The sequence below is a fragment of the Aquarana catesbeiana genome, linkage group LG03 (assembly GCF_042186555.1).
Source record: "Aquarana catesbeiana isolate 2022-GZ linkage group LG03, ASM4218655v1, whole genome shotgun sequence".
Classification (NCBI taxonomy): Eukaryota; Metazoa; Chordata; class Amphibia; order Anura; family Ranidae; genus Aquarana; species Aquarana catesbeiana.
In genome coordinates, this window is record NC_133326.1 from 620,357,508 (window position 1) to 620,419,063 (window position 61,556).

Genomic DNA, 61,556 nt, shown 5'->3' on the forward strand with positions numbered 1-61,556 from the left:
TCTGTAAAATTACTATTCCCACCTATCAGTTGGCGTGCATCACAGTAACTTGTATGAAAAACATTTAGTCACTAGGCTCTGGGGAAAGCTCATTTGCACAGTGCACTTGCCTTGCAAAGTGAACAGCCTATTTGCCTTTGGTAAATCAAGCCCAATGTATCCTTGTAGTACAACCTAAACTAACTTTAAATAATAGAAAATGATCTTACAACATTACAGGGTGGCCTCATTTCATACTTTGGTTTTTGGAAGATGCTGAAGTGTTAAACCATCTAACAGTTTCTTAGATCTTTCAGGAACTCTTTTGGTGAGATCTCTGTGTTGAGTCCCCGGGTATGCATAGTTCCTGTGGCCCTTATGAAGGGCTCCCACTCTGCCTGACTTTTTATTGATTTTGTATTATGTGAAATGTAACTGTAGGAGCTAGACAAGAGTAATGCACCTCATACCAAATCTGTCAATGGCATGTACAATTTAAAAAAACTGTCTAGGACATACGAAAATACCAAAAGATTATGACCTATTGTAATGAACACCATAGCCAATTACTTTCACATGTCATGTTCCATCTTAAAGGTTTAAAGGGTTCTCCTATTTTTTTCCTATTGCTGGATCCAAGTCTTCACACCTCCCACCTTTCATATTAATGATCCCAATATCAAATATTACCAGTGTCATTAATACAATTTGCACTTCTTCTGTTATTCAGGGCCCTCTGATTCCTTCTGTATACAAGAGGAACTGCAGTCTGCTCACATAATTTGTAATACAAACATCTTTGCCATTCTGAAGCTTCCCTCCAACCACTTTGCATATTATTTTATATATACTGTGATTCTGTACTTGCCAAATATGCTGCAGAAATCTCCCTCCACTGAGTCTGGCTGCAACCATTTTAACTGTGGGCAGCTAAAGCTGCTGCCTGTTAACTTCCTGGATTTACACAGACACACACCTCCAGCTCTGCAGCTCTCATTAGCCCTCTTATGACTCATCCCCCCTCCCTTCCTTGCAAACTCTCATGAGAGTTAGAGAGAGAGCTGTTCATGATGTCATAAGCCTAGGCTTTTTACCAGACAAGAAACAGGAAGTGGGCTGTATAAGGAATTTACTGGCAGAATCTTTTTTTTTTACTATCCAACATTAAAACAACAAGGGCAGAAGATTTATTACATGGAAAGTTGAAAAAATTACCGAATGTCCGCTTTAAATTGTATATGTACTGTCTGTCCTTATTTTGTAAATCGCTGCGTGAACTGTTGGTGCTATTTATATACTGTATAATAACAATAATGTTGAGGAATTACAGATATTAGGTAACGTTAACACCAGTTTATATTAAATATTTTCTTTAAAAGTATGTGAGCTAGAAAATGACAAACCCATGTTATTATAAAAACATACATTCTCATTTTAACAAATCAAACTTAATCTATGAATACCACTGCACTTTAGGCAAAGCACAATACTTTTCTTTCCAAGTACCTCCTAAAGCAGGGGTCAGCAACCCATGGGCCGCACCCGGCCCACCACCATTTAATGTCCAGCCCATCAGGGCCGTGAGTAATTCACTGGCACCCAGGCCATGGAGATTTTCGCCACTGTCCTCTTCATTGGACAGCAGCGAGTGGCTGGTATCACAGGGCTGGATGGAGCGGAAACCGCTGGAGTTAACTTTTTACATTAAACAGCAGGTGATTGGTTTCCGGGCGATCGTAGCAACCAATCACTAGCCTGTTAATGTAAAAAGTTAACTTCAGCAGTTCCCACCCCAATCCAGACCTGTAATGCCGATCTCTGCTCTGCTCTGCTGTACACGTGTGTAAGGTAGGAGAGTTCTACCTACACAGTGTGTTTTTGTATGGGGTTGGGTGCAGGGGGTAAGAGGACACTACAGTGGGGGCAGGAGACAGGGACACCATCACCCCTGGGGACAGGGACATCTTCTCCCCTGGGGACAGGGGCCCCTTCTCACCTGGGGGCAGGAACTCCTTCTACCCTGTGGACAGGGACTCATCTCACTTGGGGACAGGGTCCCCTTCTCCCCTGGGGACAGGGACCCCTTCTCTCCTGGGGATGTGACCCCATTACCCTGGTAATGGGCCCCCATCTCCCCTAGTAACAGAGAACCCCTCCCTCTGGGGACCCCATTTCCCTAGGGACAGGGACCCCATCTCTGTGGAAAGGGACCCCTCTCACTTGGGGACAGGGACTCCATCACCCCTGGGGACAGGACCCCTTCTCACTTGGGGATGGGGACCTATCTCCCCTAGTAATGGGGACCCCATCTCCCCTAAGGGCAGGAACCCCATTTTCCCTAGGGACAGGAATCCCATCTCCAGACCATGCTGACTGGCAGGGCTGGTGTCAGCCACCCTTGGGTACCAGGATGGGGGAGGGGGCAGTAAAATCTGAATCCCCAGCCACATGATCCCTCAGAGTGAACTGGCTTTTTATTAGTGAAGCACCTTAAAGTGAAGTAAACCTGTACTGGTATTATTACTATGTTAGGATTATTATTATCTTCATTTATTAGCAGGTGAATGTGGCCCTCCACCATCCACGCATTCACATACATTGAATGCCGGCCCTTAAGTGGAAAAAGGTTGCTGACCCCTGTCCAAAATGATGAATATACATATTATACTAAGGCTATCCAATTCAATACTTGAAGCTCTTTATAATTAATTCTTATCATCAATATTATTCATGTTTTATCTTGCATAAGTATGCACTACATAGCTCTAAGATTAACTTCAGCAATTTAGCAATATTATTTTCTAATTCAGTTGCATCATACAGCATGTATTCTTTTGAATGTTAAGCTTGTCAAATTCAGATTCAAAGCCATTTTCTCTCCTCCAAAAGATCTAGGCCATTCCAGCAAGTTCAAGAACAATGCAAATCAAAAAAACACTGGAAATGGAAAACACTGCAACGAAGCATTTAAAATATTTGTTTAATTCTAAATGTTTTTTTGCCTGCACTTCATTAAGTTGTTTACAAGGACTACTTAAGTCTGTGTATTAAAGTCAAAATCCACCATTTTCTGCACAAGTCTTATCTAAAACATTTTAGGGGCTCTACTGGAAAGCTTCAGCTCCATATTCTCATTGCTCAATTAGTGCTATCAAACCATAAGGAAAATGAAACAGATGTATTTTATTCGTTATATTTTAATGGATAATAATCATACAATGACTGCACTGTAAACTACAAAATACATTTTAGGCAATAAAAAAATATAAATATTAAAAAAAAGTATTTGCCCTTTATAAACCAGGTTTTATCTCCAGTTCATGGCAATAATGTAGGCCAGCAATGGAAGTTTCTTTTCTTCCTCTGGCTCCAGTTTTTAGCTTTTGAACTCTTTTTAACTTAAAGCAGAGAGTTCAGCAGGCCTTTCACCAGACACTGCAAAGTGCCATTATTCCTTTAAAGTCACTGCTTACTTTGCATCTTGTCAATACTTGTGACATATGTTTTAGCAGTTCCTCAATGACATCCACTTTCTTCTACAATCATATCTTCATGGTGTTTCATTACCACATCTCCATTGTCATTCATCAGCATAGACAAAGGTCTCATTTTCACTGGGGCACAGGAGGCACATTCAACTTTATCTGAATTGAATAGCTTCAGCAAACTCTGTAAAACAAAAAAAATAGATATATGTTAGTTTACAAATCTACCAGAAAATGATGATGCACACATCAAACAATCCACATATTTAGCACAGCAATATACAATTGATACATCTAACATTCCTCTAAATTAGACATGTCAAACTGGTTGGGCTTCATGCATCTCATCTACATCTTTCTTATGACCCTCAGCCAATATGAGGATTGCAATTGAACATAGCATTGGTTTACTGTAAGGTGAATTACATTAAAAAAACAAGGCTTTTTAATTGCCATGATGATGCCTAAACATAACTGTAAGAGAAATTCCATAAAATGCTGCCCTTTATAGAGTTTATCCAGATTTGGACTCCACATTTTTGAGTTTGACATGCCTGCCCTAAGGAGTCAGGCTAGTTGACACTCCTCTAAGGATGCATAAAGACCTATAAACCCATAATAAAAGTTACATGCAATATGTAATATTCCTCCAATGCTGTCCGTCTAATGGCACCCATTATTACGAAATACTGAATGGTAACAAATATTAAAGAATACTTGAAAAAGGCAAAGACAATTATCAGTAAAAATAATGACACTTACCATAATGTAAGCATGGTTGGTTGGTTTGAAGGGCTCACTTAGGGGAATGGGGCAGGCTCCTTCACATCTGTAGGCATTGAAATTCTTCGGGTGGATAATCAGATTTCCCCACCCGAACTTCTCAAAGTCCACCATCATATCAACCCTTTGACACAAGGGTTTTCCAACCTCCACGGTTCTGGATGGAAAGTGGTTCATTATGATGCTGTCTTTTGTATTTCTGTTCTTCCTGTGCCTTTTGATACCTTGTTCACTTTTGACTTCTGGTGACATCACATATTTAGAAGACTCCACTGTTTGGATGAGGTTGGGATATCCATTGACTTTAGCAGAAGGGTTGTCCTTTGTGAACACTATCAATAAAACTCTGTCAGTAGATATGTCTGTGCAACCGTTCTCATGATCCTTCTGAGATGAGGTTCCACCCCCCATGATATCATCATAATATGAAGTTTGACGAAGGTTGAGATAAGCATTCAAAATTTTAGTGAGGGTAAACACTTTCCAGGAGTCACCCATTGTTACAGAGGAATCAATGTGAAAAGACTGCAGAAGACAAGTTGGGACAGCTGTCAATTCTGCCAGAAGACTGAGAACGTCATTTCCTGTTTCTTCTTGAACGACTCACAAGACAGCAGGAGACAGACAGCAGCCATGAAGCACACATGCTTTCATAAGCTTATTACAGCTTTATAACTTTTTATTCTATTTCATATATTTTTACCCACACTGAACTGAACTATTATATTCTTTACATTGTATTTATGATGCCAATTGTGTGTCAATAAATTCACACTTTGTTTTAAGTCAGTTTGACTATCAATGCTATTCATCCAGAAGCGCCTCAGAGATACAAGAATATTTAGATATTAATAATATTCTTCATTTTGGCGAGCCAGCAACTGCCGTCATATCTCTATTTTTACGGAAATCTCGATCCTTGCTGAGGGGGGAGAGATTAGCGCAGTTTTACGAATATTCAAGTCTCGAGAAAAAGACGGTTCAGAACCTATCAACCAAGAGGCGTTTGTGTTGCATCAGATGTGGACAAGAGGTCCAAGATACTGAGCCGGCTGAAGACGAGAAATTCTTCTAAATACGGTGAGTAAAAGTTATGGAATTTATTGATGAAATAGCGAGAGAAAGCAAGCTACAGTTTAAAGATGTGTCTTTATATCCAAATGACAGTCACTTGTGGAGATATATGTACAATGAATGCTTAAATGCCAATACACAGATTGATAAATCCAGGTTCACTGTACATAAATTACGTAAGAAAATAAATAATGTTTTAAGCTTAGTGAGAATATTTAACAAAATGATTATTAATGTTGATTTACCTGCTAAAAATGTGTGTGCACTAAAGCAGACAGAAACTAACAATGTACAGAACACAGGAATACATGAAAATGTATCCCAAGATTCTCTTAATTGTCCAAACTGTGAGATTTTTTGTAATTATATAGAGAATCTTGAGGAACAAATTGACTCCAAAACAAATCTTTTGGAAAAACTTCAGAATGACAGTAGATTGACACAGATTGCTGTAATAACTACAGATGACAAAAAGACTGAATCTAAATGTAAGCAACAATCCTCTTATATTCCGGAAAGTTCGGATATGGAGAATGTTGATGCTACTGATGAAAAAGAAATTAAACATAAAAACTTATTATGTAGAACTGCAAAACTAAAGTTGCAAATACATGACCAACTTATGAAAGTTTTAAAAGACTTTCCTATTTATGACACTGAGGCAACTGTATTTTCCAATTGGGATTTATTTGAAATGTTTGCAGATCGTTTTAATCTGTCAAATGATCAACGCAATTACATATTTCAGTTGTGGGTTCCTGTTAATTTCACTAAACGAATTAACACACCTGTTATTGATGACGAAGGTCAGGAAAAACAAAATGACGCGACAGATAGACTGCGACAATTATTGCTATGTATGACCGGTGAGCAAATACCGACCATAGAAATGTTAGATCTTTTACAGACCACTGCAGAAGAAAATCCAATTGACTTTAAAATTAAATTTTGCAAGGTTTATGAAATGATATTTGGAGTAGATGATGACAATGACCCAGGTTTAAAAACAGCTTTCATAAAAAAATTTAAATACCTTGACCCAACTTCAGTAGCCATAGCGCAGGAACGTCAAAATTTAAATGATATAGTAAGCTTCATTGATAAAATTAGGAGACAATTGAATCAAAGCAATCTCACACACGAGATAGCTATAATTCAATGTGACAAAAATAGTCATGCTGCAGACATGTCAGAAACGACAGGTCTTGGCAGGAATGACAAGGACAGCTGCAGACAAGTGAGGCAAGGAGACCCTATCACGTGTCTTTACTGTCATAGATCTGGCCATATGAGAAAACATTGCTGTAAATTTAAGAGAGACTCACAAATAAAAACTAAAGATATGGAGAATGAAAAATCAGCTTTTGTACAACCTGTTTTTTCATGTCAGGATAAAATTTTGACTGAATTGCCTTATGCCACTGAAGTCAAACAGATCAGTAATTTGACTGTTAACAGCAGTTCAGACAACACTGTAACTGAAAGAGAGGGTTTATTGCCATTGCCAAAAATAGAATTACACCGGGATTCAATTTCTCTGCCATTACAATATGTAGCACCAATTATTTTGGATGAGAATGGTAGACCATATATACAATGTTTGCTGAGTGGTAAAAATATTAATTGTCTCATTGACAGTGGATCTGACATTAGCCTTACCAAAGAAAACATACCTGTGAAACCAAATTCTCCTATGTGTAATATAGTGGGTTTTAATAATACAGGTAATTCCACTGTTAGACAGGTATCTAATGTAACATTTGAAGTACCTGGATTAGTAAAAACTAACATTAACATTTGGGTATGTCCCAAAGCAGAGAATATACTCGGCATTGATGTAATCAATGAACAAAAATGGGTGATCGATTTGGCTAATAAAAGTATTTGGAAAGATCCATCTAGGCCCAAATCAGTGCTTATTGATCCCTCTGTATACAGTAAGGTTGGTTCCATTACCAATATGTCTACAGAACAAAAATGGCCTGATGTTGATGGTAATTGTGCTTTAAAGGAAGTGGTACAACGTTTTCCAAGTTTGTGGTCAAAGTTCAAAAATGACATTGGAACTTTGAAAAATACTGAATTGAATATTGAGGGAAAAGATTCAGAACCCCTTAATCAGTATGAGTTACCACTAGAATCAATTGGTCCACTTTCTGCCATTATTCAAGAGTTTGTACAACTTGGAATTGTAAAGAAAGCTAAATCAGTGGTAAATAACTGTATTTGGCCTATCAAAAATACTGATAATTCATATTCTTTATCAGTTGATTTAAGGACATTGAATAAACATATCACAAATAACCCAGTTCTTCCTGATAAATCTAATTTAAAGTTAAATTTGAATGCTGAGGACAAAGTGTTCTCTGTATTAAAAATTATGAATAGCCATTTTTCCCTTTCTTTAGCGAATAGCAGCCAGTACAAACTTGCATTCACATTCAGAAAAGAGACTTATACGTTCACTCGATTAATACCTGGCCTAGGTATTGGTGATGGTGTAGTTCATGAAACTATAGCAAAAATACTTTCAAAATTTTCTAGGCCAGAATGCATTTGTCAGCATGTGGATACGATTCTGCTGAGTACTCAGAATATCGATGAACATATTGCTCTTTTGTCTGAGTTGTTTATGATGTTACAAGCTGAAGGTTTAAAATTAAACACGAAAAAAGTCCAGCTGATGAAAAGTCAAGTGAAATACCTTCACATGCAAATTAGTAAAGGAAAGAGACAATTGTTGCAAGAAACAGTTAGAGATATCACTGCAATCCCAACTCCAACAACTCATAAGGCATTGCGTCAATTTTTGCATAAAATAAATCATTGCAAAGAATTTGTACACTGTTTCGCAGAAAAAGTTAACCCACTATATAATCTTTTGAGAAATAAAGGTAATATAGTAGACCAATGGGGTCCAAATCAGAAAAATGCTTTTGAAATGTTGAAAAAAGATTTGCAGAATGCTCCAGCATTAAGTACAATAGAGGTTTGTTCTGAAACATCTTTTGTTTTGAAAACTCATGTATCTGAGAATGCCATCTCAGTAACGTTGTCTCAATTACAAGAAGGTAAGGAGAAAATAATTGCCTATTTCTCCAGAGTTTTATCATTTTTTGGAAAAAACTTTTGAGTCAGGTGTAAAGCAACTGCTAAGTGTTTACTATGCAATTAAAGCTACAGAGAGCATAGTGAAATCAAACAAAATCATTGTACAGACACCTAACTGCTCACTAAAAGGTATTTTTGAGGAAGATAGTTTTAAAGAATGTCGTAAAACATATCCTCTATGGTTCAGAGCTTTATCATCCAAACACATTCAGATAGATGTAAAAGGAAGACATCTTCAGGAATGTACACCAGCACATGTTTATACAGCTGTATCTGAGAAGTCTTTATCTCAGGTTTCCAGCATAAGAACAGAGGAGGACATAGAGCCAGTATTTGTTACTACAGAACAGTCTAACACTAGAGTAAGAGCTTCAACACAGAATACAGTTACGCACATTTCTAATCTTTTAGAGATGAGAACAAAGGCATAGTCCATTGTCATCTCTGGGTGGTACAAAACTTTTCTTTTGTTTGTGAAAACAGAGATTTGTATCATGACCAAAGGAGGTGTTGCGTCCTGTCATACCTAAACTTCACAGTACATATGATTTATAATTTAGGCCATCTTAGACAGGATAAGGACAGTACATTGTCATACAGAAGTTCTCTTTGAAGGAAAATATAAGATAGTGTTATTTTACATATAGTTTAACAAATTCACAAAGTTATTGTCTCATAATGTTTTAACATTTGTTGGAAAAAAGTTACAAGAATTTAATGAAAATATTTTATGCCTGATTAATGATACTGCATTTCTTTTACAGAAATGGCATCTAAAATCACATAAATATGGAAGATAACAAGCTCATATGAAGAGCAAAGAGAATATCAGGAAAATTCAAAGTTAAAGAAGGAATCCTCTAGGGAAGAATATTGGACAAAAGATTTATACTTCATATTTATGACTGTTTTATCTTATTCAACAAGAATTTTCTAATCTAACAGAACTTGAAGAAGAAACTTTAAAGACATTTCATGAAGAAAAAAATAATCAGAAGAAACTTTATCTACTATAGATAAACAATTTGGGACTCAAACATTTGTCCATATACATTTTTTGATAATCCGATTATTCTGATATTAATGATCATATTAAGCTAGGATTATCATTATTATTTTTATTTATTTTTCCTTATTCATATATTGAATATTTTTAGGTAACAACTGCACACTCATTCTAGTTTATAGAACATCTTTTGTTCATAACTTAAGAAACATATCACTCTTAATAGCACTATGGAAAGTTAGGACAAGTTTTAGAGTGTAAAGTATATTTCCAAAGAGCTAAAATATTATTTGAGCACAAATATGGAAATATAGTATTGCATCATTTTAATAATAATAATTATTATTATTATTATTATTATTAATAGTAATTATAGATATGAGTCATCATTATATTATATATTTTTAAATTCTATATCATTATTTTAAGATTTTGAATAGATAGATCTAAGAGAAGTTAAAGTAAAAAGAAAAGTGATTAGAAAGGAGAGTTATTTCTAGCTGCTTCAGTTCTGAGGAATATTGTGTTCGATCATTTGATACAAGGACGTGTAAATGTGACATGAAAGAGGTTTTGAATGTATTAGAATATTTTGATATGATTAATCATAATTCAGGGGGGATTGTTAGAATATTATTCCAAATTCATAATTCGGCATGTATAGGTGTAATATTATATTCATGGAAAGCTTGCAAAACATATTTGGTTTTATGATTAATCATGATAAATAGAGTATGTGTGAATGACCTTGATCAATAGATTTTACATGATTCTTCTTCTAAAGCTGAGCATTGCTGGATTTTTCTGGTGTAGCCAATTTGAGTGTGACATATAAGGTATCTTGGTGTAGAATGTCATGAGAAGACAAAAATAGACACGTGTCCACGTAGCTAAAGGAATATACATTGTGAATTATATCCTGTTAAGTTAAGTTAGTTTGAAGTTCCAGTCATATTAATAAGTACTAGTATATAGTTACTTAATGTAAAGTTGATAATATGTGTTCATATTATATAGATGTTTGGTTATATGACATTACATGATCAGTACATTACTTCAAGTATAGAGTGTTACATGTGGGCTTGTCAATCCTATGCTATATATGACTCTGAGTTAGAATCTTCTCTTGTATAGCATATTGCTAAAGTTAGCAGATATGAATATGTGCCATACAAGGTTCTAAGTTGGTGTGAGGTTATGACGTTCACACGTTCACATGTAACATATAAAGCCAATGCTTCCATATTGAAGGTCACACAGACACACAGACAGACACACACACATAGTCACTAGGATAGATGACACTGACATGTTCACAAGACACTTTGAGACAAGTTGGGACAGCTGTCAATTCTGCCAGAAGACTGAGAACGTCATTTCCTGTTTCTTCTTGAACGACTCACAAGACAGCAGGAGACAGACAGCAGCCATGAAGCACACATGCTTTCATAAGCTTATTACAGCTTTATAACTTTTTATTCTATTTCATATATTTTTACCCACACTGAACTGAACTATTATATTCTTTACATTGTATTTATGATGCCAATTGTGTGTCAATAAATTCACACTTTGTTTTAAGTCAGTTTGACTATCAATGCTATTCATCCAGAAGCGCCTCAGAGATACAAGAATATTTAGATATTAATAATATTCTTCAGACTAAAACTACAAAAGCACATACTTTTAAGTTAGTTTTATCACTGTTAGAGAATCAGCTATAAGAAATAAATTGCCCTTAATTGAAATGCCTGACACAAAAAGTTTTCTAGCCCTTCTCTGTGGAAGATAATCTAGCCCATCAATAATAAAATTATCATTACATTTAGGTATTAAATAAAGCAGCATGTTACATTGTTATATGGGAAAATATAGAGTTTCGTATTTACCTTTGGCAGTAAGTCTTAGGACAGTATCTGAATCTTGAAGGATGGAATGCTCCAGGCTGGACAGACCTGTGTCATTCCCCATAATGAGGCTCTGATAGAGCTGCATCATGAATGGTGAGTACTTCTTATTTGGAGAGCATGCCTGTCCATCAAGACTGCTTGAAGTTCTTAATCCATGGTTAGATTGTTGAAGAGGAATTCTTTTTTGGTTTTCTTGCATAAAGGCTGGCAATCCCTGGACCATGGAGATGGTTGTGAGGTAGAGAATGACATTCATCCAGTTCATTTCTTCTTAGATTTCCTGTACCCTCTCTTGACTTGCAATGTTAAGAAGATGTTCATCAGAAGTTCTGCAAGCCTGAAGTGAAGTCCTTATGATTCCTTCATTTTTTATATGGTTGGATGAATAGGTCCCATGTTCACACCTGTGACCTTTGATGTCATTGACCTCAACATCAAAGACTATCAAGGTAACTGTCAGGTATAAAGTCATCCTTTCATGTTAGTAACACATGCTCAAAATCCTATGAGCTAAATATGCATTATTTAAATGAGGTATGATAATCTGTTGACAGTATCAAGTAAACAGATACTATCATAATATTTTAATGTAGAAACTGAAACTTTGTCAGTAATATATTTATACACGTTTACATTTACACAAAATATATTTCCGAAATATTTTTGCCATTTTTTTTACATTCAGATATTATAATAAATAATGGCTATTGAATATAAGTATATAATTAGGGACCTAATGCTACCAGGTAATGTTTACTAAGAATTGTCTTATTCTATTTTAATGTATATGTTTGTTTTTTGATATATACAGTACATACAATACTAACAATAATAATTTATTTATCATATACCATAAACAACTCAATGTTTGAAACATATTGCCAATTTATCATTTGGTTTATATTGACTGACATGTGCTCTCCTAATTGACCACATGATAGCATTTTGAGATTTTAACTATAAACTATATAAACTATATATGTTTTTTTTGCACGATCTACAAATATTAAACTGCAATAAAATATCATGAAAATCCACATTTTCCTTTATGAATTGAAATAGCTGGGTACAAAAAATTCCTCTGCCACAAATTCTAATGATTAACTTAATAACAATTTCAGTGATAGAAATTATTCACATGGTTAGAATAACCAGTATACTATCCCATAGACTCGATTTGTAAAGAAGAATAACCATTTGAGAATATCATAAGGAATTACAATGAACTACTTATTAGCTCTAATAGTTTATTTGTAGACTAGTATGCAATATGAAAAGCCTATGTACAGTATATGCAAAGCATCAATTCATGACCCATATAATTACTTTATCATTAGACATATTAGTTTGATACTTTTGGCAAACTTTATGGAATATTATAGGGCTTTATATAACAATGCAAAATAATATATATATAAATGTATGAAATTCTAAAATTGTTTTATAATATGGAACTTGATTCAACAGTTTCTATCAATATAAAAAGTGTTTAAAAGACATTTAAAGTGTAATCATTCACAAGCATGCACAATGATCAATTATGTCAAAACATCAACATTTAACACCTTACTTTAACACATAGTTCACATGAAATGAAATCAGTATGTTCATTTTCTTTTATGGTTAGAATAAAGGACATATTTGTTTGACATTAAAGAACTAATCTACCCAACAGTGAAACTTCAGGGTTAAAGTGAAAGTATACAGTACTTTCAGTGAGGACATATTTTGTGTTAACTTTGTTCACTTTAAAATTTGGAGTGACTTTTACAAATTAAAATTTGGAGTGACTTTTACATTTTTAGATGTTTGCTATTTTATATTATTACGTCAAAATTAGCTGTTTCAGTCACTCAGCATAACTGCTCAATAGATATTTAGAAAGGCTATCAACAAAACAAATTATCTTTAGTCAGTCAGCTGACTCATAGACATCCATTGTTAGAAATAGCAGTAAAGCACAACCATAGTGTAGCACTGCAAAGCAGGAAACAGAGTCTTCGTATGCCATGAGCAAATAATGCTGCTCCCATGTACATATATGATTACAAATCATGCATAGAAACACATCAAACATTCAATTGATAACTTTATTTACATCATGTTGATTTCTTTTACAGCTGTTCCTACAAAAATCTGTAAAATGGCTATTCCCACCTATCAGTTGGCGTGCATCACAGTAACTTGTATGAAAAACATTTAGTCATTTAGTTACTCCACATTGCTTGGCACGATTCCCAAAATTCTAAACTCGGCTTTAATGAGAAATAAATATAGTAAAATTAATGAAGATGCTATTTTTTTAGATTTGAAAAAACAACAGAGCAACCTAGACGCTTATGTTCTGAAACCCTCACTACCCCAACAAAACCCCCCCTCTCACACCACACCAACCTCAATGTCATAAACCTCACCCCTTACACACTCAATAGCGAGGAAATCTCGTTATTACAGCTAGGACTAGGTTTTTGTCCTCTCGATGCACTAAGGGTCACTGAGACAATCAAGGATTTGTACCTGTTTGCACGCAATCTAACTTTCAGATATATCTAGGATAAGGACCGTGTCAACCTCGGCCTGGAGCGTGAGCTTGCGGAGCGTACCAAGGGCTTCTCTATGGAGGAGTTCAGGGCGCTCCGCGACCTGATGCTCCTGTTCGATGAGGGTGATACCGGAGACCCCGCATCTTCACAAGACTGTGGATGTTCTGTTGACATTTCTTCATCTGAGCCCGCAACAGGGAAATTCCCGGCTGCTTCTCCTTTACCCAATATGTCTGGCCCAATTGTTGTTCCCAAACAAACACCTTTGCCCAAGTCGTTCCGCCTACGATCACGTAGGTTTCCTGACCTTAATACCTGTCCGAACATTTGGGCCTTTCTCCGAGCAACAATCAGTGATCTTAAGAAACAGAAATGGCCTGATTTCCCTTCGAACCTTGACCCCAGTCAAACTCGAGCTCTTCGATCTTTACAGCGACGCTCAGATGTCGTTATAAAACAATCGGACAAGGGTGGGAATATTGTCCTTATGACCAACCACCAATACCAACTAATGTGCCTTGCCATCCTTAACAACAAGAATTGGTACAGACCCATTACTTCTACCCATGTATCCTCCTTTGCACAGGAACTCCAGGCTCTTTGCACTGAGGCCTATATCACAGGCCTCATTGACAAAGACACCTTGGAGTTCCTGGTCCCCAAATTTCCCCACATTCCTACCTTCTATTCCTTACCCAAGACCCACAAGAATGTGCAAACCCCCCCAGGAAGACCTATAGTTTCGGGGATAGGTTCACTAACAGACAACGCCAGTAAATTTGTTATAGCATTTTTAATGCCTCATGTCCGTAGCCTCCCGTCCTATATTGGAAACACCACGGACCTATTGCAAAGCCTTGAGGGAATCCAGATCCCTCCGGACGCCCTGCTCGTGGCTGTTGATATTGAGGCTTTGTACTCTAGTATCCCCCACGAGCAGGGCGTACGGACAGCTGGTTCCTTTTTATTTGAACAAGACACAACTACATGGCCCTTAAATCAGTTTGTACTTGCATTGCTGTACTTCATATTAACAAAAAATTATTTTACTTTTAATAACCAATTGTTTTTGCAAATACAGGGAGTTGCAATGGGGACGTCGTGTGCCCCAGCTTATGCAAACTTATATCTAGGCGGCTGGGAGAGACATATCCATGCTCATGACCAATATTCAGAATTTCTAAACGATATCCTTTTATGGTATCGTTATATTGACGACCTATTTCTGGTATGGACGGGTCCCAGAGACATATTATTACAATTCTTACGTGAACTCGATACTAACGATTTAAACCTTAAATTTACCTTTAAGATCGATACAGAGCAGATCCCTTTTCTAGACCTGATGATTATTAAGCAACCGGATGGAACATTGGGTACCGACCTTTATAGGAGGGCCAACTGCTGGCAACACCCTTTTGTTTGCCACTAGCGCACACCCGAGCCCTCTGGTGCGGAGCATACCGTATGCTCAGTACCTACGTCTATGTAGAAACTGTACACGCGACAGCGACTTTAAACTTCAGGCCAGGGCATTACGTGAACGCTTATTACTACGGGGCTACTCCTTTACAAATTTACGCAAAGCATACAACAAGGCCATGTCACGCTCCCGGACTTCCCTACTTTTTAAATGTAGGGAACCTTCCCCCTTAACAGAAACCGTAAGATTCATCACGACCTACTCTGCACACCACAACCTACTCCGGAACATTCTAACCAAAAATTGGCACCTCCTAGCTGAGCACCACACACTGGCCAAATATATCCGACCCACTCCAGAAGTTGTCTTCCGTAGAGCTCGGTCGCTACGGGATCAACTGACCTCTAGTCATTATACCCCTACCAGACCTCTGAGGAGTGGACCCAACGGCACATTTAAATGCAGGGATTGCCCCTGGTGCCCTTGGGTCCACGAAGGTAGACACTTTGTTTTACCCAATGGGGAGACCTTGACCCCACGTACCTTTGCCAATTGCGGCACAAAAGGGGTGATCTACCTAATGAATTGCGTTTGTAAAGCCTTTTATGTGGGCAAAACGATCCGGGAATTCAGACAGAGAATCGGTGACCATCTATATGATTCGGAAAATGGAAAGTTGACCACGATTGGCCGACATATTGGCCTGCACCACAGATTTGACAACTCCGTCGTCAAATTTCTGGTATTGGAGGTAGTCCAATCCAATCCCAGGGGTGGGGATTGGGATCGCTCGATACTCCAAAGGGAATCCCTTTGGATCGAGCGACTTAACGCTACTATTCCCCCCGGCCTTAACGAGTCAGTGTCTTATAAGGCTTTTCTGTGAGGTTCTGTGCTTCTTTTCTTCCCCTTCCCTTCCTTGCCCCTGGCCCCCCCTAATTCTTTTTCTCCCCCGCTCGTTCCCCCCCTTCCCCCCCATCCTTTTCCCTTCTTTTCCCCCGCTATCTCCCCCCCTCCTTCCCTTCCTTCATCCCCCCTTCTTTCCCCACCCCCTCCCTCCCTCCCCATTCCATCTTCCCCCCCCTTTTTTCCCCCCCTTCCCCTATGGACTGTTATTGCTTCCTTCTTCTTTTAGGGTGTATCAACATGTATGATGTTTTTTCTGCTAATGACTACCCCTGATGTTGTTTTTGAGTGACATTTGTAATGATTATGCACCTCATTTATTTACTGGTTTTCCTTTATGTACTATCAGATGTCATTATGATGTTTATAAATTTTGCTGTAAAAGGACAACCTGCCTCTGCTATCAGGTTCTGTCGGCTACTGTCGGGCCCCGGCACTTCTCCTTGCGGCGGACGCATGTTTGCCCTGGCAGCCCCCTTGCTGCTTGTGTCTCCGTGTCTGTGAACGGGTTTTCTCTTTGACAGGAGCACGCGCTTGCGCAGTAGCACTTGGATGTGCACCTGCGCAGTGCGGGTGAACAGACACGGTGACGTCAGGTGACCCGCCCTCCTTGCCGTCCCTGACTTCCAGGTTGGGGAGCTCTTATAGCGGCCAGCAATGGCTGCTATACGAGCCTCATAGCCTCCTGACGCTGAGCTGGCCGAGGATCGCTCCATGCAGGTTAGTTTCCCCCCCTTCTCCCCCGCTGTCTGCTAGCTGGTTCCCTTTCACTCTCTACTCTCAGGTTCTGCTTGATTGTGGCGCTGCCTGGCGCTTGCTGCACAGCCCTGTATGCAGGTAGTTTGTCAGACACTTTATTCATTTTTTTTATATCCACATTGGGTAATTCTCAACTTTGATACTAGCGCTTTCTAGCCTCAAGGGGGCTTCTTTATACCTAGCTATGATACTCACCATTTCTCCTCTCATATAACTAAGTACTTTTTGTTTACATGCATTTGATCTCCATAGTTTGTATCTGTATCATTATGCTATCTGTAGAATAGCCCCTTCTATATCAATGTGCATGGTAATTTTTACACATTAATTTTCATTTCAGCCTTTGTGATTCTCTTGCTATGCACTGACGGCCCCAGTTCCAAGGGGCTTGAAATGCTAGCGTTTCCCATGGTTCTTTATGACCCTTCTGACCTACGGTCCTTCTAATGGGAAGTTTTCATCCATCCCAGGTCATGCATCATATAATCTTTTAATCTTTAGGTGGTGAGTGCCAGCCTTATTATTGTCAGTGTGCAGCCTTTCCATCTTTTTTACTTTTATTTTGCATGGATGGGATTTACTGGGTTCTGTTTTTCTATCCTGGCCCTTTCTTTCCCCTCCCCTTCTCTTTTTCCCTTTCCCCCCTCCCCCTTCTCCCTTCCTCCCCTCCCCCCTCCTCTTCCTCCCCCCCTCCTCTTCCTCCCCCCCTCCTCTTCCTCCCCCTTTTTCCCCCTTTCCCCCCCTCCCTTCCCCCTCCTTTTCTCTCCCTTTCCCCTCCCCTTTCTCCCTCTTGCCCTTCCTACCCCTCCTCTTCCCCTCCCCCACTTCTCCCTTTCCCCCCCTCCCTCCCCCTCCCCTTTCCCTTCCCTACCCCCTTTCCTCTTTCCCCTTCCCCTCTTTTTTCCCCTCACCCCCTTCTCTCCCCCCTTCTTTTGCTCCCTCTCTTCGTCTATCCTCCTTCCCCCATTCCTGGTTTACCCCTTCCCCCCCTCCCCCCCTTTCCCCCTTCCTCCTCCTTCCCCCTTCCTTCTCCTTCCCCTCTCCCCCTCTCCTCTTTTTTTTCCTTTCCTATCCTTTTTCCGTCTCCCGGTTCTCCAGTACTCTACGTCCCTACGGAACACCACACAAATTCCCTCCACTGCACCACTACTCTGGACTTTTTGAAAGACGTGGTACTGGCACCTTCAGCTCTTCTTTCGCTTGAATATCACAGTATGGTGATTTGTACAATTTACTAATCCTATATTTATTCATCAGAGGCTGCTTGTCATCCCCTGTGTCCGCCGCAGGGGGAATTATATGGGGTCTGGCATGCCCACAGAGAAGCCCTGAATGGGTGAGCTTGTCCTTAAAGTTTATGTCTTGTATGGAAAGTTCTGATATATTACCAATAACTCTGCTGCAATATTCTTATATGTGTATACTGATATGTTTGTATATGTCACAACTACTCTATATCATATTGTAGATATGGTTCTCCTGAAGAAGCGGTGCTAACCACAAAACCGGTCGAGAAATAAAGTTGTACACATATCTGCCATCAAAATTGTGCGGAATCCACTGGTTCAGACTTTGTGGTATCTCCCCTTTTATGGTTATATGTAGTATTGTTGTTTTTGTTGTTTACAACCGCTATTGTATGCGGTACTGTAATTTTATGAATGCTGTTTCTATTAAAAGTGAATTTTTATAAAAAATTTTCATTTCCCTTTTTACTTTTTACCCTTATTGTATACCGACATTGAGTACCGTAATAGTCCCCCTCTTTTTCCGGTTGGGGGGTTGAGATACTGGCTGACAGGAGCAGCAACTGCGGCCATCACCCGACCCTCCTCTTTTCTTGATCTTGACACTTTGGGATGATGGTACCTATACCCTTTGAAACAATTTTGTTAACCTAGGCTGCTTTTCCTGTAGTTTATTTACATCATGTTGATTTCCTTTACAGCTGTTCCTACAAAAATCTGTAAAATGGTATTCCCACCTATCAGTTGGCGTGCATCACAGTAACTTGTATGAAAAACATATAGTCACTAGGCTCTGGGGAAAGCTCATTTGCACAGTGCACTTGCCTTGCAAAGTGAACAGCCTATTTGCCTTTGGTAAATCAAGCCCAATGCATCCTTGTAGTACAACCTAAAATAACTTTAAATAATAAAAAATGATCTTACAACTTTACAGGGTGGCCTCATTGATCCTTTGGCTTTTGGAAGATGCTGACGTGTTAAACCATCTAACAGTTTCTTAGATCTTTCAGGAACTCTTTTGGTGAGATCTCTGTGTTGAGTCCCCGGGTATACATAGTTCCTGTGGCGCTCATGAAGAGCTCCCACTCTGCCTGACTTTTTATTGATTTTGTATTATGTGAAATGTAACTGTAGGAGCTAGACAAGAGTAATGCACCTCATACCAAATCTGTCAATGGCATGTACAATTTAAAAAAACTGTCTAGGACATATGAAAATACCAAAAGATTATGACCTATTGCAATGAACACCATAGCCAATTACTTTCACATGTCATGTTCCATCTTAAAGGTTTAAAGGGTTCTCCTATTTTTTTCCTATTGCTGGATCCAAGTCTTCACACCTCCCACCTTTCATATTAATGATCCCAATATCAAATATTACCAGTGTCAATAATACAATTTGCACTTCTTCTGTTATTCAGGGCCCTCTGATTCCTTCTGTATACAAGAGGAACTGCAGTCTGCTCACATAATTTGTAATACAAACATCTTTGCCATTCTGAAGCTTCCCTCCAACCACTTTGCATATTATTTTATATATACTGTGATTCTGTACTTGCCAAATATGCTGCAGAAATCTCCCTCCACTGAGTCTGGCTACAACCATTTTAACTGTGGGCAGCTAAAGCTGCTGCCTGTTAACTTCCTGGATTTACACAGACACACACCTCCAGCTCTGCAGCTCTCATTAGCCCTCTTATGACTCATCCCCCCTCCCTTCCTGGCAAACTCTCAGGAGAGTTAGAGAGAGAGCTGTTCATGATGTCATAAGCCTAGGCTTTTTACCAGACAAGAAACAGGAAGTGGGCTGTATAAGGAATTTACTGGCAGAATCTTTTTTTTTACTATCCAACATTAAAACAACAAGGGCAGAAGATTTAATACATGTAAAGTTGAAAAAATTGCTGAATGTCCGCTTTAAATTGTATATGTACTGTCTGTCCTTATTTTGTAAATCGCTGCGTGAACTGTTGGTGCTATTTATATACTGTATAATAACAATAATGTTGAGGAATTACAGATATTAGGTAACGTTAACACCAGTTTATATTAAATATTTTCTTTAAAAGTATGTGAGCTAGAAAATGAAAAACCCATGTTATTATAAAAACATACATTCTCATTTTAACAAATCAAACTTAATCTATGAATACCACTGCACTTTAGGCAAAGCACAATACTTTTCTTTCCAAGTACCTCCTAAAGCAGGGGTCAGCAACCCACAGGCCGCACCTGGCCCACCACTATTTAATGTCCAGCCCATCAGGGCCGTGAGTAATTCACTGGCACCCAGGCCACGGAGATTTTCGCCACTGTCCTCTTCATTGGACAGCAGCGAGTGGCTGGTATCACAGGGCTGGATGGAGCGGGAACCGCTGGAGTTAACTTTTTACATTAAACAGCAGGTGATTGGTTTCTGGGCGATCATAGCAACCAATCACTAGCCTGTTAATGTAAAAAGTTAACTTCAGCAGTTCCCACCCCAATCCAGACCTGTGATGCCGATCTCTGCTCTGCTGTACACGTGTGTAAGGTAGGAGAGTTCTACCTACACAGTGTGTTTTTGTATGGGGATGGGGTGGGGTTGGGTGCAGGGGGTAAGAGGACACTACAGTGGGGGCAGGAGACAGGGACACCATCACCCCTGGGGACAGGGACATCTTCTCCCCTGGGGACAGGGGCCCCTTCTCACCTGGGGGCAGGAACTCCTTCTACCCTGTGGACAGGGACTCATCTCACTTGGGGACAGGGTCCCCTTCTCCTCTGGGGACAGGGACCCCTTCTCTCCTGGGGATGTGACCCCATTACCCTGGTAATGGGCCCCCCATCTCCCCTAGTAACAGAGAATCCCTCCCCCTCCCCCATAATGTAAGCATGGTTGGTTGGTTTGAAGGGCTCACTTAGGGGAATGGGGCAGGCTCCTTCACATCTGTAGGCATTGAAATTCTTTGGGTGGATAATCAGATTTCCCCACCCGAACTTCTCAAAGTCCACCATCATATCAACCCTTTGACACAAGGGTTTTCCATCCTCCACGGTTCTGGATGGAAAGTGGTTCATTATGATGCTGTCTTTTGTATTTCTGTTCTTCCTGTGCCTTTTGATACCTTGTTCACTTTTGACTTCTGGTGACATCACATATTTAGAAGACTCCACTGTTTGGATGAGGTTGGGATATCCATTGACTTTAGCAGAAGGGTTGTCCTTTGTGAACACTATCAATAAAACTCTGTCAGTAGATATGTCTGTGCAACCGTTCTCATGATCCTTCTGAGATGAGGTTCCACCCCCCATGATATCATCATAATATGAAGTTTGACGAAGGTTGAGATAAGCATTCAAAATTTTAGTGAGGGTAAACACTTTCCAGGAGTCACCCATTGTTACAGAGGAATCAATGTGAAAAGACTGCAGAAGCAATCTCTTGGAACCTTGTTCGCTGTGGTAAATATGCAGTATCATATCTTGTGTTTTCTCTGTAGGAGAAAGTTGAATCCTAAACTCTGCCAATTGAATCTCATTACTGCTTGAGAGAGAGGACATGTCAAAGTAGAGTGATCGATGATTGTCCATCTTGGTGCATCCTGGGGAAGAAAGAACAAAAAACATGACATAAAAATCATTCTAATTATAAAAAGACATACTTCATTTTTACAATATATGAATCTATGGTTAAAATATATTAATAAATATATAAATAAATAAATAGTATTAAATAAATAAATAATACATATATAAAAAAAATATTGTTATATAAAGCAATATTCTTTAAAATGATGTTTACTATTTAAAATAAATCTTTAGGCAGTAGGCGATGTATGTGAAACTGCTAAGGCAAATCTGTCATATATGAGGCATGTCAGGAGTGTTAAAGGGAAGACTAAAACTACAAAAGCACATACTTTTAAGTTAGTTAGTTATCACTGTTAGAGAATCAGCTATAAGAAATAAATTGCCCTTAATTAAAATGCCTGACACAAAAAGTGTTCTTGCCCTTCTCTGTGGAAGATAATCTAGCCCATCAATAATAAAATTATCATTACATTTAGGTAATAAATAAAGCAGCATGTTACATTGTTATATGGGAAAATATAGAGTTCCGTATTTACCTTTGGCAGTAAGTCTTAGGACAGTATCTGAATTTTGAAGGATGGATTGCTCCATGCTGGACAGACCTGTGTCATTCCCCATAATGAGGCTCTGATAGAGCTGCATCATAAATGGTGAGTACTTCTTATTTGGAGAGTATGCCTGTCCATCAAGACTGCTTGAAGTTCTTAATCCATGGTTAGATTGTTGAAGAGGAATTCTTTTTTGGTTTTCTTGCATAAAGGCTGGCAATCCCTGGACCATGGAGATGGTTGTGAGGTAGAGAATGACATTCATCCAGGTCATTTCTTCTCAGATTTCCTGTACCCTCTCTTGACTTGTAATGTTTAGGAGATGTTCATCAGAAGATCTGCAAGCCTGAAGTGAAGTCCTTATGATTCCTTCATTTTTTTTATATGGTTGGATGAATAGGTCCCATGTTCACACCTGTGACCTTTGATGTCATTGACCTCAACATCAAAGACTATCATGGTAACTGTCAGGTATAAAGTCATCCTTTCATGTTAGTAACACATGCTCAAAATCCTATGAGCTAAATATGCATTATTTAAATGAGGTATGAAAATCTTTTGACAGTATCAAGTGAACAGAAACTATTATATTATTTTAATGTAGAAACTGAAACTTTGTCAGTAATATATTTATACACGTTTACATTTACACAAAATATATTTCTGAAATATTTTTGCCTTTAGTGAACAATATAATTCCAATTATAGAAATAACAGCAAATTATTGTAATGGATTGTAATTATTGTATATTATTATTTGTTTTGAGTAACAGAAGAAAAGTATTATATTGTATTATACTATATTATATTCTGTTTTCTTTAAGTGACGGGGACAAGTGTATGTTTGGTAGCATTTTAATTTTGAGTATGTAAGACATTGCTTTTAAGCATAGTATCCTGAAGTATGTTAGGTTATTTAAAGCATACTACCCATATATCACATTTAAATATTTTTTTTTACATTCAGATATTATAATAAATAATGGCTATTGAATATAAGTATATAATTGGGGACCTAATGCTACCAGGTAATGTTTACTAAGAATTGTCTTATTCTATTTTAATTTATATGTTTGTTTTTTGATATATACAGTACATACAATACTAACAATAATCACTTATTTATCATATACCATAAACAACTCAATGTTTGAAACATATTGCCAATTTATCATTTGGCTTATATTGACTGACATGTGCTCTCCTAATTGACCACATGATAGCATTTTGAGATTTTAACTATAAACTATATAAACTATAAACTATACTGTATATGTTTTTTTTTGCATGATCTACAAATATTAAACTGCAATTAAATATCATGAAAATCCACATTTTCTTTATGAATTGAAATAGCAGAGTACAAAAAAATCCCCTGCCACAAATTCTAATGATTAACTTAATAACAATTTCAGTGATAGAAATTATTCACATATGGTTAGAATAACCAGTATACTATCCCATAGACTCAATTTGTAAAGAAGAATAACCATTTGAGACATCATAAGGAATTACAATGAACTACTTATTAGCTCTAATAGTTTATTTGTAGACTAGTATGCAATATGAAAAGCCTATGTATACGCAAAGCATCAATACATGACCCATATAATTACTTTATCATTAGACATATTAGTTTGATACTTTTGGCAAACCTGCTTTATGGAATATTATAGGGCTTTATATAACATTGCAAAATAATATATATATAAATGTATGCAATTCTAAAATTGTTTTCTAATATGGAATTTGATTCAACAGTTTCTATCAATATAAAAAGTGTTTAAAAGACATTTAAAGTGTAATCATTCATTTTATAAACTATGTATACTTTTACGATTATACATTTAATGTTATAAATAATTAAGGCAAACCTACATATAGATGTAGCAGATACTTAATCTTTGAATGTTGCTTTGATCTGCTGTTGTTGTAGACAGTCATTGCATGCACAACAATCAATTATGTCAAAACATCAACATTTAACACTTTACTTTAACACATAGTACACATGAAATGAAATCAGTATGTTCATTTTCTTTTATGGTTAGATTAAAGGACATATTTGTTTGACATTAAAGAACTAATCTACCCAACAGTGAAACTTCAGGGTTAAAGTGAAAGTATACAGTACTTTCAGTGAGGACATATTTTGTGTTAACTTTGTTCACTTTAAAATTTGGAGTGACTTTTACAAATTAAAATTTGGAGTGACTTTTACATTTTTAGATGTTTGCTATATTTTATTATTACGTCAAAATTAGCTGTTTCAGTCACTCAGCATAACTGCTCAATAGATATTTAGAAAGGCTATCAACAAAACAAATTATCTTTAGTCAGTCAGCTGACTCATAGACATCCATTGTGAGAAGGAGCAGTAAAGCACAACCATAGTGTAGCACTGCAAAGCAGGAAACAGAGTCTTCGTATGCCATGAGCAAATAATGCTGCTCCCATGTACATATATGATTACAAATCATGCATGGAAACACATCAAACATTAAATTGATAACTTTATTTACATCATGTTGATTTCTTTTACAGCTGTTCCTACAAATATCTGTAAAATGGCTATTCCAACCTATCAGTTGGCGTGCATCACAGTAACTTGTATGAAAAACATTTAATCGATTAAATGACTTTCAGAGACACCCATTCTAAGGCTTCAAAGAGAACTAAAAAGAATAATAAACTGACGAGCGGGACAACCTTGTGGACCATACCTCTAACTTTCAACCCTTTTTCTTCTTTCTCTTTCCTTTTCTCCACCTTACGATTAAAGCTCATTATCAGAATTTATTTGACCTATATACACTCTACTTGTAAACAATATGTATAGTAGGTATAAATCATTTAAATACCTACAAAAGTAACTAAGGAAATGATATATATCTTTAATTTAGATTCACGTGAACCCAATGTTTAATATTTGAAATTTCATGATATTTACCTATATAAACCCTACTGTAAAACAATGAGCTTACTTTATAGATCCTTGTAAACTTACTTTATGTATCTTTATAACATTGTATACTCAATAAACTTCTTTTGACAAGGAAAAACATTTAATCATTAGGCTCTGGGGAAAGCTCATTTGCACAGTGCACTTGCCTTGCAAAGTGAACAGCCTATTTGCCTTTGGTAAATCAAGCCCAATGTATCCTTGTAGTACAACCTAAACTAACTTTAAATAATAAAAATTTATCTTACAACATTACAGGGTGGCCTCATTGATCGTTTGGTTTTTGGAAGATGCTGAAGTGTTAAACCATCTAACAGTTTCTTAGATCTTTCAGGAACTCTTTTGGTGAGATCTCTGTGTTAAGTCCCCGGGTATGCATAGTTCCTGTGGGCCTTATGAAGGGCTCCCACTCTGCCTGACTTTTTATTGATTTTGTATTATGTGAAATGTAACTGTAGGAGCTAGACAAGAGTAATGCCCCTCATACCAAATCTGTCAATGGCATGTACAATTTAAAAAAAACTGTCTAGGACATATGAAAATACCAAAAGATTATGACCTATTGCAATGAACACCATAGCCAATTACTTTCACATGTCATGTTCCATCTTAAAGGTTTAAAGGGTTCTCCTATTTTTTTCCTATTGCTGGATCCAAGTCTTCACACCTCCCACCTTTCATATTAATGATCCCAATATCAAATATTACCAGTGTCAATAATACAATTTGCACTTCTTCTGTTATTCAGGGCCCTCTGATTCCTTCTGTATACAAGAGGAACTGCACTCTGCTCACATAATTTGTAATACAAACATCTTTGCCATTCTGAAGCTTCCCTCCAACCACTTTGCATATTATTTCATATATACTGTGATTCTATACTTGCCAAATATGCTGCAGAAATCTCCCTCCACCGAGTCTGGCTGCAACCATTTTAACTGTGGGCAGCTAAAGCTGCTGCCTGTTAACTTCCTGGATTTACACAGACACACAGAGGCACACCTTCAGCTCTACAGCTCTCATTAGCCCTCCTATGACTCATCCCCCCTCCCTTCCTGGCAAACTCTCACGAGAGTTAGAGAGAGAGCTGTTCATGATGTCATAAGCCTAGTCTTTTTACCAGACAAAAAACAGGAAGTGGGCTGTATAAGGATTTTACTGGCAGAATCTTTTTTTTACTATCCAACATTAAAACAACAAGGGCAGAAGATTTAATACATGGAAAGTTGAAAAAATTACTGAATGTCCGCTTTAAATTGTATATGTACTGTCTGTCCTTATTTTGTAAATCGCTGCGTGAACTGTTGGTGCTATTTATATACTGTATAATAACAATAATGTTGAGGAATTACAGATATTAGGTAACGTTAACACCAGTTTATATTAAATATTTTCTTTAAAAGTATGTGAGCTAGAAAATGACAAACCCATGTTATTATAAAAACATACATTCTCATTTTAACAAATCAAACTTAATCTATGAATACCACTGCACTTTAGGCAAAGCACAATACTTTTCTTTCCAAGTATCTCCTAAAGCAGGGGTCAGCAACCCATGGGCCGCACCCGGCCCACCACCATTTAATGTCCAGCCCGTCAGGGCCATGAGTAATTCACTGGCACCCAGGCCACGGAGATTTTTGCCACTGTCCTCTTCATTGGACAGCAGCGAGTGGCTGGTATCACAGGGCTGGATGGGGCAGGAACCGCTGGAGTTAACTTTTTTCGTTAAACAGCAGGTGATTGATTTCCAGGCGATCGTAGCAACCAATCACTAGCCTGTTAATGTAAAAAGTTAACTTCAGCAGTTCCCACACTAATCCAGACCTGTGATGCTGATCACTGCTCTGCTGCACATGTGTGTAAGGTAGGAGAGTTCTACCTACACAGTGTGTTTTTGTATGGGGATGGGGTGGGGTGGGGTGGGGTTGGGTGCAGGGGGTAAGAGGACACTACAGTGGGGGCAGGAGACAGGGACACCATCACCCCTGGGGACAGGGACATCTTCTCCCCTGGGGACAGGGGCCCCTTCTCACCTGGGGACAGGAACTCCTTCTACCCTGTGGACAGGGACTCCTCTCACTTGGGGACAGGGTCCCCTTCTCCCCTGGGGACAGGGACCCCTTCTCTCCTTGGGATGTGACCCCATTACCCTGGTAATGGGGCCCCCATCTCCCCTAGTAACAGAGAACCCCTCCCCCTGGGGACCCCATTTCCCTAGGGACAGGGACCCCATCTCCCCTGGAGACAGGGACCCCTTTTCCCCTGGGGAAAGGGACCCCTCTCACTTGGGGACAGGGACTCCATCACCCCTGGGGACAGGGACCCCTTCTCACTTGGGGACAGGGCCCCATCACCCCTGGGGACGGGGACCTATCTCCTCTAGTAATGGGGACCCCATCTCCCCTAAGGGCAGGAACCCCATTTTCCCTAGGGACAGGAACCCCATCTCCAGACCATGCTGACTGGCAGGGCTGGTGTCAGCCACCCTTGGGTACCAGGATGGGGGAGGGGGCAGTAAAATCTGAATCCCCAGCCACATGATCCCTCAGAGTCAACTGGCTTTTTATTAGTGAAGCACCTTAAAGTGAGGTAAACCTGTACTGGTATTATTACTATGTTAGGATTATTATTATCTTCATTTATTAGCAGGTGAATGTGGCCCTCCACCATCCATGCATTCACATACATTGAATGCCGGCCCTTAAGTGGAAAAAGGTTGCTGACCCCTGTCCAAAATGATGAATATATATATTATACTAAGGCTATCCAATTCAATACTTGAAGCTCTTTATAATTAATTCTTACTATCAATATTATTCATGTTTTATCTTGCATATGTATGCACTACATAGATCTAAGATTAACTTCAGCAATTTAGCAATATTTTTTTCTAATTCAGTTGCATCATACAGCATCTAATCTTTTGAATGTAAAGCTTGTACAATTCAGATTCAAAGCCATTTTCTCTCCTCCAAAAGATCTAGGCCATTCCAGCAAGTTCAAGAACAATGCAAATCAAAAAAACATTGGAAATGGAAAACACTGCAACGAAGCATTTAAAATATTTGTTTAATTCTAAATGTTTTTTTGCCTGCACTTCATTAAGTTGTTTACAAGGACTACTTAAGTCTGTGTATTAAAGTCAAAATCCACCATTTTCTGCACAAGTCTTATCTAAAACATTTTAGGGGCTCTACTGGAAAGCTTCAGCTCCATATTCCCATTGTTCAATTAGTGCTATCAAACAATAAAGAAAATGAAACAGATGTATTTTATTCATTATATTTTAATGGATAATAATCATACAATGACTGCACTGTAAACTACAAAATACATTTTAGGCAATAAAAAAATATAAATATTTAAAAAAGTATTTGTCCTTTATAAACCAGGTTTTATCTCCAGTTCATGGCAATAATGTAGGCCAGCAATGGAAGTTTCTTTTCTTCCTCTGGCTCCAGTTTTTAGCTTTTGAACTCTTTTTAACTTAAAGCAGAGAGTTCAGCAGGCCTTTCACCAGACACTGCAAAGTGCCATTATTCCTTTAAAGTCACTGCTTACTTTGCATATTTTCAATACTTGTGACATATGTTTTAGCAGTTCCTCAATGACATCCACATTCTTCTACAATCATATCTTCGTGGTGTTTCATTACCACATCTCCATTGTCATTCATCAGCATAGACAAAGGTCTCATTTTCACTGGGGCACAGGAGGCACATTCAACTTTATCTGAATTGAATAGCTTCAGCAAACTCTGTAAAACAAAAAATAGATATTTGTTAGTTTACAAATCTACCAGAAAATGATGATGCACACATCAAACAATCCACATATTTAGCACAGCAATATACAATTGATACATCTAACATTCCTCTAAATTAGACATGTCAAACTGGTTGGGCTTCATGCATCTCATCTACATCTTTCTTATGGCCCTCAGCCAATATGAGGATTACAATTGAACATAGCATTGGTTTACTGTAAGGTGAATTACATTAAAAAAACAAGGCTTTTTAATTGCCATGCTGATGCCTAAACATAACTGTAAGAGAAATTCCATAAAATGCTGCCCTTTATAGAGTTTATCCAGATTTGGACTCCACATTTTTGAGTTTGACATGCCTGCCCTAAGGAGTCAGGCTAGTTGACACTCCTCTAAGGATCCATAAAGACCTATAAACCCATAATAAAAGTTACATGCAATATGTAATATTCCTCCAATGCTGTCTGTCTAATGGCACCCATTATTACGAAATACTGAATAGCACCAAATATTAAAGAATACTTGAAAAAGGCAAAGACAATTATCAGTAAAAAAATGACACTTACTGTTGCCTTATGGGATTATGTGAAAATTCCATTAATCGCTGTAAAATATTGCAATTAGAAATATATTTCAGTTAGAGGGAAATATATTTAAAATACTGAGTGTTGTGTTGGTGTTATTGTAATTAGTTCAACTTCAAAGGTTGGCCTTTTGTTCTCCCTGATAACATCTTCCCTGGGTAGTAAACAACAGCCTTCTTTGACTCATCCAATCAGGCTGTGCCCAATATACATTTACTAGGTACAGTGACCAATTAGGGAGAATTATATTAGCCACACTACAGAAAGGAGGGGGGGGATATAATGCTTTGTGACCAAGCTAACTCACTTTTTGGTGTGGGAACAGACAGCAGTCACCATGGGCTGACCTGAAGTTAACAGGTAATCTAATATACTTGTATTTTATACTGTACTGTAAATATGGGTGTCGTGGGTAATTTGTAAATACCATGTAAGCCAGGAGACCTACACTGTACATTGTGTTGTAAATACTGTCGGGTGTGTACTTTGTATAGATTATGTAACCCTATTAAAAAATGTGTATTGCGGAACGAACTACCTCTTTGTTGTAAGATCTCTCAGATCTAGATATGTATATGTGCATACTACTACAATGATTGAGGTGTATGCACAAAATACAGAACTAGTCAACAAAATGGCGAACACGAAGGGACAGAAAAATTTGGTGGTCTCTTTCAGCAATATCTCAAGGGGTTGCAATATCTACAAAAGGCACACTTTGAAAGGGTTTTTCATTTGAATGCTAAAAAATGAACTTTGGGTGCTCTATGTGCTCGATATAGAAATGGGCTATAAGAAATAGCTGTGTTCTACAGTGTGTAATTAATAGGGAGCCTACGAGGAACACATAACTTTTGTTAAAAGCTAAATATAATATAGAATTGGTACATGAAGAGTCCAGATGCATTAGAAGGAGATGAAAAGAGCTGTTGCCCAATGTTTCTATGCATGAAGATTCAGTCTATTTAAAAAAAAAAAAAAGAGAGCTGTTTCCTGTATGTATGCATATCAACAGGAATTGAGAGCACAGCACAAAAGATGGATAGGGAGGACAGACAGTCTTTAGAAAATGTGCTACTTGTAGCTAACAATATTGGCAAACTGTTGCCAGGAGTGCACATAACATTTCATGCAGATAATGTCTTGCAACGATGTAAATTGCTGGGAGTTGCCAACTCCAGAGATCAGGTTAAAGTTTTACTATTAACAGTTAACTTAGACACATGGTCTTCCCTACCAGACCATGTTAAAGAAGGAAGAGCAGATTACAATGAAACTGTAGATGAATTGCTAAAAATAATATATCCCTTTCACCTAGGCTTAAAAGCAGCGTATAGAACAAAACAGGAAAATAATGAGAATCCACTTCTTTATGCAAACAGGCTATGGTCAGCTTACTATGTAGGCAAACGGAGAAACGTACACAGAGAGGACCCAGAGTACAAAACCCTCCTAATAGCTAATGCCCATCCAAAATTTAAAATTAAATGTGGATTTTTTATAAATCCCCTTAAAGATTCATATCAATGCATCATGGACTGTATGCACAAATTTTTTCATGTAGCCAGAAGGTCTAATTCTGTGAAATCAAAGATTTATCACCAGAGTACAAACAACAAAACCTGTTTAGCAAGTCACGCTACAGGAGAATTTGCCACCTTTTCAAACAGAAAGAGGCACCATTACAATTACAATGCCTCCAAAGATAAGATCTATAGGCATGGCCCCCCAGGTACTAGTCAAAGGCAAATAGCCTCATGCTCCCCTTTGAATGTAAATTCCATGGAAAGTGATCTCAGATTACAGCACAGGAGATCAGTTCTGAAAGAGGTTAAGTTAATTAGCACAATTACCTCTCTTGAAAATGAGATTGAACTACTGAAGTCGCATATTCATAATTGGGAAAATACCAATAAAATAATGGAAACATCACAACATGTTCTTAAGGTAAAATATGAAGCATGCCATGCAGATTTGGTACAGGGTAGGAAAGAACTGAAAGAAATAAAACAATCTTTTGATCAAATTGTTAAGGTCCCACAGAAAACCATCTGTTCCATTCAAGCAGAAAATACTGGAGGGGGGGCCAACCTATCTATGCTATCTGCTAGGACTTCACCTTACTGGGAACAAACCTTAAATATAAGCAATGTAGAAAAAGCAAAAGAAATACCAGATCTAATGTGTCATTCAGATGTCTATGATCTGAGTCATTTGTTTTCACCAGATCCAAGGGTGAATGTCAGTGAACATATACCAATGTAAATATGTAAATGTAACAATGTGGCAGTGTTTGTTTTCTTTGTGTGAAAGAAAGGGAAAAGGGTAATAACTTTTGTCTAAGTTATATTTTCCAGGTGCAGGGAGCTCATGAAAAAGTATTTACATATTAATCAGGTGTATCAATATAGATGTATATATACATAAATACATACACCTAAGGTAATGTATATTAGGCTAGGTATTCAAACATGGTTATTAGTAATACAGGTGTTTATCTTCCCCAAAGGATCAGAAGACTGCCATAAATATTCAAAGGTATAGGGTACAAGTAGTGTTTAGTACAGAAGCCTACTCTTGCTTCATTTTATATATTTTTTATTTATGTATTTGTTTTTGGTTGGTGTTCTTGGTTTTTGTTTGGTTTTTTTTTGTTTCCTTTCTCCTGTTTGCGTAAACACATAACAATTCATTTGCGATTTATCAAAGCTATATCCAGGATGTATGGGTTCAATCTAAATGAATGTGTGTGTCTGAGTGATGGAATGCATGGGTATGAACTGTCCATGTGTAAAGAAAGATTTTTTTTTTGTAGGGGTATACTCACCATTGTTTTTATAGCCAACAATAAGTGTGATCACACTAATGCGCATGCTTTGTACGGTTTATGATTATTTTATTAATTTATTAATTTTTCTCGTTTGTAATGAGCTCAATACTGGTACCAGTTTAAATTAAAATTTTTTTTACAAGTTTATATGTATTCGCGAATGAATAACCTGTGCACAGATAAGAGATCTCGATCCCTATAACTCTGAGAAACTGTAGGGATTTTGTTTTGATAATTTTTCCTTTTCTGTGGCTTAGAGTGAAGTTTCATTCACTCTAATACGTGGAAAATACATAACAATGCATTGCTTTGCACCCTGTGGCATCTTATGGATTCAGTAGATCTGGTGTTTTGTTTTTCCTTCCAAATTGACGCATGTGCTGTTAATATGTGTAAAGGTTTTATGTCTACATGTTGTCTTCTTAAACTTTAAGTACTTACAAACACACCAGGTTTTCCTATAACTTTTTGTTTGTCAGAGTACAGATATGTGGGTGTGTCTGTACATTTTCGACTGTACTTACTGTGGATGGACGCATTATCTCAGCTGGAAGTCTGTTCCAATCATCCACTACTAGTTTAGTCCATTATGAACCTCTCAGAGAGGTACAGTGAGGTGTTATTAATTTTTGAGTTTTGTATTTTAGGAGAAATACACAGACAAGGACAAATGATTGGACCCAGATTGGACAAAGTACTTTGAAACACAGAGGACCTTAAAACATAATTTTTATTTTTTTTTGTTTTAAGGAGAAGCCTTGAATCCAATTAATTGCAGTCAGGCCCAACTAAATTCTAAAAAGAAAAACATTTAAACATTTTTTTTTTTAAACAGAGATCCTGCTCTCTGTAATACAAGTTCTTGTGGCCTGATTGACGTGCAAATAGATGTGCACTGAGAGTCAATTAATATGTTAATCACCACCGACAGAGGGTGTTGCCTTTTGAATAGCTACAATGTTTGAAGGCAGTTTCAATGTTTTTTTTTTTTTTGACAGAATACAGATTCAATTTTTTTTTAATTTGTTACATTTTTTTTTCTCTCATTTTTATTCTTCTTTTTTTTAATTCTTTTTTTTTAATGTTTACGATTTTTCTTTCTTTCCTATAGTATTATTTATTTATTTATTAATTTATTTATTTATTTATTTTTTGTATGGTGATTCTTGAGTTTGGTGTCACTAGGGTGAAATAAATAAATAAATAAATTAAAAAAAAGAGGGGAGTAGGGGGGAACATTATATGGAGAACATTTAAAATGGTTAGAAATGTTGATATAGAATATTAAAGCTTCCCTATAGCATTTTGGGGATGGACCAAGTTCCAACAGTTTTTCTTCTCTCTTTCGACATTGGATAATTGTTATATAAATGTATGTGATTGTAGCTATTACCAACTATGACAGTAACACCTGGGTGTTAGCAACAGTCATGTGACTATTTTCTGTGTATATGTGACATACAATCCTCTCTACAGTTCTAATATTGGGCAGTCATCATATGTGGTCATTGATCAATTTTTATTTTTTTTTGTTTGTTGGTCAGTTTTCTTTTTTGTGCCATAACCAAGTTCAAAGAGCATTGTGTGAATATCATATAGATATACTGGGACTGGTGAGACTCATAGTGATTGGCAAATAGCAGGGAGTATAGTACAATTGTACTTAAGAGTAATTTAGTTTGATTGTTCCTGAAGCCACTAGTGACTGATGACATCACACTTATCTGTATTCTGAAATCAAGTTATTTTTGTCTGCGTAGGCGACACTGCCTAATCTGCACGGAGAACTCTTAAAGTGATGACCTCTTCTGTAGCCTGCTAAAGGCAGGACTCATACAGTAGCTACACATGGTAGCCAAGGACGGAGCTATATGCCCAAAGGTTTGGCATCAGCCAAGGTTGAACGGAACACAGTAAAAGGGGTTAGTGGTGAGTTGCGATGGCAACAAAACTCCCTGGAACACGTGAAGGGTCATACACGCACACACAACGTGGTATTCCACAGAAGGTGGGGCAGAGGTACTTGCAGGCATATGACAATGGAGGAAGAAAGATGGGGGGGTGAAAATCAGACACCTGGCTGAAGGGCGTAACCATTCAAATTGTTACACATGTCACTGGGAAAGGGGTCTCATTAGTATGTCGCAGTATATCTATGACAATTCTAATCAAAGGTCCTTACGGCTCAGACTTACCAGACAAGCATTCAGTTGAATGCATATGTTTTAAATGTACTTGTGTTTTTATTTCTCTACCTTTGTCCACATTAATAAAGTATAATCTTAGAAAGCCAGGAAAAGCTGGTCCCCAGGCTATTATTGTATGCTGTATCCACTTGGAATCACCAGTGAAGGCCGTCCCAGAAGCAAGGGCAACAGGACCAGATTGGCCTTATGGACTTTCGTACTGTTATTATCAGACTATTGTTATTATTGGACTGTTGAGAACAAGGATCCTCATGTTTTTGTTTTTTTTTTCCTTATTGTTTTGTTTTGGTGCTGTTTCTCATGATTTCTATTTTGGACTTATGACATCCAGAACAAGTGATGACTACCAATACTGGGATCCAGAAGTGTGAACTGTAGAGATGGAGAGTTTAAAAGTTTTCTTCTCAAAGAGTTTTATTTCATTTCAGAGGACAAAGTCAAACGTGCCAGATATTGAAGGAGATTGCACATAAACCATTATTCTAGGTGTGGCCGAGTCATATTTTCAACTGGCCACAAGGGGCCATCTGTTGCCTTATGGGATTATGTGAAATCTCCATTAATCGCTGTAAAATATTGCAATTAGAAATATATTTCAGTTAGAGGGAAATATATTTAAAATACTGAGTGTTGTGTTGGTGTTATTGTAATTAGTTCAACTTCAAAGGTTGGCCTTTTGTTCTCCCTGATAACATCTTCCCTGGGTAGAAAACAACAGCCTTCTTTGACTCATCCAATCAGGCTGTGCCCAATATACATTTACTAGGTACAGTGACCAATTAGGGAGAATTATATTAGCCACACTACAGAAAGGAGGGGGGGGATATAATGCTTTGTGACCAAGCTAACTCACTTTTTGGTGTGGGAACAGACAGCAGTCACCATGGGCTGACCTGAAGTTAACAGGTAATCTAATATACTTGTATTTTATACTGTACTGTAAATATGGGTGTCGTGGGTAATTTGTAAATACCATGTAAGCCAGGAGACCTACACTGTACATTGTGTTGTAAATACTGTCGGGTGTGTACTTTGTATAGATTATGTAACCCTATTAATAAATGTGTATTGCGGAACGAACTACCTCTTTGTTGTAAGATCTCTCAGATCTAGATATGTATATGTGCATACTACTACAATGATTGAGGTGTATGCACAAAATACAGAACTAGTCAACACTTACCATAATGTAAGCATGGTTGGTTGGTTTGAAGGGCTCACTTAGGGGAATGGGGCAGGCTCCTTCACATCTGTAGGCATTGAAATTCTTTGGGTGGATAATCAGATTTCCCCACCCGAACTTCTCAAAGTCCACCATCATATCAACCCTTTGACACAAGGGTTTTCCATCCTCCACGGTTCTGGATGGAAAGTGGTTCATTATGATGCTGTCTTTTGTATTTCTGTTCTTCCTGTGCCTTTTGATACTTTGTTCACTTTTGACTTCTGGAGACATCACATATTTAGAAGACTCCACTGTTTGGATGAGGTTGGGATATCCATTGACTTTAGCAGAAGAGTTGTCCTTTGTGAACACTATCAATAAAACTCTGTCAGTAGATATGTCTGTGCAACCGTTCTCATGATCCTTCTGAGATGAGGTTCCACCCCCCATGATATCATCATAATATGAAGTTTGACGAAGGTTGAGATAAGTATTCAAAATTTTAGTGAGGATAAACACTTTCCAGGAGTCACCCATTGTTACAGAGGAATCAATGTGAAAAGACTGCAGAAGCAATCTCTTGGAACCTTGTTCGCTGTGGTAAATATGCAGTATCATATCTTGTGTTTTCTCTGTAGGAGAAAGTTGAATCCTAAACTCTGCCAATTGATTCCCATTACTGCTTGAGAGAGAGGACATGTCAAAGTAGAGTGATCGATGATTGTCCATCTTGGTGCATCCTGGGGAAGAAAGAACAAAAAACATGACATAAAAATCAATCTAATTATAAAGAGACATACTTCGTTTTTACAATATATGAATCTATGGTTAAAATATATTAATAAATATATAAATAAATAGTATTAAATAAATAAATAATACATATATGAAAAAAATATTGTTATATAAAGCAATATTCTTTAAAATGATGTTTACTATTTAAAATAAATCTTTAGGCAGTAGGCGATGTATGTGAAACTGCTAAGGCAAATCTGTCATATATGAGGCATGTCAGGAGTGTTAAAGGGAAGACTAAAACTACAAAAGCACATACTTTTAAGTTAGTTTTATCACTGTTAGAGAATCAGCTATAAGAAATAAATTGCCCTTAATTAAAATGCCTGACACAAAAAGTGTTCTTGCCCTTCTCTGTGGAAGATAATCTAGCCCATCAATAATAAAATTATCATTACATTTAGGTAATAAATAAAGCAGCATGTTACATTGTTATATGGGAAAATATAGAGTTCCGTATTTACCTTTGGCAGTAAGTCTTAGGACAGTATCTGAATCTTGAAGGATGGAATGCTCCAGGCTGGACAGACCTGTGTCATTCCCCATAATGAGGCTCTGATAGAGCTGCATCATAAACGGTGAGTACTTCTTATTTGGAGAGTATGCCTGTCCATCAAGACTGCTTGAAGTTCTTAATCCATGGTTAGATTGTTGAAGAGGAATTCTTTTTTGGTTTTCTTGCATAAAGGCTGGCAATCCCTGGGCCGTGGAGATGGTTGTGAGGTAGAGAATGACATTCATCCAGGTAATTTCTTCTCAGATTTCCTGTACCCTCTCTTGACTTGTAATGTTTAAGAGATGTTCATCAGAAGATCTGCAAGCCTGAAGTGAAGTCCTTATGATTCCTTCATTTTTTTTATATGGTTGGATGAATAGGTCCCATGTTCACACCTGTGACCTTTGATGTCATTGACCTCAACATCAAAGACTATCAAGGTAACTGTCAGGTATAAAGTCATCCTTTCATGTTAGTAACACATGCTCAAAATCCTATGAGCTAAATATGCATTATTTAAATGAGGTATGAAAATCTTTTGACAGTATCAAGTGAACAGAAACTATTATATTATTTTAATGTAGAAACTGAAACTTTGTCAGTAATATATTTATACACGTTTACATTTACACAAAATATATTTCTGAAATATTTTTGCCTTTAGTGAACAATATAATTCCAATTATAGAAATAACAGCAAATTATTGTAATGGATTGTAATTATTGTATATTATTATTTGTTTTGAGTAACAGAAGAAAAGTATTATATTGTATTATACTATATTATATTATGTTTTCTTTAAGTGACGGGGACAAGTGTATGTTTGGTAGCATTTTAATTTTGAGTATGTAAGACATTGCTTTTAAGCATAGTATCCTGAAGTATGTTAGGTTATTTAAAGCATACTACCCATATATCACATTTAAATATTTTTTTTTACATTCAGATATTATAATAAATAATGGCTATTGAATATAAGTATATAATTGGGGACCTAATGCTACCAGGTAATGTTTACTAAGAATTGTCTTATTCTATTTTAATTTATATGTTTGTTTTTTGATATATACAGTACATACAATACTAACAATAATCACCTATTTATCATATACCATAAACAACTCAATGTTTGAAACATATTGCCAATTTATCATTTGGCTTATATTGACTGACATGTGCTCTCCTAATTGACCACATGATAGCATTTTGAGATTTTAACTATAAACTATTTAAACTATAAACTATACTGTATATGTTTTTTTTTGCATGATCTACAAATATTAAACTGCAATTAAATATCATGAAAATCCACATTTTCTTTATGAATTGAAATAGCAGGGTACAAAAAAATCCCCTGCCACAAATTCTAATGATTAACTTAATAACAATTTCAGTGATAGAAATTATTCACATATGGTTAGAATAACCAGTATACTATCCCATAGACTCAATTTGTAAAGAAGAATAACCATTTGAGACATCATAAATAATTACAATGAACTATTTATTAGCTCTAATAGTTTATTTGTAGACTAGTATGCAATATGAAAAGCCTATGTATATGCAAAGCATCAATACATGACCCATATAATTACTTTATCATTTGACATATTAGTTTGATACTTTTGGCAAACCTGCTTTATGGAATATTATAGGGCTTTATATAACATTGCAAAATAATATATATATAAATGTATGCAATTCTAAAATTGTTTTATAATATGGAATTTGATTCAACAGTTTCTATCAATATAAAAAGTGTTTAAAAGACATTTAAAGTGTAATCATTCATTTTATAAACTATGTATACTTTTACGATTATACATTTAATGTTATAAATAATTAAGGCAAACCTACATATAGATATAGCAGATACTTAATCTTTGAATGTTGCTTTGATCTGCTGTTGTTGTAGACAGTCATTGCATGCACAACAATCAATTATGTCAAAACATCAACATTTAACACTTTACTTTAACACATAGTACACATGAAATGAAATCAGTATGTTCATTTTCTTTTATGGTTAGATTAAAGGACATATTTGTTTGATATTAAAGAACTAATCTACCCAACAGTGAAACTTCAGGGTTAAAGTGAAAGTATACAGTACTTTCAGTGAGGACATATTTTGTGTTAACTTTGTTCACTTTAAAATTTGGAGTGACTTTTACAAATTAAAATTTGGAGTGACTTTTACATTTTTAGATGTTTGCTATGTTTTATTATTACGTCAAAATTAGCTGTTTCAGTCACACAGCATAACTGCTCAATAGATATTTAGAAAGGCTATCAACAAAACAAATTATCTTTAGTCAGTCAGCTGACTCATAGACATCCATTGTGAGAAGGAGCAGTAAAGCACAACCATAGTGTAGCACTGCAAAGCAGGAAACAGAGTCTTCGTATGCCATGAGCAAATAATGCTGCTCCCATGTACATATATGATTACAAATCATGCATGGAAACACATCAAACATTAAATTGATAACTTTATTTACATCATGTTGATTTCTTTTACAGCTGTTCCTACAAATATCTGTAAAATGGCTATTCCAACCTATCAGTTGGCGTGCATCACAGTAACTTGTATGAAAAACATTTAATCATTAGGCTCTGGGGAAAGCTCATTTGCACAGTGCACTTGCCTTGCAAAGTGAACAGCCTATTTGCCTTTGGTAAATCAAGCCCAATGTATCCTTGTAGTACAACCTAAACTAACTTTAAATAATAAAAATTTATCTTACAACATTACAGGGTAGCCTCATTGATCGTTTGGTTTTTGGAAGATGCTGAAGTGTTAAACCATCTAACAGTTTCTTAGATCTTTCAGGAACTCTTTTGGTGAGATCTCTGTGTTAAGTCCCCGGGTATGCATAGTTCCTGTGGGCCTTATGAAGGGCTCCCACTCTGCCTGACTTTTTATTGATTTTGTATTATGTGAAATGTAACTGTAGGAGCTAGACAAGAGTAATGCCCCTCATACCAAATCTGTCAATGGCATGTACAATTTAAAAAAAACTGTCTAGGACATATGAAAATACCAAAAGATTATGACCTATTGCAATGAACACCATAGCCAATTACTTTCACATGTCATGTTCCATCTTAAAGGTTTAAAGGGTTCTCCTATTTTTTTCCTATTGCTGGATCCAAGTCTTCACACCTCCCACCTTTCATATTAATGATCCCAATATCAAATATTACCAGTGTCAATAATACAATTTGCACTTCTTCTGTTATTCAGGGCCCTCTGATTCCTTCTGTATACAAGAGGAACTGCACTCTGCTCACATAATTTGTAATACAAACATCTTTGCCATTCTGAAGCTTCCCTCCAACCACTTTGCATATTATTTCATATATACTGTGATTCTGTACTTGCCAAATATGCTGCAGAAATCTCCCTCCACCGAGTCTGGCTGCAACCATTTTAACTGTGGGCAGCTAAAGCTGCTGCCTGTTAACTTCCTGGATTTACACAGACACACAGAGGCACACCTCCAGCTCTACAGCTCTCATTAGCCCTCCTATGACTCATCTCCCCTCCCTTCCTGGCAAACTCTCACGAGAGTTAGAGAGAGAGCTGTTCATGATGTCATAAGCCTAGGCTTTTTACCAGACAAGAAACAGGAAGTGGGCTGTATAAGGATTTTACTGACAGAATCTTTTTTTTACTATCCAACATTAAAACAACAAGGGCAGAAGATTTAATACATGGAAAGTTGAAAAAATTACTGAATGTCCGCTTTAAATTGTATATGTACTGTCTGTCCTTATTTTGTAAATCGCTGCGTGAACTGTTGGTGCTATTTATATACTGTATAATAACAATAATGTTGAGGAATTACAGATATTAGGTAACGATAACACCAGTTTATATTAAATATTTTCTTTAAAAGTATGTGAGCTAGAAAATGACAAACCCATGTTATTATAAAAACATACATTCTCATTTTAACAAATCAAACTTAATCTATGAATACCACTGCACTTTAGGCAAAGCACAATACTTTTCTTTCCAAGTATCTCCTAAAGCAGGGGTCAGCAACCCATGGGCCGCACCCGGCCCACCACCATTTAATGTCCAGCCCGTCAGGGCCATGAGTAATTCACTGGCACCCAGGCCACGGAGATTTTTGCCACTGTCCTCTTCATTGGACAGCAGCGAGTGGCTGGTATCACAGGGCTGGATGGGGCAGGAACCGCTGGAGTTAACTTTTTTCGTTAAACAGCAGGTGATTGGTTTCCAGGCGATCGTAGCAACCAATCACTAGCCTGTTAATGTAAAAAGTTAACTTCAGCAGTTACCACACTAATCCAGACCTGTGATGCCGATCTCTGCTCTGCTGCACATGTGTGTAAGGTAGGAGAGTTCTACCTACACAGTGTGTTTTTGTATGGGGATTGGGTGGGGTGGGGTTGGGTGCAGGGGGTAAGAGGACACTACAGTGGGGGCAGGAGACAGGGACACCATCACCCCTGGGGACAGGGACATCTTCTCCCCTGGGGACAGGGGCCCCTTCTCACCTGGGGACAGGAACTCCTTCTACCCTGTGGACAGGGACTCCTCTTACTTGGGGACAGGGTCCCCTTCTCCCCTGGGGACAGGGACCCCTTCTCTCCTGGGGATGTGACCCCATTACCCTGGTAATGGGGCCCCCATCTCCCCTAGTAACAGAGAACCCCTCCCCCTGGGGACCCCATTTCCCTAGGGACAGGGACCCCATCTCCCCTGGAGACAGGGACCCCTTTTCCCCTTAGGAAAGGGACCTCTCTCACTTGGGGACAGGGACTCCATCACCCCTGGGGACAGGGACCCCTTCTCACTTGGGGACAGGACCCCATCACCCCTGGGGATGGGGACCTATCTCCTCTAGTAATGGGGACCCCATCTCCCCTAAGGGCAGGAACCCCATTTTCCCTAGGGACAGGAACCCCATCTCCAGACCATGCTGACTGGCAGGGCTGGTGTCAGCCACCCTTGGGTACCAGGATGGGGGAGGGGGCAGTAAAATCTGAATCCCCAGCCACATGATCCCTCAGAGTCAACTTGCTTTTTATTAGTGAAGCACCTTAAAGTGAGGTAAACCTGTACTGGTATTATTACTATGTTAGGATTATTATTATCTTCATTTATTAGCAGGTGAATGTGGCCCTCCACCATCCACGCATTCACATACATTGAATGCCGGCCCTTAAGTGGAAAAAGGTTGCTGACCCCTGTCCAAAAGGATGAATATATATATTATTCTAAGGCTATCCAATACAATACTTGAAGCTCTTTATAATTAATTCTTACTATCAATATTATTCATGTTTTATCTTGCATATGTATGCACTACATAGCTCTAAGATTAACTTCAGCAATTTAGCAATATTATTTTCTAATTCAGTTGCATCATACAGCATCTAATCTTTTGAATGTAAAGCTTGTACAATTCAGATTCAAAGCCCTTTTCTCTCCTCCAAAAGATCTAGGCCATTCCAGCAAGTTCAAGAACAATGCAAATCAAAAAAACATTGGAAATGGAAAACACTGCAACGAAGCATTTAAAATATTTGTTTAATTCTAAATGTTTTTTTGCCTGCACTTCATTAAGTTGTTTACAAGGACTACTTAAGTCTGTGTATTAAAGTCAAAATCCACCATTTTCTGCACAAGTCTTATCTAAAACATTTTAGGGGCTCTACTGGAAAGCTTCAGCTCCATATTCCCATTGTTCAATTAGTGCTATCAAACAATAAAGAAAATGAAACAGATGTATTTTATTCATTATATTTTAATGGATAATAATCATACAATGACTGCACTGTAAACTACAAAATACATTTTAGGCAATAAAAAAATATAAATATTTAAAAAAAGTATTTGCCCTTTATAAACCAGGTTTTATCTCCAGTTCATGGCAATAATGTAGGCCAGCAATGGAAGTTTCTTTTCTTCCTCTGGCTCCAGTTTTTAGCTTTTGAACTCTTTTTAACTTAAAGCAGAGAGTTCAGCAGGCCTTTCACCAGACACTGCAAAGTGCCATTATTCCTTTAAAGTCACTGCTTACTTTGCATCTTTTCAATACTTGTGACATATGTTTTAGCAGTTCCTCAATGACATCCACATTCTTCTACAATCATATCTTCGTGGTGTTTCATTACCACATCTCCATTGTCATTCATCAGCATAGACAAAGGTCTCATTTTCACTGGGGCACAGGAGGCACATTCAACTTTATCTGAATTGAATAGCTTCAGCAAACTCTGTAAAACAAAAAAATAGATATTTGTTAGTTTACAAATCTACCAGAAAATGATGATGCACACATCAAACAATCCACATATTTAGCACAGCAATATACAATTGATACATCTAACATTCCTCTAAATTAGACATGTCAAACTGGTTGGGCTTCATGCATCTCATCTACATCTTTCTTATGGCCCTCAGCCAATATGAGGATTACAATTGAACATAGCATTGGTTTACTGTAAGGTGAATTACATTAAAAAAACAAGGCTTTTTAATTGCCATGCTGATGCCTAAACATAACTGTAAGAGAAATTCCATAAAATGCTGCCCTTTATAGAGTTTATCCAGATTTGGACTCCGCATTTTTGAGTTTGACATGCCTGCCCTAAGGAGTCAGGCTAGTTGACACTCCTCTAAGGATCCATAAAGACCTATAAACCCATAATAAAAGTTACATGCAATATGCAATATTCCTCCAATGCTGTCCGTCTAATGGCACCCATTATTACGAAATACTGAATAGCACCAAATATTAAAGAATACTTGAAAAAGGCAAAGACAATTATCAGTAAAAAAAAATGACACTTACCATAATGTAAGCATGGTTGGTTGGTTTGAAGGGCTCACTTAGGGGAATGGGGCAGGCTCCTTCACATCTGTAGGCATTGAAATTCTTCGGGTGGATAATCAGATTTCCCCACCCGAACTTCTCAAAGTCCACCATCATATCAACCCTTTGACACAAGGGTTTTCCATCCTCCATGGTTCTGGATGGAAAGTGGTTCATTATGATGCTGTCTTTTGTATTTCTGTTCTTCCTGTGCCTTTTGATACCTTGTTCACTTTTGACTTCTGGTGACATCACATATTTAGAAGACTCCACTGTTTGGATGAGGTTGGGATATCCATTGACTTTAGCAGAAGGGTTGTCCTTTGTGAACACTATCAATAAAACTCTGTCAGTAGATATGTCTGTGCAACCGTTCTCATGATCCTTCTGAGATGAGGTTCCACCCCCCATGATATCATCATAATATGAAGTTTGACGAAGGTTGAGATAAGCATTCAAAATTTTAGTGAGGATAAACACTTTCCAGGAGTCACCCATTGTTACAGAGGAATCAATGTGAAAAGACTGCAGAAGCAATCTCTTGGAACCTTGTTCGCTGTGGTAAATATGCAGTATCATATCTTGTGTTTTCTCTGTAGGAGAAAGTTGAATCCTAAACTCTGCCAATTGAATCTCATTACTGCTTGAGAGAGAGGACATGTCAAAGTAGAGTGATCGATGATTGTCCATCTTGGTGCATCCTGGGGAAGAAAGAACAAAAAACATGACATAAAAATCAATCTAATTATAAAAAGACATACTTCGTTTTTACAATATATGAATCTATGGTTAAAATATATTAATAAATATATAAATAAATAAATAGTATTAAATAAATAAATAATACATATATAAAAAAAATATTGTTATATAAAGCAATATTCTTTAAAATAATGTTTACTATTTAAAATAAATCTTTAGTCAGTAGGCGATGTATGTGAAACTGCTAAGGCAAATCTGTCATATATGAGGCATGTCAGGAGTGTTAAAGGGAAGACTAAAACTACAAAAGCACATACTTTTAAGTTAGTTTTATCACTGTTAGAGAATCAGCTATAAGAAATAAATTGCCCTTAATTAAAATGCCTGACACAAAAAGTGTTCTTGCCCTTCTCTGTGGAAGATAATCTAGCCCATCAATAATAAAATTATCATTACATTTAGGTAATAAATAAAGCAGCATGTTACATTGTTATATGGGAAAATATAGAGTTCCGTATTTACCTTTGGCAGTAAGTCTTAGGACAGTATCTGAATCTTGAAGGATGGAATGCTCCAGGCTGGACAGACCTGTGTCATTCCCCATAATGAGGCTCTGATAGAGCTGCATCATAAATGGTGAGTACTTCTTATTTGGAGAGTATGCCTGTCCATCAAGACTGCTTGAAGTTCTTAATCCATGGTTAGATTGTTGAAGAGGAATTCTTTTTTGGTTTTCTTGCATAAAGGCTGGCAATCCCTGGACCATGGAGATGGTTGTGAGGTAGAGAATGACATTCATCCAGGTCATTTCTTCTCAGATTTCCTGTACCCTCTCTTGACTTGTAATGTTTAGGAGATGTTCATCAGAAGATCTGCAAGCCTGAAGTGAAGTCCTTATGATTCCTTCATTTTTTTTATATGGTTGGATGAATAGGTCCCATGTTCACACCTGTGACCTTTGATGTCATTGACCTCAACATCAAAGACTATCAAGGTAACTGTCAGTTATAAAGTCATCCTTTCATGTTAGTAACACATGCTCAAAATCCTATGAGCTAAATATGCATTATTTAAATGAGGTATGAAAATCTTTTGACAGTATCAAGTGAACAGAAACTATTATATTATTTTAATGTAGAAACTGAAACTTTGTCAGTAATATATTTATACACGTTTACATTTACACAAAATATATTTCTGAAATATTTTTGCCTTTAGTGAACAATATAATTCCAATCATAGAAATAACAGCAAATTATTGTAATGGATTGTAATTATTGTATATTATTATTTGTTTTGAGTAACAGAAGAAAAGTATTATATTGTATTATACTATATTATATTATGTTTTCTTTAAGTGACGGGGACAAGTGTATGTTTGGTAGCATTTTAATTTTGAGTATGTAAGACATTGCTTTTAAGCATAGTATCCTGAAGTATGTTAGGTTATTTAAAGCATACTACCCATATATCACATTTAAATATTTTTTTTTACATTCAGATATAATAATAAATAATGGCTATTGAATATAAGTATATAATTGGGGACCTAATGCTACCAGGTAATGTTTACTAAGAATTGTCTTATTCTATTTTAATTTATATGTTTGTTTTTTGATATATACAGTACATACAATACTAACAATAATCACCTATTTATCATATACCATAAACAACTCAATGTTTGAAACATATTGCCAATTTATCATTTGGCTTATATTGACTGACATGTGCTCTCCTAATTGACCACATGATAGCATTTTGAGATTTTAACTATAAACTATTTAAACTATAAACTATACTGTATATGTTTTTTTTTGCATGATCTACAAATATTAAACTGCAATTAAATATCATGAAAATCCACATTTTCTTTATGAATTGAAATAGCAGGGTACAAAAAAATCCCCTGCCACAAATTCTAATGATTAACTTAATAACAATTTCAGTGATAGAAATTATTCACATATGGTTAGAATAACCAGTATACTATCCCATAGACTCAATTTGTAAAGAAGAATAACCATTTGAGACATCATAAATAATTACAATGAACTATTTATTAGCTCTAATAGTTTATTTGTAGACTAGTATGCAATATGAAAAGCCTATGTATATGCAAAGCATCAGTACATGACCCATATAATTACTTTATCATTTGACATATTAGTTTGATACTTTTGGCAAACCTGCTTTATGGAATATTATAGGGCTTTATATAACATTGCAAAATAATATATATATAAATGTATGCAATTCTAAAATTGTTTTATAATATGGAATTTAATTCAACAGTTTCTATCAATACAAAAAGTGTTCAAAAGACATTTAAAGTGTAATCATTCATTTTATAAACTATGTATACTTTTACGATTATACATTTAATGTTATAAATAATTAAGGCAAACCTACATATAGATATAGCAGATACTTAATCTTTGAATGTTGCTTTGATCTGCTGTTGTTGTAGACAGTCATTGCATGCACAACAATCAATTATGTCAAAACATCAACATTTAACACTTTACTTTAACACATAGTACACATGAAATTAAATCAGTATGTTCATTTTCTTTTATGGTTAGATTAAAGGACATATTTGTTTGATATTAAAGAACTAATCTACCCAACAGTGAAACTTCAGGGTTAAAGTGAAAGTATACAGTACTTTCAGTGAGGACATATTTTGTGTTAACTTTGTTCACTTTAAAATTTGGAGTGACTTTTACAAATTAAAATTTGGAGTGACTTTTACATTTTTAGATGTTTGCTATGTTTTATTATTACGTCAAAATTAGCTGTTTCAGTCACACAGCATAACTGCTCAATAGATATTTAGAAAGGCTATCAACAAAACAAATTATCTTTAGTCAGTCAGCTGACTCATAGACATCCATTGTGAGAAGGAGCAGTAAAGCACAACCATAGTGTAGCACTGCAAAGCAGGAAACAGAGTCTTCGTATGCCATGAGCAAATAATGCTGCTCCCATGTACATATATGATTACAAATCATGCATGGAAACACATCAAACATTAAATTGATAACTTTATTTACATCATGTTGATTTCTTTTACAGCTGTTCCTACAAATATCTGTAAAATGGCTATTCCAACCTATCAGTTGGCGTGCATCACAGTAACTTGTATGAAAAACATTTAATCATTAGGCTCTGGGGAAAGCTCATTTGCACAGTGCACTTGCCTTGCAAAGTGAACAGCCTATTTGCCTTTGGTAAATCAAGCCCAATGTATCCTTGTAGTACAACCTAAACTAACTTTAAATAATAAAAATTTATCTTACAACATTACAGGGTAGCCTCATTGATCGTTTGGTTTTTGGAAGATGCTGAAGTGTTAAACCATCTAACAGTTTCTTAGATCTTTCAGGAACTCTTTTGGTGAGATCTCTGTGTTAAGTCCCCGGGTATGCATAGTTCCTGTGGGCCTTATGAAGGGCTCCCACTCTGCCTGACTTTTTATTGATTTTGTATTATGTGAAATGTAACTGTAGGAGCTAGACAAGAGTAATGCCCCTCATACCAAATCTGTCAATGGCATGTACAATTTAAAAAAAACTGTCTAGGACATATGAAAATACCAAAAGATTATGACCTATTGCAATGAACACCATAGCCAATTACTTTCACATGTCATGTTCCATCTTAAAGGTTTAAAGGGTTCTCCTATTTTTTTACTATTGCTGGATCCAAGTCTTCACACCTCCCACCTTTCATATTAATGATCCCAATATCAAATATTACCAGTGTCAATAATACAATTTGCACTTCTTCTGTTATTCAGGGCCCTCTGATTCCTTCTGTATACAAGAGGAACTGCACTCTGCTCACATAATTTGTAATACAAACATCTTTGCCATTCTGAAGCTTCCCTCCAACCACTTTGCATATTATTTCATATATACTGTGATTCTGTACTTGCCAAATATGCTGCAGAAATCTCCCTCCACCGAGTCTGGCTGCAACCATTTTAACTGTGGGCAGCTAAAGCTGCAGCCTGTTAACTTCCTGGATTTACACAGACACACAGAGGCACACCTCCAGCTCTACAGCTCTCATTAGCCCTCCTATGACTCATCTCCCCTCCCTTCCTGGCAAACTCTCACGAGAGTTAGAGAGAGAGCTGTTCATGATGTCATAAGCCTAGGCTTTTTACCAGACAAGAAACAGGAAGTGGGCTGTATAAGGATTTTACTGGCAGAATCTTTTTTTTACTATCCAACATTAAAACAACAAGGGCAGAAGATTTAATACATGGAAAGTTGAAAAAATTACTGAATGTCCGCTTTAAATTGTATATGTACTGTCTGTCCTTATTTTGTAAATCGCTGCGTGAACTGTTGGTGCTATTTATATACTGTATAATAACAATAATGTTGAGGAATTACAGATATTAGGTAACGATAACACCAGTTTATATTAAATATTTTCTTTAAAAGTATGTGAGCTAGAAAATGACAAACCCATGTTATTATAAAAACATACATTCTCATTTTAACAAATCAAACTTAATCTATGAATACCACTGCACTTTAGGCAAAGCACAATACTTTTCTTTCCAAGTATCTCCTAAAGCAGGGGTCAGCAACCCATGGGCCGCACCCGGCCCACCACCATTTAATGTCCAGCCCGTCAGGGCCATGAGTAATTCACTGGCACCCAGGCCACGGAGATTTTTGCCACTGTCCTCTTCATTGGACAGCAGCGAGTGGCTGGTATCACAGGGCTGGATGGGGCAGGAACCGCTGGAGTTAACTTTTTTCGTTAAACAGCAGGTGATTGGTTTCCAGGCGATCGTAGCAACCAATCACTAGCCTGTTAATGTAAAAAGTTAACTTCAGCAGTTACCACACTAATCCAGACCTGTGATGCCGATCTCTGCTCTGCTGCACATGTGTGTAAGGTAGGAGAGTTCTACCTACACAGTGTGTTTTTGTATGGGGATTGGGTGGGGTGGGGTTGGGTGCAGGGGGTAAGAGGACACTACAGTGGGGGCAGGAGACAGGGACACCATCACCCCTGGGGACAGGGACATCTTCTCCCCTGGGGACAGGGGCCCCTTCTCACCTGGGGACAGGAACTCCTTCTACCCTGTGGACAGGGACTCCTCTTACTTGGGGACAGGGTCCCCTTCTCCCCTGGGGACAGGGACCCCTTCTCTCCTGGGGATGTGACCCCATTACCCTGGTAATGGGGCCCCCATCTCCCCTAGTAACAGAGAACCCCTCCCCCTGGGGACCCCATTTCCCTAGGGACAGGGACCCCATCTCCCCTGGAGACAGGGACCCCTTTTCCCCTTAGGAAAGGGACCTCTCTCACTTGGGGACAGGGACTCCATCACCCCTGGGGACAGGGACCCCTTCTCACTTGGGGACAGGACCCCATCACCCCTGGGGATGGGGACCTATCTCCTCTAGTAATGGGGACCCCATCTCCCCTAAGGGCAGGAACCCCATTTTCCCTAGGGACAGGAACCCCATCTCCAGACCATGCTGACTGGCAGGGCTGGTGTCAGCCACCCTTGGGTACCAGGATGGGGGAGGGGGCAGTAAAATCTGAATCCCCAGCCACATGATCCCTCAGAGTCAACTTGCTTTTTATTAGTGAAGCACCTTAAAGTGAGGTAAACCTGTACTGGTATTATTACTATGTTAGGATTATTATTATCTTCATTTATTAGCAGGTGAATGTGGCCCTCCACCATCCACGCATTCACATACATTGAATGCCGGCCCTTAAGTGGAAAAAGGTTGCTGACCCCTGTCCAAAAGGATGAATATATATATTATTCTAAGGCTATCCAATACAATACTTGAAGCTCTTTATAATTAATTCTTACTATCAATATTATTCATGTTTTATCTTGCATATGTATGCACTACATAGCTCTAAGATTAACTTCAGCAATTTAGCAATATTATTTTCTAATTCAGTTGCATCATACAGCATCTAATCTTTTGAATGTAAAGCTTGTACAATTCAGATTCAAAGCCCTTTTCTCTCCTCCAAAAGATCTAGGCCATTCCAGCAAGTTCAAGAACAATGCAAATCAAAAAAACATTGGAAATGGAAAACACTGCAACGAAGCATTTAAAATATTTGTTTAATTCTAAATGTTTTTTTGCCTGCACTTCATTAAGTTGTTTACAAGGACTACTTAAGTCTGTGTATTAAAGTCAAAATCCACCATTTTCTGCACAAGTCTTATCTAAAACATTTTAGGGGCTCTACTGGAAAGCTTCAGCTCCATATTCCCATTGTTCAATTAGTGCTATCAAACAATAAAGAAAATGAAACAGATGTATTTTATTCATTATATTTTAATGGATAATAATCATACAATGACTGCACTGTAAACTACAAAATACATTTTAGGCAATAAAAAAATATAAATATTAAAAAAAAGTATTTGCCCTTTATAAACCAGGTTTTATCTCCAGTTCATGGCAATAATGTAGGCCAGCAATGGAAGTTTCTTTTCTTCCTCTGGCTCCAGTTTTTAGCTTTTGAACTCTTTTTAACTTAAAGCAGAGAGTTCAGCAGGCCTTTCACCAGACACTGCAAAGTGCCATTATTCCTTTAAAGTCACTGCTTACTTTGCATCTTTTCAATACTTGTGACATATGTTTTAGCAGTTCCTCAATGACATCCACATTCTTCTACAATCATATCTTCGTGGTGTTTCATTACCACATCTCCATTGTCATTCATCAGCATAGACAAAGGTCTCATTTTCACTGGGGCACAGGAGGCACATTCAACTTTATCTGAATTGAATAGCTTCAGCAAACTCTGTAAAACAAAAAAATAGATATTTGTTAGTTTACAAATCTACCAGAAAATGATGATGCACACATCAAACAATCCACATATTTAGCACAGCAATATACAATTGATACATCTAACATTCCTCTAAATTAGACATGTCAAACTGGTTGGGCTTCATGCATCTCATCTACATCTTTCTTATGGCCCTCAGCCAATATGAGGATTACAATTGAACATAGCATTGGTTTACTGTAAGGTGAATTACATTAAAAAAACAAGGCTTTTTAATTGCCATGCTGATGCCTAAACATAACTGTAAGAGAAATTCCATAAAATGCTGCCCTTTATAGAGTTTATCCAGATTTGGACTCCGCATTTTTGAGTTTGACATGCCTGCCCTAAGGAGTCAGGCTAGTTGACACTCCTCTAAGGATCCATAAAGACCTATAAACCCATAATAAAAGTTACATGCAATATGCAATATTCCTCCAATGCTGTCCGTCTAATGGCACCCATTATTACGAAATACTGAATAGCACCAAATATTAAAGAATACTTGAAAAAGGCAAAGACAATTATCAGTAAAAAAAAATGACACTTACCATAATGTAAGCATGGTTGGTTGGTTTGAAGGGCTCACTTAGGGGAATGGGGCAGGCTCCTTCACATCTGTAGGCATTGAAATTCTTCGGGTGGATAATCAGATTTCCCCACCCGAACTTCTCAAAGTCCACCATCATATCAACCCTTTGACACAAGGGTTTTCCATCCTCCATGGTTCTGGATGGAAAGTGGTTCATTATGATGCTGTCTTTTGTATTTCTGTTCTTCCTGTGCCTTTTGATACCTTGTTCACTTTTGACTTCTGGTGACATCACATATTTAGAAGACTCCACTGTTTGGATGAGGTTGGGATATCCATTGACTTTAGCAGAAGGGTTGTCCTTTGTGAACACTATCAATAAAACTCTGTCAGTAGATATGTCTGTGCAACCGTTCTCATGATCCTTCTGAGATGAGGTTCCACCCCCCATGATATCATCATAATATGAAGTTTGACGAAGGTTGAGATAAGCATTCAAAATTTTAGTGAGGATAAACACTTTCCAGGAGTCACCCATTGTTACAGAGGAATCAATGTGAAAAGACTGCAGAAGCAATCTCTTGGAACCTTGTTCGCTGTGGTAAATATGCAGTATCATATCTTGTGTTTTCTCTGTAGGAGAAAGTTGAATCCTAAACTCTGCCAATTGAATCTCATTACTGCTTGAGAGAGAGGACATGTCAAAGTAGAGTGATCGATGATTGTCCATCTTGGTGCATCCTGGGGAAGAAAGAACAAAAAACATGACATAAAAATCAATCTAATTATAAAAAGACATACTTCGTTTTTACAATATATGAATCTATGGTTAAAATATATTAATAAATATATAAATAAATAAATAGTATTAAATAAATAAATAATACATATATAAAAAAAATATTGTTATATAAAGCAATATTCTTTAAAATAATGTTTACTATTTAAAATAAATCTTTAGTCAGTAGGCGATGTATGTGAAACTGCTAAGGCAAATCTGTCATATATGAGGCATGTCAGGAGTGTTAAAGGGAAGACTAAAACTACAAAAGCACATACTTTTAAGTTAGTTTTATCACTGTTAGAGAATCAGCTATAAGAAATAAATTGCCCTTAATTAAAATGCCTGACACAAAAAGTGTTCTTGCCCTTCTCTGTGGAAGATAATCTAGCCCATCAATAATAAAATTATCATTACATTTAGGTAATAAATAAAGCAGCATGTTACATTGTTATATGGGAAAATATAGAGTTCCGTATTTACCTTTGGCAGTAAGTCTTAGGACAGTATCTGAATCTTGAAGGATGGAATGCTCCAGGCTGGACAGACCTGTGTCATTCCCCATAATGAGGCTCTGATAGAGCTGCATCATAAATGGTGAGTACTTCTTATTTGGAGAGTATGCCTGTCCATCAAGACTGCTTGAAGTTCTTAATCCATGGTTAGATTGTTGAAGAGGAATTCTTTTTTGGTTTTCTTGCATAAAGGCTGGCAATCCCTGGACCATGGAGATGGTTGTGAGGTAGAGAATGACATTCATCCAGGTCATTTCTTCTCAGATTTCCTGTACCCTCTCTTGACTTGTAATGTTTAGGAGATGTTCATCAGAAGATCTGCAAGCCTGAAGTGAAGTCCTTATGATTCCTTCATTTTTTTTATATGGTTGGATGAATAGGTCCCATGTTCACACCTGTGACCTTTGATGTCATTGACCTCAACATCAAAGACTATCAAGGTAACTGTCAGTTATAAAGTCATCCTTTCATGTTAGTAACACATGCTCAAAATCCTATGAGCTAAATATGCATTATTTAAATGAGGTATGAAAATCTTTTGACAGTATCAAGTGAACAGAAACTATTATATTATTTTAATGTAGAAACTGAAACTTTGTCAGTAATATATTTATACACGTTTACATTTACACAAAATATATTTCTGAAATATTTTTGCCTTTAGTGAACAATATAATTCCAATCATAGAAATAACAGCAAATTATTGTAATGGATTGTAATTATTGTATATTATTATTTGTTTTGAGTAACAGAAGAAAAGTATTATATTGTATTATACTATATTATATTCTGTTTTCTTTAAGTGACGGGGACAAGTGTATGTTTGGTAGCATTTTAATTTTGAGTATGTAAGACATTGCTTTTAAGCATAGTATCCTGAAGTATGTTAGGTTATTTAAAGCATACTACCCATATATCACATTTAAATATTTTTTTTTACATTCAGATATATTAATAAATAATGGCTATTGAATATAAGTATATAATTGGGGACCTAATGCTACCAGGTAATGTTTACTAAGAATTTTCTTATTCTATTTTAATTTATATGTTTGTTTTTTGATATATACAGTACATACAATACTAACAATAATCACTTATTTATCATATACCATAAACAACTCAATGTTTGAAACATATTGCCAATTTATCATTTGGCTTATATTGACTGACATGTGCTCTCCTAATTGACCACATGATAGCATTTTGAGATTTTAACTATAAATTATTTAAACTATAAACTATACTGTATATGTTTTTTTTTTTGCATGATCTACAAATATTAAACTGCAATTAAATATCATGAAAATCCACATTTTCTTTATGAATTGAAATAGGGTACAAAAAAATCCCCTGCCACAAATTCTAATGATTAACTTAATAACAATTTCAGTGATAGAAATTATTCACATATGGTTAGAATAACCAGTATACTATCCCATAGACTCAATTTGTAAAGAAGAATAACCATTTGAGACATCATAAATAATTACAATGAACTATTTATTAGCTCTAATAGTTTATTTGTAGACTAGTATGCAATATGAAAAGCCTATGTATATGCAAAGCATCAATATGTGACCCATATAATTACTTTATCATTTGACATTTTAGTTTGATACTTTTGGCAAACCTGCTTTATGGAATATTATAGGGCTTTATATAACATTGCAAAATAATATATATATATAAATGTATGCAATTCTAAAATTGTTTTATATTATGGAATTTGATTCAACAGTTTCTATCAATATAAAAAGTGTTTAAAAGACATTTAAAGTGTAATCATTCATTTTATAAACTATGTATACTTTTACGATTATACATTTAATGTTATAAATAATTAAGGCAAACCTACATATAGCTATAGCAGATACTTAATCTTTGAATGCTGCTTTGATCTGCTGTTGTTGTAGACAGTCATTGCATGCACAACAATCAATTATGTCAAAACATCAACATTTAACACTTTACTTTAACACATAGTACACATGAAATGAAATCAGTATGTTCATTTTCTTTTATGGTTAGATTAAAGGACATATTTGTTTGACATTAAAGAACTAATCTACCCAACAGTGAAACTTCAGGGTTAAAGTGAAAGTATACAGTACTTTCAGTGAGGACATATTTTGTGTTAACTTTGTTCACTTTAAAATTTGGAGTGACTTTTACAAATTAAAATTTGGAGTGACTTTTACATTTTTAGATGTTTGCTATATTTTATTATTACGTCAAAATTAGCTGTTTCAGTCACTCAGCATAACTGCTCAATAGATATTTAGAAAGGCTATCAACAAAACAAATTATCTTTAGTCAGTCAGCTGACTCATAGACATCCATTGTGAGAAGGAGCAGTAAAGCACAACCATAGTGTAGCACTGCAAAGCAGGAAACAGAGTCTTCGTATGCCATGAGCAAATAATGCTGCTCCCATGTACATATATGATTACAAATCATGCATGGAAACACATCAAACATTAAATTGATAACTTTATTTACATCATGTTGATTTCTTTTACAGCTGTTCCTACAAATATCTGTAAAATGGCTATTCCAACCTATCAGTTGGCGTGCATCACAGTAACTTGTATGAAAAACATTTAATCATTAGGCTCTGGGGAAAACTCATTTGCACAGTGCACTTGCCTTGCAAAGTGAACAGCCTATTTGCCTTTGGTAAATCAAGCCCAATGTATCCTTGTAGTACAACCTAAACTAACTTTAAATAATAAAAATTTATCTTACAACATTACAGGGTGGCCTCATTGATCGTTTGGTTTTTGGAAGATGCTGAAGTGTTAAACCATCTAACAGTTTCTTAGATCTTTCAGGAACTCTTTTGGTGAGATCTCTGTGTTAAGTCCCCGGGTATGCATAGTTCCTGTGGGCCTTATGAAGGGCTCCCACTCTGCCTGACTTTTTATTGATTTTGTATTATGTGAAATGTAACTGTAGGAGCTAGACAAGAGTAATGCCCCTCATACCAAATCTGTCAATGGCATGTACAATTAAAAAAAAACTGTCTAGGACATATGAAAATACCAAAAGATTATGACCTATTGCAATGAACACCATAGCCAATTACTTTCACATGTCATGTTCCATCTTAAAGGTTTAAAGGGTTCTCCTATTTTTTTCCTATTGCTGGATCCAAGTCTTCACATCTCCCACCTTTCATATTAATGATCCCAATATCAAATATTACCAGTGTCAATAATACAATTTGCACTTCTTCTGTTATTCAGGGCCCTCTGATTCCTTCTGTATACAAGAGGAACTGCACTCTGCTCACATAATTTGTAATACAAACATCTTTGCCATTCTGAAGCTTCCCTCCAACCACTTTGCATATTATTTCATATATACTGTGATTCTGTACTTGCCAAATATGCTGCAGAAATCTCCCTCCACCGAGTCTGGCTGCAACCATTTTAACTGTGGGCAGCTAAAGCTGCTGCCTGTTAACTTCCTGGATTTACACAGACACACACCTACAGCTCTACAGCTCTCATTAGCCCTCCTATGACTCATCCCCCCTCCCTTCCTGGCAAACTCTCACAAGAGTTAGAGAGAGAGCTGTTCATGATGTCATAAGCCTAGGCTTTTTACCAGACAAGAAACAGGAAGTGGGCTGTATAAGGATTTTACTGGCAGAATCTTTTTTTTACTATCCAACATTAAAACAACAAGGGCAGAAGATTTAATACATGGAAAGTTGAAAAAATTACTGAATGTCCGCTTTAAATTGTATATGTACTGTCTGTCCTTATTTTGTAAATCGCTGCGTGAACTGTTGGTGCTATTTATATACTGTATAATAACAATAATGTTGAGGAATTACAGATATTAGGTAACGTTAACACCAGTTTATATTAAATATTTTCTTTAAAAGTATGTGAGCTAGAAAATGACAAACCCATGTTATTATAAAAACATACATTCTCATTTTAACAAATCAAACTTAATCTATGAATACCACTGCACTTTAGGCAAAGCACAATACTTTTCTTTCCAAGTATCTCCTTAAGCAGGGGTCAGCAACCCATGGGCCGCACCCGGCCCACCACCATTTAATGTCCAGCCCGTCAGGGCCATGAGTAATTCACTGGCACCCAGGCCACGGAGATTTTTGCCACTGTCCTCTTCATTGGACAGCAGCGAGTGGCTGGTATCACAGGGCTGGATGGGGCAGGAACCACTGGAGTTAACTTTTTTCGTTAAACAGCAGGTGATTGGTTTCCAGGCGATCGTAGCAACCAATCACTAGCCTGTTAATGTAAAAAGTTAACTTCAGCAGTTACCACACTAATCCAGACCTGTGATACCGATCTCTGCTCTGCTGCACATGTGTGTAAGGCATAGGCGTGCCCACGGGGTGTGCCGGGTGTGCCTGGGCACACCCTAATCCCCTGAGCAGTGTTTAGTTGCATGCCCTCTGTATCCTGACATCTGCCTGGGCTGATGTGCAATGTGTACCCCGCACCACCTGTGAGGCAGTATAACATTGCCGATCGCTTAGTGTGACACTGTCCTCCTGTATAATAACTGCATGCAGAGAGAGAGAGAGGACCTGTCAGAATTCATGTATGATGTCGGGGTGGGCGGGACCGAGCAGCTACCGAATACCAGCCAATGGGATGAGTCTGGCGGGGCCGCTACGTGTATGTAGCCCCGCCCCCTTTCTTAAGCTGCTCGGTGCTGCTCGGTCCTGCTCGGATGTCACACAGGCACAGCGAGCAGAGTGAAGCCGCCTCCCCCTCCAGTGTTTATGTGTACACAGGGGGAGGGGACCTGCTGTGCCTGTGCCACGCTGATCAGAGGTACTGAATGGGATGGGGGGAGGGGGGTCTGTCTGTGCTGAAGGGGGGTTTATGCTGAATGGGGGGCTCCATTTGTGCTGAAGGAGGGGTGTGCTTAATAGGGGGTCCATCTGTGGTAAAGGGGGGGTTTGTGCTGAATGGGGGGCTCCATCTGTGCTGAAGGGGGGTCTGTCTGTGCTAAGGGGGGGGTCTGTGCTGAAGTGGGGTATGTCTGAATGGGGGGGGTCTGTGCTGAATAGGGGGGGGGTCTATGCTGAAGGGGGAGGTCCGTCTGTGCTGAAGGGGGGGTCTGTGCTGAGGGGGGTTGAATAATGTAAAGGGGTCCAGTGGAGCACAGTGGGGTGTTTTTACATTTTAATGTGGGGGGTGCCAGATATATGATCCGCCCAGGTGCCAAATGCTCTAGGTACGCCCCTGTAAACCCCCCCTCTCCTCTGTCAGTGCTTCCAACTAATGCCACCTGTCTATGCCAGTCAGTGCCGCCTGTCAGTTTGAGAGTGCCAATTAGTGCTTCCAATCAGTGCCACCTGTTAGTGCCAATGAGTGCCAGCGCCAACTGTCAGTGCCAAACAGTGCCAGCGCCGCCTGTCAGTGCCAAACAGTGCCAGCGCCGCCTGTCAGTGCCACCTGTCAGTGCCAAACAGTGCCAGCGCCGCCTGTCAGTGCCACCTGTCAGTGCCAAACAGTGCCAGCGCCACCTGTCAGTGCCAATTAGTACTTCCAATCAGTGCCACCTGTCAGTGCCAATGAGTGCCAGTCAGTGCTTCCAAACAGTGCCACCTGTCAGTGCCAGCCAGTGCCGCCTGTCAGTGCCAATTAGTGCTTCCAATCAGTGCCAACTGTTAGTGCTAATGAGTGCCAAGTGCTTTCAATCAGTGCCACCTGTCAGTGTCAATGAGTGCCACCTATCAGTGCTTCCAATCAGTGCCACCTGTCAGTGCCAATCAATGCTTCCAATCAGTGCCACCTTTCGGTGCCAATCAGTATCAGTGCCGCCTGTCAGTGTCAATCAGTGCCACCTGGCAGTGCCAATCAGTGCCAGTGCTGACTGTCAGTGCCAATTAGTGCTTCCAATCAGTGCCACCTGTTAGTGCCAATCAGTACTTCCAATCAGTGTTACCTGTCAGTGCCAATCAGTGCCAGTGCTGCCTGTCAGTGCCAATCAGTGCCAATGCCACCTGTCAGTGCCAATCAGTGCGACCTGTCAGTGCCAGTCAGTTACACACCAGTGCAAATGAGTACCACCTGTCAGTGCCAATCAGTGCCGCTTATCAGTGCTGTTAATAAGTGCCCATCAGTGCACTGAGTGCAGGGATGGGGGTGATGAACTCAGCAGCCAGGCACATTGTCCAAGGGTGTGCCGGCCTGGTGGGGCACAAATGAAATCTGTTGATGTTTATTAATGCCACATGCTGATTTTAGTATAATAGGTAATCACCACACTACTATTTACAATAAAGTACTGGAGGTAAAATAAAAAAAGTGTAATTGAAAGGCCGGCCACTAAGCACTGTTATGTGTTCCCACACCACAAAATAAAAAAAAGAAAAGTGCAGTGCTAACTTACTGATCAATAACTTAACAATAATGGTGGAATCCTCTAATATATGGAAATCTCAATAAACTTCAATATTATCACAACACCGATCTCTGTGATACGCAACTTCACATATAATACACATCAAGCTGAGAATAAGACATACTGTATAAAAATAAACTTAGCAAGGATGGTGGAAACCCCTCCTATAGCTATTTACCATACAGATTAATCTCAAGTGAAAATTTTTTTAGTTGGGAGGTTCCCACCATTATAGCACTTTTGAATTTTTATTTTTTAGATCACTACACTTAATTTTAGATATTTTAGTTACTATTGTAATGTGAATTTTTGCACTTGAAGGTAATTTCCAACACCCTTGCTAAGTCCATGTCTTTATGAACCTTGCTTTGTGCACTGGTGTGCACTCATGTTGGAACAGGAAGGGGCCATCCCCAAACTCCTCCCACAAAGTTGGGAGCATAAAATTGTGCAAAATGTCTTGGTATTCTGACGCCTTAAGAGTTCCCTTCACTGGAACTAAGGGGCCAAGCCCAACCCCTGAAAAACAACCCCACACTATAATCCCCCCTCCACCAAATGATTAGGACCAGTGCACAGAGCAAGGTCCATAAAGACATGGATGAGCGAGTTTGGGGTGGAGGAACTTGACTGGCCTGCACAGAGTCCTGACCTCAACCTGATAGAACACCTTTGGGGTGAATTAGTGAGGAGAATGCGAGCCAGGCCTTCTCATCCAACATTAGTGCCTGACCTCACAAATGCTCTTCTGGAAGAATGGTCAAACATTCCCATAGAGACACTCCTAAACCTTGTGGACAACCTTCCCAGAAGAGTTGAAGCTGTTATAGCTGCAAAGGGCGGAGCCAACTCAATATTGAACCCTACGGACTAAGACTGGGATGTCATTATAGTTCATGTGCATGTAAAGGCAGGCGTCCCAATACTTTTGTCTGTTTGAGCTTTGGGGTGCACACCCTAATGCAATAGGCTGCGCACGCCTATGGTGTAAGGTAGGAGAGTTCTACCTACACAGTGTGTTTTTGTATGGGGATTGGGTGGGGTGGGGTTGGGTGCAGGGGGTAAGAGGACACTACAGTGGGGGCAGGAGACAGGGACACCATCACCCCTGGGGACAGGGACATCTTCTCCCCTGGGGACAGGGGTCCCTTCTCACCTGGGGACAGGAACTCCTTCTACCCTGTGGACAGGGACTCCTCTTACTTGGGGACAGAGTCCCCTTCTCCCCTGGGGACAGGGACCCCTTCTCTCCTGGGGATGTGACCCCATTACCCTGGTAATGGGGCCCCCATCTCCCCTAGTAACAGAGAACCCCTCCCCCTGGGGACCCCATTTCCCTAGGGACAGGGACCCCATCTCCCCTGGAGACAGGGACCCCTTTTCCCTTAGGAAAGGGACCCCTCTCACTTGGGGACAGGGACTCCATCACCCCTGGGGACAGGGACCCCTTCTCACTTGGGGACAGGACCCCATCACCCCTGGGGATGGGGACCTATCTCCTCTAGTAATGGGGACCCCATCTCCCCTAAGGGCAGGAACCCCATTTTCCCTAGGGACAGGAACCCCATCTCCAGACCATGCTGACTGGCAGGGCTGGTGTCAGCCACCCTTGGGTACCAGGATGGGGGAGGGGGCAGTAAAATCTGAATCCCCAGCCACATGATCCCTCAGAGTCAACTTGCTTTTTATTAGTGAAGCACCTTAAAGTGAGGTAAACCTGTACTGGTATTATTACTATGTTAGGATTATTATTATCTTCATTTATTAGCAGGTG

The 61,556-nt window shown here is 37.8% G+C and overlaps 4 protein-coding genes across 4 annotated transcripts; all 4 read right to left on the reverse strand.

Annotated features, from left to right (window-relative positions):
- Positions 1–3,495: 3,495 nt before the first annotated feature.
- On the reverse strand, positions 3,496–22,623 carry LOC141134031 (nodal homolog 2-A-like). The gene is made up of 3 exons (XM_073623621.1): positions 22,338–22,623; positions 21,093–21,812; positions 3,496–3,650 (listed from the first exon to the last, which is right to left on the reverse strand). Exons 1-3 carry the CDS (start codon positions 22,621–22,623, stop codon positions 3,496–3,498), a joined length of 1,161 nt encoding a protein of 386 aa, XP_073479722.1.
- A 6,295-nt stretch (positions 22,624–28,918) lies between these two features.
- On the reverse strand, positions 28,919–37,402 carry LOC141134032 (nodal homolog 2-A-like). The gene is made up of 3 exons (XM_073623622.1): positions 37,126–37,402; positions 35,885–36,606; positions 28,919–29,071 (listed from the first exon to the last, which is right to left on the reverse strand). The coding sequence occupies exons 1-3, from the start codon at positions 37,400–37,402 to the stop codon at positions 28,919–28,921; spliced, it is 1,152 nt and encodes a 383-aa protein (XP_073479723.1).
- Positions 37,403–43,260: 5,858 nt separating this feature from the next.
- Positions 43,261–45,522, reverse strand: LOC141134675 (nodal homolog 2-A-like). The gene is made up of 3 exons (XM_073624117.1): positions 45,237–45,522; positions 43,992–44,713; positions 43,261–43,413 (listed from the first exon to the last, which is right to left on the reverse strand). Exons 1-3 carry the CDS (start codon positions 45,520–45,522, stop codon positions 43,261–43,263), a joined length of 1,161 nt encoding a protein of 386 aa, XP_073480218.1.
- A 5,849-nt stretch (positions 45,523–51,371) lies between these two features.
- LOC141134676 (nodal homolog 2-A-like) lies at positions 51,372–53,633 on the reverse strand. Its single transcript, XM_073624119.1, has 3 exons — positions 53,348–53,633; positions 52,103–52,824; positions 51,372–51,524 (listed from the first exon to the last, which is right to left on the reverse strand). The coding sequence occupies exons 1-3, from the start codon at positions 53,631–53,633 to the stop codon at positions 51,372–51,374; spliced, it is 1,161 nt and encodes a 386-aa protein (XP_073480220.1).
- Positions 53,634–61,556: the final 7,923 nt, after the last annotated feature.

Excerpts from the sequence above, each read along its gene's own strand:
- LOC141134031 (XM_073623621.1), bottom strand. The coding sequence starts at position 22,623 with ATGACCTGGATGAATGTCATTCTCTACCTCACAACCATCTCCATGGTC. Across the intron at positions 21,813-22,337 it reads CCTAAGACTTACTGCCAAAG|GATGCACCAAGATGGACAAT; the intron begins GTAAATACGGAA and ends TTTCTTCCCCAG. Across the intron at positions 3,651-21,092 it reads AACCAACCATGCTTACATTA|AGAGTTTGCTGAAGCTATTC; the intron begins TGGGGGAGGGGG and ends TTTTTGTTTTAC.
- LOC141134032 (XM_073623622.1), bottom strand. The coding sequence starts at position 37,402 with ATGAATGTCATTCTCTACCTCACAACCATCTCCACGGCCCAGGGATTG. Across the intron at positions 36,607-37,125 it reads CCTAAGACTTACTGCCAAAG|GATGCACCAAGATGGACAAT; the intron begins GTAAATACGGAA and ends TTTCTTCCCCAG. Across the intron at positions 29,072-35,884 it reads CCAACCATGCTTACATTATG|AGTTTGCTGAAGCTATTCAA; the intron begins GTAAGTGTTGAC and ends TTTGTTTTACAG.
- LOC141134675 (XM_073624117.1), bottom strand. The coding sequence starts at position 45,522 with ATGACCTGGATGAATGTCATTCTCTACCTCACAACCATCTCCATGGTC. Across the intron at positions 44,714-45,236 it reads CCTAAGACTTACTGCCAAAG|GATGCACCAAGATGGACAAT; the intron begins GTAAATACGGAA and ends TTTCTTCCCCAG. Across the intron at positions 43,414-43,991 it reads CCAACCATGCTTACATTATG|AGTTTGCTGAAGCTATTCAA; the intron begins GTAAGTGTCATT and ends TTTGTTTTACAG.
- LOC141134676 (XM_073624119.1), bottom strand. The coding sequence starts at position 53,633 with ATGACCTGGATGAATGTCATTCTCTACCTCACAACCATCTCCATGGTC. Across the intron at positions 52,825-53,347 it reads CCTAAGACTTACTGCCAAAG|GATGCACCAAGATGGACAAT; the intron begins GTAAATACGGAA and ends TTTCTTCCCCAG. Across the intron at positions 51,525-52,102 it reads CCAACCATGCTTACATTATG|AGTTTGCTGAAGCTATTCAA; the intron begins GTAAGTGTCATT and ends TTTGTTTTACAG.